We start from the raw sequence: 72,089 nt of genomic DNA on the forward strand, positions 1-72,089 counted from the left end.
GTAGATGGGTAAAACAAATGAAAAGCAGGCATTGAATATCCCTTTGAGCAGGGTGAAGTTATTAATTACACTTTGGATGGTGTATCAATACACCCAGTCATTACAAAGATACAGGAGTCCTTCCTAACTCAGTTGCCAGAGATGAAGGAAACTGCTCAGGGATTTCAACATGAGGCCAATGGTGGCTTTAAAACAGTTAGAGTTTAATGGCTGTGATAGGAGAAAACGGAGGTAGATTAACAACATTGTAATTACTCTACAATACTAACCTAATCATAAATAACTCCCTAGTCCTTGCCGATGACAAGCAAACCCATAACATGATGCAGCCACCACCATGCTTGAAACTATGAAGAGTGCTGTGTTGGATTTGCCACAAACATTGCGCATTGTATTCAGAAGGTAAAGTTAATTTCTTTGCCAATTTCTTTGCAACTTTACTTTAGTGCCTTATTGCAAACAAGATGTATGTTTTGGAATATTTGTTTTCTGTACAGAGTGAAAAGAAGGAAGCCTGTACAGAATACAAATATTCCAAAACATACATCAGCTGCATCATGTTATTGGTGTGCTTGTCATCGGCAAGGACTAGGGAGTTATTTATGATGTGAAAGAAAAGGAATAGGGCAAAGCACAGGCAAAATCCGAGAGAAAAATCTGGTTCAGTCTGTTTTCCAACAGAAATTGGGAGACAAATTCACCTTTCAGAAGAACAATAACCTAAAACACAAGGGTAAATATACACTGGAGTTGCTTACCAGACAACATTGAATGTTCCTGAGTGGCAAGACTTGAAAATGGCTGTCTAGCAATGATCAACAACCAACTTGATTCAGTTTGAAACTTAAAAAGAATAGTGTGCAAATATTGTACAATCCAGGTGTGGAAAGCGCTTAGACTTACCCAGAAAGGCTCACATTCGTAATCGCTGCCAAAGATGATTCTAACATGTATTGACTCAGACACAACACATTGCGGAGAAAGTCAAGGGGTGTGAGTACTTTCTGAAGGCACTGTATGTACTGTGTACCAACCACTCAACTCTACTCTGTTTCCCAAATTCACACTTTAACCCTTGGGATGGGATGCCACACTCTGCTTGCTTTGCATACTGCTCTTTGGGGTTAAGAAGACAATGTTGTCAATGATGCACTTTCAGATATCATTAGCAGAAGAGGAACTTTGTGAAGTTCAAAGCTCTGTGGCAACCTTTGTGGACATAAACATTGTATGTACTCATTTTGATCTAAATAATATCCTAATTTAACATAACACATAGAATTTCTAAATAATTTGTATTATGTTCTTTGACCAAAATGAACCTATTGTAAGTACATTATAAGCCTATTGTAAATGCACTATTCATGGATATCTGCAGGCATACGTTATATTCAATATGCTTTTTCGTGGGCTGCAGCCCATCTTCACATCGTCTTCTTTGCGTGCTTCCTGCGAATCTAGCCTATACTCTCTCTCAGCGCGTGCCTGCAGCATCAGCAACTTGCCCGCATGCTGCACTGACTGACGCACTATCCCCGTTTGTCTCCTCTCTACGCACGGCACTTCTCTTCTATCGCCCTTTTACTGCAATATAACCATGTCCTTTCCATTAAATGTCATATTCACTATCAGTTTTATGACGAATAAGCCTACGTTGAGACATTGCTCTGTAGGCTGTCATTCCATCCCACTTTATACCCCATCCCTTTTTGACGGACACATTCTCCTCCATCCTCTTAGTTCCATGAAAAAAGTGGGCAGTTCAAGATTTTATATTTGCCCTCACTGTCTCAAACTCCCTCTTTTCTCCCTGTTCTTTGCAGCCGGTCGGACGCACGCGTCCCATACCTGCATAGAGCTCCCTGCATTCTTGAGGACCGTCCCGTATCGAACGTCGCAATATCCCGCGCGCACTGCACCAAGAGGGAGACGATACCGAAAATAATTCACTTCAACCAAAAATATTATAAAGTCCAGGACTTCACAACCATTAATCGAAATGTTTGTCAAAAGAATGCGGTAGGTGACGTTTTATTTAATTTAGCCTAACAGCTTTGGACCGATGGCGCTTAAATGAGGGAAGAAAGTTATAGTTGGCTATGTCAGAGTATATTTATTGTATTTACCCATAACCTGCATTTATATGTGATACGGAGCTTTTATTTCTTTCCTCGCATTGCGTTCCTCCCCCGGTGGTCCTGAATTTAGCCTACTCTTATTTACATGGGCTATAATAGGGCTACAAACAGGTTTAGACCAATTAGGGTCGTATTTCTTTGAAGCTCACCTGCGCACTATCAGGAAAAAAGTATATGTTAATAACAATACTCTACTAATATTCTACAGTGACATTTGGCAGCGTAATTGTAACGTCTTTGCATCAGATTGAGGACAAACCCAGTAACATAACTTTTATTTCCATAATCTTAATGCAGTGTCTTTTGGCTGATACTTCTTAAACTTTGCTTTGTAGCTTAAAGTTTGAACCAACTATGGGCCGAAGGTGTCGCCTACTAAATGCTGCTGATGAAAGAGGGTTTTTATGTGGACCTTTGAGAGTTCTGATATGGTTTGTGGAACATCTTGCAAAGCTCTTTAATTACATTAAGAAACGTACAGTCGACTTCTTCACCCGTTTTCTAATGTAGAAACTTACACATAATTCAACTCTATACTTTCCTTCAACACTTTCTTTTTTGCTCTTCTCCACTAGTACAGTACCACTCCTAGTAACTCTCAGTTTAGACAGGGTCATAAATAGCATCTCTCACACTGTCTTTAGTCTTTCTTTCTCTCTTACACACTCTCTCTCTCTCTCTCTCTCTCTCTTGTCTCCTCCCTGCTACCTCTATTTCTCTCTCTCTCTTGCTCTCTCTCTCACTCCCCCCTCTCTAATGCAGTCTCTTAGTGGACATGTTGCCTTTGGCAACATAGGCTAGAAGCCTCAGTCTCTATCAGTGACATTCGACTTTAAAGGTCCAGTGCAGTCAAAATCGTGATTACCTGTGTTTTATATTTATTTCCACCCTATGAAGTTGGAATAATACTGTGAAATTGTGGGAATTTGGACAAATCCCTTTTTGTGTAAGAGCTGTTTGAAAAGACTGCTTGAAATTTCAGCCTGTTTTGGTGGGATGGAGTTTTAGCCTGCCTGGTGACATCATCAATAGACCAATAAGAGAGTTCCAAACCTCTCTGCCAATAACATCTAGTTTTCTGTTTTCCCCTCCCCACTCAGACCACTCCCACAGTCCTATCAAAATTCTTGCTTGAGAAATAGCTCTTTGCTAAGAAGCTATTTTTGTTTCATTTTGATCATTTTAATTGAAAATAAAGTAGCAAATATAGTAAATATTTATAGTAAATATCAACCGTGTTGCTATTTAATTTTGATGTGAACTATTTTCTGAGGAGAGATGTTGCTAACCCTCATGATGGGTATTCTTCTCCTCTCAATACAATCCATCTGAAGAAGATGATTGCACATATATGATCTTACCCCCGCAGTACTGCTTTGGCACTTTAATCTAGTGGCACCAATTGGATTCTAGCTCATAACTACCAAACTATTATCAATATTCAACTTCAGGGCTAATTTTAACCAACCTAATTTGCCAGACGTGATTTAAAATGGCTGGTGACAGAGTGGGCGTATATTACTTGTTATTATCCCTGGCTTGTGTGCTTTGTGGCCACAAAGGTTGTTGTCCAGAGCCCACATTAGTGTAGAACATCCACCCCCCAAGCTATGTCTGAAGATGCAGTCTTGACAAACAAATGTTATTGCCACCATTGGTTGTGAATTTGAACTTTTGAAGAGTTCGTCAACCACTGGTAGGTAGTACAACTATGTTGACACAAGGGTTGGGGTCAATTCAATTTCAATTCAGTCAAATCAGGGGGTTGGCTAAAATTCAATTTCCATTTTTTTGTTGCTATTTCAGTTTATTTGAAGACACTTTCTGATAGACTCATTCGGTTCAATCAAATGTACTTTTCACTCCCAAGTGGCGCAGCAGTTAAGGCACTGCATCGCAGTGTGTCAAGAAGCAGTGTGGCTTGGCAGGGTCATGTTTCAGAGGACACATGGCTCTCGACCTTTGCCTCTCCCGAGTCCGTACGGGAGTTGCAGCGATGGGTCTAGACTGTACCAATTGGATATCTCAAAATTGGGGAGATAAAGGGTTAAAAGAACAACAACAAAAAAGAATTTTCAACCAAGAATCTGAAATTGCAATAGTGGGGTTGGTTGTGTGATTCACACACTTTTTATTAGCTACATGAAAAGGAAGGATGGATGGATAAATAGATAAATCCATTAGGATTTAGAATCTATTGACTCTCCAGCCCAAATAATATGTAATAATCCTTACTAGAGATTTCCACGTCAATGACAACATTCTCCCATTGACATTAATACTTGACTTACGTGAAAGTTCAAATTACAGCACACACACATTTCTCAACTTACAATGCAGCCATACATGACTGTAGAGGTAAGATGAGCAAACTCATGGGATGTGTGATAGAGGAAACAGACACTGGGGAGTTGGAGAGTAATCTTCCCTAAGGGGCTTTTTTTGTGGTAACAGACATGAATGATTTATGAATATGTGGAAGCAGGTTAAATTAATAAACAAAAAGTAACTGGGTTCTACATGGTTGTTAAAGGGATAGTTCACCCAAATTGCATTGTAATTTGCGTGAACTATCCCTTTAACAGACAAGGTTGTGGGGAAGAGTCAGAGGTAGTACTTAATAAAGGAACTTGAACTAGCCTCCGGTGTTCATTGAAAAAGGGGAAGTTAAATAAATGAACTAGGGTTATGGAGGACAGACCAGTGATGAAGAGACAATGAGCTGAGAGAATTAAAAACAAGCCGCCAACATTCTCTTTTGTATCTGTGCCAGAACATTCCTTTTGTAGTTTTCTATAAAACAACATGCGGATGTTGTGCCTCACTGGGCCGTGCAGAGACTGCTAACATCTTCTGCTTCCCCCGTGACTGTCTCCTCAGTCTCCTCATCCAGGAAACCAGGACATCATGCACCTTCTTGCCTTTCATCCCACCCTGCAGGAGGCGAGAGCCGGCTGCTCTGAGTGCACTCTGTTTCTCTGGCTTTCACCACGCAGCCTCTGGGACTGTGGGCTCATTTAGTTCACTTCAGTAATGGACACGACATATAGGCTGGGCGGGTGGAGAAGAGAGGGGGAGATGGAGGAGTGGGAGCATAAGCAGAAGAGTGAGAGGTGTCCTGACGGAAGTGAAGGGATGGAGAGCAGGAGGTAAGGAGGGAAAGCAAGATTTGATCTAAACTAAACACTCTATTAAGCATCCCCCAACCTTGAAATTAAGCGACAGAAAACACAACCTCACTAAAATGGGTGCAAGAGCTACAGAGCTTCAAATCAAATCAAATTGTATTGGTCACATACACATGGTTAGCAGATGTTATTGTGAGTGTAGCGAAATGCTTATGCTTCTAGATCCGACAGTGCAGCAATATCTAACAATTCCACAACAAAACCTAATATCTAACAAATTCCACAACAAAACACACAATCTAGTAAAGGAATGGGATAAGAATTTATGAGTATATATGGATGAGCAATAACAGAGTGGCTAAGATGCAATAGATAGTAAAGAATAGATAGTGAAGTATACACTATATACATATGAGATGAGTAATGCGAGATATGTAAACATTCTTAAAGTGGCATTATTGAAGTGACTAGTGAACCATTTATTAAAGTGGCCAATGATATCAAGTCTGTAGGTAGGCAGCCGCCTCTCTGTGCTAGTGATGGCTGTTTAACAGTATGATGGCCTTGAGATTGAAAAACAGCTTCTATCTCTCTGTCCCAGCTTTGATGCACCTGTACTAACCTCACTTTCTGGATGGAAGCGGGGTGAACGGGCAGTGGCCTTGATTATCTTTTTTGCCTTCCTTTGACATCAGGTGTTGTAGGTGTCCTGGAGGGCAGGTAGTTTGCCCCCGGTGATGCATTGTGCAGAAATCACCATCCTCTGGAGAGCCCTGAGGTTGTGGGCGGTGCAGTTACCGTACCAGGCGGTGATACAGCCCAACAGGATGCTCTCAATTGTGCACCTGTAAAAGTTAGTGAGGGTTTTCAGTGACAAGACACATTTTTTCAGCCTCCTGAGATTAAAGAGGTGCTGTTGCGTCTTCTTCACCACACTATGTGCGTGGACCATTTCAGTTTGTCGGTGGTGTGTAAACCGAGGAACTTAAAACTTTCCACCTTTTCCACTGCTTTCTCGTCGAAGTGGATAGGGGGGTGCTCCACGATCATCTCTTTTGTTTTGCTGACATTAAGTGAGAGCTTATTTTCCTGACACCACACTCCGAGGGCCCTCACCTCCTCCCTGTAGGCCGTCTCGTTGTTGTTGGTAATCAAGACTACCACTGTAGTGTCGTCTGCAAACTTGATGATTGAGTTGGAGGCATGCATGGCCACGCAGTCATGGGGGAACAGGGAGTACAGGAGGGGGCTGAGAACGCACCCTTGTGGGGCCCCAGTGTTGAGGATCAGCGGAGTGGTGGTGATGTTTCCTACCTTCACCACCTGGGGGCGGCCCGTCAGGAAGTCCAGGACCCATTTGCACAGGGCGGGGTTGAGACCCAGGGTCTCATGCTTAATAATGAGATTGGAGGGTACTATGGTGTTGAATGCTGAGCTGTAGTCAATGAACAGCATTCTTACATAGGTATTCCGCTTGTCCTGATGGGATAAGGCAGTGTGCAGTGTGATGGCGATTGCATCGTCTGTGGACCTATTGGGGCGGTAAGCAGTTGGGTGTGCCAGGTAGGGTGGAGGTGATATGATCCTTGACTAGTATCTCAAAGCACTTCATGATGACAGAAGTGAGTGCTACAGGGCGACAGTCATTTAGTTCAGTTATCTTTGCTTTCTTGGGAACAGGAACAATGGTAGCCATCTTGAAGCATGTGGGGACAGCAGACTGGGATAGGGATTGATTGAATATGTCCATAAACACACCAGCCAGCTGGTCTGCGCATGCTCTGAGGACGAGGCTAGGGATGCCGTCTGGGCTGGCAGCCTTGCAAGGGTTAACACGTTTAAATGTTTTACTCACGTCAGCCACGGAGAAGGAGAGCCCACAGGCTTTGGTAGCGGGCCGTGTTGTTGGCACTGTATTGTCCTCAAAGCGTGCAAAGAAGTTGTTTAATTTGTCTGGAAGCAAGGCGTCGATGTCCACGACAGGGCTGGTTTCCTTTTTGTAATCCTTGATTGTCTGTAGACCCTGCCATATATGTCTCGTGTTTGAGCCGTTGAATTCAACTCAACTTTGTCACTATACTGATGGTTTGCTTGTTTGATTGCCTTATGGAGGGAATAACTACACTGTTTGTATTCGGCCATGTTTCCAGTCGCCTAGCCATGACTAAATGCGGTGGTACGTGCTTTCAGTTTTGCGCGAATCCTGCCATCAATCCACAGTTTCTGGTTAGGGAATGTTTTAATAGCCACAGTGGGTACAAGATCTCCTATACACTTCCTTATAAACTTGCTCATCGAGTCGGCATATACGTCAATGTTATTTTCTGAGGCTACCCGGAACATATCCCAGTCCATGTGATCGAAGCAATCTTGAAGCATGGAATCCGATTGGTCAGACCAGCATTGGATAGGCCTAAGCACGGGTGCTTCCTGTTTTAGTTTCTGCCTATAGGAGGGGAGCAACAAGATGGAGTCATGGTCGGATTTTCCAAAAGGAGGACGGGGGAGGGCCTTGTATGCATGGCGGAAGTTGGAGTAGCAATGGTCGAGCGTGTTACTCGCTTGTGTACTGCAAATTATATGCTTATAGAAGTTAGGTAGCCTTGTTCTCAAATTAACTTTGTTAAAATCTCCAGCTACAATAAATCAGGATATATGGTTTCCAGTTTGCATAAAGTCCAGTGAAGTTCCTTGTTGGCCGTCTTGGTATCCGCTTGCGGGGGGATATACATGGCTGTGACGACTACCGAGGAGAGTTCTCTTGGGAGATAATATGGTCCGCATTTGACTGTGAGGAATTCTAGGTCAGGTGAAAAAAATGACCTGAGTTCTTGTATGTTGTTACAATTACACCATGAGTTACATCATGAAACGTACACCCACGCCCTTCTTGTTACCGGAGAGATGTTTATTCCTGTCGGTGCGATGCACTGAGAAACCCGTTGGCTGTATGGACTCCGACAACCTTGTCCCCAGCTAGCCATGTTTTCATGAAACAGAGTAAGTTACAATCCCAGATATCTCTTTGGATAGCAACTCTTGCCCTGATTTCATCGATTTTGTTAACTACTGTAGGGACTGGACATTAGCAAGTAATATACTCGGAAGCGGTGGGTGGTGTGCGCGCATCCGAAGCCTCACTAGAAGACCGCTCCGGTACCCTCTCCTCCGATGGTGTTGTTTTGGGTCGGCCTCTGGAATCAGTTCAAATGCCCTGGGAGGTGTAGACAAAGGATCCATTTTGGGAAAGTCGTATTCCTGGTCGTAGTGCTGGTTGTGCTGGTAAGTTGACGTCTCTCTGATATCCAATAGTTCTTTCCGGCTGTATGTAATAACACTTATGGTTTTCTGAGCTAACAATGTAAGAAATAATACATAAAAAAAACGAAATACTGCACAGTTTAGAAGCGAAGCTTCCATCTCTATCAGCGCCATCTTGCAGCTGTTTTATGTGATTTGACCTTGGTACGCCTCTTGTATGAGACATGTATGTCAGTATACCTGTAGTCAACCAACCCAGGATCCGGGAGAGATACAGGGTGTGCAGGCTTTTGGTCCAGCCCTTCACTAAGGCACCAGAATGAACTAATTTGATTGAACTAATTGATTGGAACAGAAGTGTTTGTGGTGGGCTGGAACAAAAAGCTGCACATCACATAGCCCCCTTGGCTCAGGGTTGGTGACTATAGAACACAGTGCATCACAACACAGTACAGTATAAGTGTTTGATATCATAATAAAGTGCAGAATGGGTTGTGATAACCTATTTTTCAAAGTCCCCACAGTTACTTCTCAACAACGTTTTGCTTGCATTCTACCTGTCTTTTTGTGTCTGCATAAAGCAGGTATCATAGTCCAAACCTTGTATGCGTTTGCACAGCAGTGTTCTAGAATATTGTACCATTGGCTTTCATACTTGTCAAATTCTCAGCGCAGCCCAAGCAATTTCTCCAACTGTCAACACTTTCAAATGAAAAAAAGGACGTGTACATGGGAGCCGCATCGGTTGGGAATTTTGGGAAGGTGTGCGTTGGGGCTGTGCGTCCCCTGTGGACAATGGTCTCAGAGCCGCGTATGTCACAATGGGACGCCGGACTATCAAGTCTTAGTGTCTGTGGACTATGATTTACGCTTTAACTCTTAAGGATCCGCCCCCTTATTTTCAATTTTCGCCTAAAATCACATAACCAAATCTAACTTCCTGTAGCTCAGGCCCTGAAGCAAGGATATGCATATTCTTGGTACCATTTGAAGGAAACACTTTGAAGTTTGTGGAAATGTGAAAGGGATGTAGGAGAATATAACAAAATAGATCTGGTAAAAGTTAAGAACCGGTTGAAAGAGCCCTATTTTATACTGTGTATCATGTACTTGTGGATATTGCACAGGCAGCTTTTTCTGGATATGGAATTGCTCTTGGTGGTGTCTCTGGGTGATGCTTGAGTTCTATTCACTGTTTTCTTAATTAAAAAGAGCAGAAAAGCTGGCGGCACAATGACTTTAAGTCCAAGGACGTTCTTCCTGAAAGATAACCAGGCATGACCGCCATTTTATTCCCCGTCATCAGTCTGTCGCCATTAGGATGGATACAAACCTGTGTTTATGGATACTCATATAACAATTATATACATCCCTGGTTAGCGTTCTCTTCATGTGGCCAAGTCCTGTTTAAAGGGATTCCTAGTGGTTTTCGGCTTCCTTTTCCATAAAAAAATTAAATAAAGTGTGCCAGAGCCTCTTGTCCTGTAATCTTCCCACATGGACTTTTGTAAGAAAACTGATATAAAGTGAATCACAGTGTGCAGCTGTCCTCTTGCCCGTCGCTCACCTTTTGTGAGACATTTTCTAGTCAAGAATACTAATGGCTGCATGTCTGTGGAGCTAACCCAGCTGGCATGAATACAAACAACATTTATTCGACCACAAGAGAGTGCCGTTTTATACTACACTTGTGTCTCTTTGTTTGCTTTGTATTTGGAGACCTTTGCATGGATAGATTGTCATTTCATATAAAGTAACAGTAATGATGAGAGTAAGGATTAAAAAAACACAGATGAATGACCTGTGCACTGCGATTGACTAAGATTGACTTGATTGTGAGTGACTTCAGCTAACATGATTTTCATGAACATCTGGAAAATTGCCTTTTAAATTATCCTGTTGTACGCAGCTCACTAATCTGTGTTGGATGGAATCCCGGCCTAAATGTTGACTCAGAAAGAAACACATACTTTATAGTGCATGTGTGCTTATGTACAGTACCAGTCAAAAGTTTGGACACGCCTACTCATTCAAGTGTTTTTCTTTATTTTTACTATTTTCTAAATTGTAGAATAATAGTGAAGACATCAAAACTATGAAATAACGCATATGGAATCATGTAGTAACCAAAAAGTGTCAAATATATTTTTTATTTCAGATTCTTCAAAGTAGCCACACTTTGCCTTGATGACAGCTTTGCACACTCTTGGCATTCTCTCAACCAGCTTCACGGGGAATGCTTTTCCAACAGTCTTGAAGGATTTCCCACATATGCTGAGCACTTGTTGGCTGCTTCACTCTGCGGTCCATCAGTACAAAGGACAGATTTCCACCGGTCTAATGTCCATTTCTCGTGTTTCTTGGCCCAAGAAACAGTGCACAAAAACAGTTGAATGAGTAGGTGTGTCCAAACTTTTAAGCGGTACTGTAGATATATATATATATATATATATATATATATATACTGCTCAAAAAAATAAAGGGAACACTTAAACAACACAATGTAACTCCAAGTCAATCACACTTCTGTGAAATCAAACTGTCCACGTAGGAAGCAACACTGATTGACAATAAATTTCACATGCTGTTGTGCAAATGGAATAGACAACATGTGGAAATTATAGGCAATAAACAAGACACCCCCAATAAAGGACTGGTTCTGCAGGTGGAGACCACAGACCACTTCTCAGTTCCTATGCTTCCTGGCTGATGTTTTGGTCACTTTTGAATGCTGGCGGTGCTTTCACTCTAGTGGTAGCATGAGACGGAGTCTACAACCCACACAAGTGGCTCAGGTAGTGCAGCTCATCCAGGATGGCACATCAATGCGAGCTGTGGCAAGAAGGTTTGCTGTGTCTGTCAGCGTAGTGTCCAGAGCATGGAGGCGCTACCAGGAGACAGGCCAGTACATCAGGAGACGTGGAGGAGGCCGTAGGAGGGCAACAACCCAGCAGCAGGACCACTACCTCCGCCTTTGTGCAAGGAGGAGCAGGAGGAGCACTACCAGAGCCCTGCAAAATGACCTCCAGCAGGCCACAAATGTGCATGTGTCTGCTCAAATGGTCAGAAACAGAATCCATGAGGGTTGTATGAGGGCCCGACGTCCACAGGTGGGGGTTGTGCTTACAGCCCAACACCATGCAGGACGTTTGGCATTTGCCAGAGAACACCAAGATTGGCAAATTAGCCACTGGCGCCCTGTGCTCTTCACAGATGAAAGCAGGTTCACACTGAGCACATGTGACAGACGTGACAGTCTGGAGACGCCGTGGAGAACGTTCTGCTGCCTGCAACATCCTCCAGCATGACCAGTTTGGCGGTGGGTCAGTCATGGTGTGGGGTGGCATTTCTTTGGGGGGCCGCACAGCCCTCCATGTGCTCGCCAGAGGTAGCCTGACTGCCATTAGGTACCGAGATGAGATCCTCAGACCCCTTGTGAGACCATATGCTGGTGCGGTTGGCCCTGGGTTCCTCCTAATGCAAGACAATGCTAGACCTCATGTGGCTGGAGTGTGTCAGCAGTTCCTGCAAGAGGAAGGCATTGATGCTATGGACTGGCCCGCCCGTTCCCCAGACCTGAATCCAATTGAGCACATCTGGGACATCATGTCTCGCTCCATCCACCAACGCCACGTTGCACCACAAACTGTCCAGGAGTTGGCGGATGCTTTAGTCCAGGTCTGGGAGGAGATCCCTCAGGAGACCATCCGCCACCTCATCAGGAGCATGCCCAGGCGTTGTAGGGAGGTCATACAGGCACGTGGAGGCCACACACACTACTGAGCCTCATTTTGACTTGTTTTAAGGACATTACATCAAAGTTGGATCAGCCTGTAGTGTGGTTTTCCACTTTAATTTTGAGTGTGACTCCAAATCCAGACCTCCATGGGTTGATAAATTGGATTTCCATTGATTGTTTATGTGTGGTTTTGTTGTCAGCGCATTCAACTATGTAATGAAAAAAGTATTTAATAAGATTATTTATTTCATTCAGATCTAGGATGTGTTGTTTAAGTGTTCCCTTTATTTTTTTTAGCAGTATATATATATATATTTATACTGAACAAAAATATTAACGTAACATGCAAAAATGTCAATGATTTTAGTGAGTTACAGATCTTATAAGGAAATCAGTCAATTGAAATGAATTAATTAGGCCCTAATCTATGGATTTCACATGACTAGGCAGGGGTGCAGCCATGGGTGAGCCTGGGAGGGCATGGGCCCACCCACTGCGGAGACAGATCCAGCCAATCAGAATGACTTTTTCACCACAAAAGGGCTTTATTAGACAGAAATAGTCCTCAGTTTCATCAGCTGTCCTGGTGGCATAGTTATACATGGTCTGCAGTTGTGAGGCCGGTTGGACGTACTGCCAAATTCTCTAAAACGACCTTGGAGGCGGTTTATGGTAGAGAAAGTAACATTAAATTCTCTAGCAACAGTTATGGTGGACATTCCTGCAGTCAGCATGCCAATTGCACGCTCCCTCAAAACTTGAGACATCATTGGCATTGTGTTGTGTGACAAAACTGCACCTTTATTTTTTATTTAATTTTTTTGTCCTGTCATCTTTGAAATGCAAGAGAAAGGACATAATGTATTATTCCAGCCCAGGAGCAATTTAGATTTTGGCCATTAGATGGCAACAGTGTGCGCGCAAAGTGTTAGATTGATCCAATGAACCATTGCACAGCTGTTCAAAATATTGTATCAAGACTGCCCAAATGTGCCTAATAGTTTTTCAAGTTCATAATTGTGCACTCTCCTCAAACAGTAGCATGGTATTCTTACACTGTAATAGCTACTGTAAATTGGACAGTGCAGTTAGATTAACAAGAATTGAAGCTTTCTGCCCATATCAGATATGTCTATGTCCTGGGATTTTGTTTTGTTGCTTACAACCTCATGCTAATCACATTAGCCTATGTTAGCTTAACCGTCCCGTGGCGGGGACACCGATCCTGTAGAGGTGGTAGACTCAGCGATGCAAGATCTATACACAATATTGGGCTGATTTCCTCAACAATGTTGAAGCGTGAGGCTAAACTTATCCGCTGTTTTGGTTCTGTAGTTACTACGTTGTAGCAGCATGAAGCACACCTGTACACATGTGCAGATCTTATGTGTGACTGTGTGAGAGCAACGTCTTGCATCGTTCTCAGCTCAACTTCTGTGGTGCTGCTCGTGCCAATGTCGTAGCGCTGAGTCGACCTTTAAATATTATGGAATAATATGTACTTACACTGTAGTTAAACTGTCTCTGCCTACGTAATTACTTTGTAAGACAGATTTTTGGGCAAACACTTTGAAGTGGTCCCGAAATGCTCACATTCAAAGGGTCATATAAGGACTTGACTTTCAATTTCACTTAACACAGAAGAGAGTGAATATCCACAAATGTTAGTAGAAGTATTATTATTATTATTAGAAATAGTAGTTTGTTACATTTTACATGTAGGCCGTACTTGGCAGCTAAAAGCTGAATTGCAGTACACAGCATATACAAGTAAACAAATCTCAAAGCACTTGAAAAGCAAAACAAGCATCAATTAAAAGTAGGAATGACATGAGTATAGGTCTGGACTTCAAAGTTCTAAGTACTTCAAGCCTCCAAGAGATGAAGCGACAACCGTTTATACATTTGTAGCTACAACCCGCATCAGAGTAGCTACTGTACGAGCCCTTTAACACAGACAGCTCAGAGTAGGTTATGTGTTGTCTCCTGCATTTACATATTCCTTACCATGACTTGTATCATGATGGAAGGTGATCTTGGGTATCCAGAGAAGTGTACTGGTAAAACATATGTGCTGGGTCTTCCTTGGTCAGTCGAATGAACTTGGCTCTGTTTAGTGGGTGTCTGGGGCTCATTTAGTAGGCCAGTAGTAAGCTCTGTGAAACTGTTGGAGGTGGATTGTTGCAACTGGTGCTTGATTATTAGAATTTCAGTCACATAGAATGACTAAAAAAGCCTGAATCAAGCCAGCTGGATAGGAGTGTACTCTCCCCCCCCCCCCCCCCCCCCCCCCCCCCCCACACACACACACACACACACACACACACACACACACACGCACACACACACACAGAGTATTTGTGTGTATTTTGATGGGAAGACCTTCTTCATTTAATGTAAGCAGGGTTGTACTTTTTTGAGCAGCTCACAGACTCTGCTTGTCTCTAAAACACTGTCTGCAGTTCAATTGACTTAATAGTCTACTGTGTCTGTTAATAGTCTACTGTGTCTGTTAATAGTCTACTGTGTCTGTTAATAGTCTACTGTGTCTGTTAATAGTCTACTGTGTCTGACTGAAAAATAATGCAAATGAAACAAAAACAATATTCACAAATATGTGTAACAAAGACAGATAACTGGAGCATTTTTCAAAAAGTTGGTTTCCCGCAATTATTGCTTTTTTTTGCAGAAAAGGCACAAAAATGTGCCTTTATCCGCAGAATTTAGCATTGCTGCAGAATTTCCCCAAAATGCATTTTTCTTCACCGCTACTAGATGGCACCAGCCACACTGTATACTTACCCAGTCAGCTAACCTAACATAGCTAGGCGTAAAAGAAACGCCTGAAACTAGATCCCCCACATTCTGTTCTGGACGAATTTAAAAAAAAAAACTGTTAAGGAAGGTTCTCTTCTGCACTTTTCAACCAATCCAGTAAATGTGAAGGAGAAGTTAAGATGGAGTGTCGCCTTGTTAACTTCCGTTTGTTGGCAACTCTGCTAATGCTACCAGTCGACAAACGTTCAGGGATATTCTCAATTGGCCAAAAGTCTGTCCTTTCCTGAACTCCGTCCTCCTCTCCTCTGTGACCCGGAAGTGGTCAAGTGGTCGAGGAGAGTGTCAGTTTGTCAGTAGGCGAATGCAGGAGTGTCCTTTTCACCTCGATAGCCTCCTCTCGCGAAATCCTCAGCAGAAGAGTTTTGAAATCTGCCACACCCCCTTTGAATCAGCTGTTGCACATATTTAAAAACGATACACTACTTATCCTTTTATCTAGAATATCTGTAGCACAACTACCTACATTTAGTTTTAATGCTTCACACATTTATGTTGGGATACCACGCCTGTAACTGTCATGACGTGCTAGTGAAGAAGGTCTCATTTCATAGAAGTGCATTTGTTTCCACGTTTCATCCCCTCCTCTCCTTGATTACCTTTGGCTTTTTGAAAAAAGAGGTGAGGAGAAGAGGATGCAAGGAGTTGAGAATACCAATTGAGATTCTCCCTTCAACATTCATGGAGGAAGAGAGGTTTTTACGACCAGCTAAGCCAAACGCAGGAAACTAGGCAACTTATCAGGTTTAGAGGGACGTTGACAATTTAAATATTTTCTCTAAAGGGTAATTTACGCACATTTTTCAAGTCTGCAGAATCTTTGGAAAGTGCATCTAGGAAAAACGGGGATGGCATAAAGATGTTATGAGTGAAATCGTAGTCGTATAGGTGATTCAACTGGTGGTCAAGACACACAAAATTGAAATATTTTAAATTATATGAGGTTAAAGGTAAAAAGCATACCCTTTTGGAGAAGGTTCTGAAAGTACTCAAAAGTATGAGGTAAAGTTTGTTGCCCTGTCCTTTCTGAAAAGTATTTTGAAAAACATAAGAAGTACTTCTGCTGTCTTTTGTCAAAAATGCCTCTGCCCTCATTTGTGTGAGGTAGATGTTTATGGCCCCTCCCCTTTCCATCGTGGCTTCCTCTGAGGTTGTGTGAGGTCAGTGAGAGCCGCCTGCCATGTCTGCTGAGCTAATAACAGGGTCAGACTGGTGAAGAAGCACTGGCAGGCAGCCCTGGGCTATGCAGACGTGTAATTTTCTCTTGGAGGTGATGAATAGCTTGCGGTCAGATGTAGATGTGCCGCCGGATTCCTTTTTGGGGGCTGAGCATCTGCTCCTCCAATGTCTCTGTGTCCTGTATTAGGATATTTCAAGGTCCCTGATCTTTTTATTTTATTGAATTAAGACCGTTTAGTCTTTACTTTATTCCCATAAATGGTCCATTTTCTGTCACCCCCACATTTTTTCCTCATACTGCATGTGCTTTTCATCAGCTACACTTTCAATCTCATCATCCTCTATTTCTCCACACCTCCTTCTCTCTGCTCCTGCTCTCTCTCATCTCTCTATCGATCAGTTTGACGCTGTTTATGTCATTCAAACTACTTGTTGGATCTAACATTTTAATACTCATCATTCATCACTCTCTGCCCCCTCTGTCCTTATCTACGCTCAAATCATAGAGGGTATATAATGGAGGAGTAAAATAAGCCAACAAAAATAATACTGTAACCAATTGGCGAAGTAGAGATTGTTTCTTTCAATGAGGTACAAATGAGGTGCATATGCCATATGTAATATGTCCATTTTTTTCCCTCATCTCACTACCTCTCCTCCACAGACCAGTAAGGTTCCTCCTCCTTCTGTGCACAGTTTGCCATCTGACCCTGGCTTTCCCCGCCCAAACAGGATACTCAGAAGGTACAGATCTTCTAACGTGGATTTTGATGGACTATCATTATTTGGGATGACAATGCATTGCATTAAAACTTTTATTTTGATTTCAGGTTATTATTTTAAAGGGATACTTTGGGATTTTAGCCTTTATCTACTTCCGCAGAGTCAGATGAACTTGTGGATACCATTTTTATGTCTCTGCTAGCATTAGCGCAATAGCCTGCTAGCTGTTCCTGTAGACTTCTAGTCATTGTGCTAATGTAGGTAGCATTGGCTCACAAAACTACCTCTTAACTTCCTTCATACTGGACGCAGAGACATAAAATGGTATCACAAAGTATCCCTTTAGCCTTAGCAGCCCTGTGGTCCTCATGAACTAAACTTTAAAGCCTCAGTTGCTGTATAGTAATTGCTGCATAATAGTTGCTGTATTACAGTTGCTTGGGATAGAAGATAGTTCATATAAATGTGGATTATGTATAATTTATATTTCTATATATTCAACATGTAGCTGATTAAAGCATTTGCTTTTCCGCCCACTCCGTAATCATATATTTTTGTGGGAAATTATTCTTATCCATGGAATATAACCATTGCTGCAGAATTTTGAAGATTGTCCCTGAAATGCATTATTCACCATCACCACTAGAGGTCAATAGCCGGCCACTTACTCTGTCAGCATCATTTACTCACTGTGTCTCTCCTTCCTGACTCAGATGACAACCGACAACTCCAGGTCACCATCTCCAAGGCAACCCCGATCTACACTGCACAGCTAGGAGGCTCCATCACAATCCCCTGTCTGGTGTCCCTGTCCCCCTCGTCCTCCTCGCCCCCCATCCCGCCCCGGGTCAAGTGGAGCGTGTTGCATGATGGGGAGCAGGAGGAGACAGAGATCCTGGTGGCGCGGGGTCAAAGGGTGAAGGTCAACGAGGCCTACAGAGAACGAGCTTCCTTGGTCAACTTTGCAGACTCGCCCGAGGACCTTTCCCTCTGGCTGGGGGAGCTGCGCTCAACAGACACAGGGCACTACCGTTGCGAGGTGCAGCAGGGCCTGGACGACGCAAGCAACTTCACACAGCTCAAGGTCAAAGGTAACAGAGGGAGAAGGATTTTTAAGGTTGTAGGAGTCGATGTGAATTTCTTAGATTTTTTTTTACTTGTCAAACAGGTTTAGAGACTGCGAACAGGTTTAGAAACAACCAGATTTTGCCTTATATGCAACTATTAATATTTTTCTTTCAGTTTTTACAACATATTGTGTATTTGAGCTTGTGTGTGTATGTTTGTGTTTGTGCACACGTGTGTGCATGTAGGTGTGGTCTTCCACTACAGACATGCCTCTGGTCGCTATGCATTTTCGTTCAGTGAGGCCCAGGGGGTGTGCGAGAGCATTGGGGCACACATTGCTACTCCCGACCAGCTTCTGGCAGCCTATTACGATGGATATGAGCAGTGTGACGCCGGCTGGCTCGCTGACCAATCTGTCAGGTATCCACAACTTGTCTTATAATACAAAGACACATATCTTAAAGGTGCAATACTTTGTTTTGACTAATTCACACGCCTATAGGCTGCTGGGGGTTTTGAATTTGGCCCACCGTGTGGTATGTAATACTATTTTCTGGCAGACTGTATGTTGACCTGAATCAGTCTCACTCTAGTCCTGGTGTTAATTATGTTAGATTTCCTCATGAGCATTATCATTGCTTACATGTGTAAGATAGGGACTCTATTTGGTCTGTGTTCCCAACACACACAACAATTCCCACTAACAGATGAAAAAACAATGACTGAGGCCCCTCACCTATCAGAGTTAGTCTTTACAACATTTTCTTAGCACAGGAAATACAAATATTTTCAGTTTTTGCACCTATTCCGCAGATATCCAATCCAAGTTCCCCGGGAAGGTTGCTATGGTGACATGGATGGCCGCCCAGGAGTGAGGAACTATGGGACGCTGGAACCAGAGGAGCTGTTTGATGTGTATTGTTATGTGGAGCATATTGATGGTAAAAAAAAAACTTGTGAATAGCTTCCCGTAAAAAGGCAGTGTGAATAGTGACAGTGTGAATAGCTCCCTGTAAAAAGGCAATGTAAATAGTGACAGTGTGAATAGCTCCCCAAAAAAAGGCAGTGTGAATAGTGACAGTGTAAATAGCTCCCTGTAAAAAGGCAGTGTAAATAGTGACAGTGTGAATAGCTCCCCGTAAAAAGGCAATGTAAATAGTGACAGTGTGAATAGCTCCCCCAAAAAAGGCAGTGTGAATAGTGACAGTGTAAATATCTCCCTGTAAAAAGGCAGTGTAAATAGTGACAGTGTGAATAGCTCCCCGTTAAAAGGCAATGTAAATAGTGACATTGTAAATAGCTTCCCGTAAATAGTGAGTGTGAATAGCTTCCTGTAAAAAAGGCAGTGTAAATAGTGACAGTGTGAATAGCTCCCCGTAAAAAGGCAGTGTAAATAGTGACAAGAGTAAATAGCTTCCTGTAAAAAAGGCAGTGTGAATAGCTCCCCGTAAAAAGGCAGTGTAAATATTGACAGTGTAAATAGCTTTCCATAAAAAAGGCAGTGTAAATAGTGACAGTGTGAATAGCTCTCCATAAAAAGGCAGTGTAAATAGTGACAGTGTAAATAGCTTCCCATAAAAAAGGCAGTGTAAATAGTGACAGTGTAAATAGCTTCCCATAAAAAAAGGCAGTGTAAATAGTGACAGTGTGAATAGCTCTCCATAAAAAGGCAGTGTAAATAGTGACAGTGTAAATAGCTTCCCATAAAAAAGGCAGTGTAAATAGTGACAGTGTAAATAGCTTCCCATAAAGGCAGTTTAAATAGTGACAGTGTGAATAGCTCCCCATAAAAAGGCAGTGTAAATAGTGACAGTGTAAATAGCTTCCCATAAAAAAAGGCAGTGTAAATAGTGACAGTGTGAATAGCTCTCCGTAAAAAGGCAGTGCAAATAGTGACCGTGTGAGTAAATGTGATTCTACTGAGCAATAATGTATGTTTGTAAGTTTGTGACAAAAAATAATAAAGGACAGTATGTCATTTTGCCAAGACAGATGCTTTGTCATTGTATATCATCATGTGTTCTGAAGGCACTCTGTAAAATGACTGTGTTGGGTGTCCTTAAAGGGATAGTTCACCCAAATTGCAAAATTACATACTGGTTTTCTTACCCTCCAAACAGTCTCTGAACAAAGTATGACAGCAATCCATGCTTTGATTTAGTTTCCCTGGTACTGTTTCCACATGCAAACCTTTTAGTATTCAGCATTTGTGGCACCATCCTAGTCATGGGACCGATATTAGCATTTTTCACGCATCATATTCAAATAATTTATAAGTGACTTTGTTGAGCTTCACAATTTTAGATACTTTCTGATTATTTGGACATGATGTGCGAAAAATGCTAATATCTGTCCCATGACTTTGAATGGGATGTGTGCCACAAATGCTAAAACATGGTAACAGTGCCAGGTAAACTAAACCAAATCATGGATTGCTGTCATACCTTTACCATAGACCACTTACAGGGCAAGGAAACCAATATATCATTTTGTAATTTGGGTGAACTATCCCTTTAAGTTACAGGCATGTAGGGATTTTAGCTAGTGGACAGAGTACACACTTTAGATGAGTCAGTGAATTTGTATTTACACGGCATACATTTTAGACATTGATAGTACTTTCCCTCCAAGGACAGATACAATACATATCAAATATTGATGTCAATTTCCCAACCGAGATCTCATTCTCCCATGTTTTCAGCCTTTTGTATTTTTCCAGATACTGCAGGAAAATAAAGGATCTAGGACAATCGTTCAGAGTCTAAATCCCATTAGGAGTCTAACACATGACCTTTTTTGTGCAGGGGAGGTGTTCCATGGCTCTGCCCCTAAGCAGCTGTCATTGAATGAGGCTTGGGCGTACTGCGAGAAGGAAGGGGCAGAGCTGGCTACCACAGGGCAGCTGTACATGGCGTGGAGTGAGGGTCTGGACCGCTGCAACCCTGGCTGGCTGTCTGATGGCAGTGTGCGCTACCCCGTCATCACCCCTAGAGCGCGCTGTGGAGGGCCTCAGGCAGGGGTCAAGACCCTGTATCGCTACAGCAACCAGACAGGCTTCCCTGAATCATCCAGCCGCCATGATGTTTACTGTTTCAGAGGTCTGAGTCTTGTACTGGACTAATTAGTAGTTAACCTCTACGGGATCACCATACTATTGTTTGAGGAGAGTGCACAAGTATGACCTTGAAAATGTAATAATAAACCAATTAGGCACATTTGGGCAGTCTTGATACAACATTTTGAACAGATCTGCAATGGTTCATTGGATCAGTCTAAAACATATACTGCTGCCATCTAGTGGACAAAATCTAAATTGTGCCTAGGCTAGAATGATACATTATGGCCTTTCTCTTGCATTTCAAAGATGACAGTAAAATAAAAATAAATAAAAAACGAATGTTACTTCTTTGTATTATCTTTTACCAGATCTAATGTGTTATATTCTCCTACATTAATTTCACATTTCCACAAACTTCAGTACTTAAGTACAGTACTTATTTCAGAGGTGTGTTTTTGGACTAGTTAGTTGTAGCATAGAAAATCGTTTTTTTTTATTGCAAGATATTTGTTAGATTGCATGCTTCCATGGATTATTTTGTGTTATGCAGAGAAAGTTTTATGTCCATTCATTAAACAAACACAATCTCACTGAGTCTCCTGTCTACTCCCTGTTCTTCTCAGGTAATGGGAATCCTCACACTGATGCCCCCATGGACTACATTGCCACTGAGCCAGAGGACATCGGACAAGATATTGTTGTTCTTATGGAGCCTGCCGAGGAGCTCCATCTGAGCCAGGATCCAGAGCAAGTGGAGCGAGAGGCCCAGAGTGTCCTGCAATCCCTCCCTGTCTTCCAGTCAGCTCCTGCTCGGGAGGACCTGCAAGGATCTCCCCCTACTTCCATGTCAAGCACAGAGGTCCCACTCACCCGTACAGCTTCCACCCAGTACCTCATCCAGCCTTTTGATGAGACTTCACTTCCTGTAGAAGAACACTACCACTCCCAGCATCCTACTTCATTACCCAGCACCTCCAGTGAGCCAGACTCCCTTCATGAAGAACACTACCACTCCCAGGATCCTACTTCATTACCCAGCACCTCCAGTGAGCCAGACTCCCTCCACGAAGGAGACTATCACTCCCAGAATTCTAGTTCACTACCCAGCACCTCCAGTGAGCCAGACTCCCTTCATGAAGAAGATTATCACTCCCAACATACTACTTCATTACCAAGCACCTCCAGTGAGCCAGACTCCCTTCATGAAGAAGATTATCACTCCCAACATACTACTTCATTACCCAGCACCTCCAGTGAGCCAGACTCCCTCCACGAAGGAGACTATCACTCCCAGAATTCTAGTTCACTACTCAGCACCTCCAGTGAGCCAGACTCCCTCCACGAAGGAGACTATCACTCCCAGAATTCTACTTCACTACTCAGCACCTCCAGTGAGCCAGACTCCCTCCTCAAAGGAGACTATCCCTCCCAGTATTCTACTTCACTACCCAGCACCTCCAGTGAGCCAGACTCCATCCTCAAAGGAGACTATCTCTCCCAGCATTCTAGTTCACTTCCCAGCACCTCTAGTGAGCTAGACTCCCTCCACGAAGGAGACTATCCCTCCCAGCATTCTACTTCACTACCCAGCACCTCCAGTAAGCCAGACTCCCTCCTCGAAGGAGACTATCACACCCAGAATTCTAGTTCACTACCCAGCACCTCAAGTGTGCCAGACTCCCTCCTCGAAGGAGACTATCACTCCCAGAATTCTAGTTCACTACCCAGCACCTCAAGTGTGCCAGACTCCCTCCTCAAAGGAGACTATCACTCCCAGAATTCTAGTTCACTACCCAGCACCTCCAGTGTGCCAGACTCCCTCCTCAAAGGAGACTATCACTCCCAGAATTCTAGTTCACTACCCAGCACCTCCAGTGTGCCAGACTCCCTTCATGAAGAAGATTATCACTCCCAACATCCTACTTCATTACCCAGCACCTCCAGTGAGCCAGACTCCCTCCTCGAAGGAGACTATCACTCCCAGAATTCTAGTTCACTACCCAGCACCTCCAGTGTGCCAGTGCCCAACTCCAGTTTCTACCGGCTCGAACTGGAAATGACCCCAAAATTCCCAGAGCCGTCCTACGAGCCACACAGACATTACCAGCCGATGCCAGAGATGAACCCGGAGGAACCCGACTACCAGCAGTCAGGCTCTTCCAAGCACTTCCAGCCGATGCCAGAGACCAACCTGGAGTTGGATCAACTGGAAGCCAACAACAGCACAACAGCAGGTAACCAGAGTCATCGGGAGAATGCACAAGAGACTACCAACATGGCCTTTGACCCCATAGAGAATGCTACCGAGGCACGTGACCCCACCGCAGAGAGAAGGCACAAAGAGGCGATTGTGGGAGAACCTGAGGAGACATCCATCTCGACCGAATCCCCGGGAGAGCTTGATCCCCACACAGTCTGGTCTACACTCCCCCCCCACGGAAGGGCAACCTCAGTGTGGTTGCCCCTGGATGGATCTGGAGATATGTCCCAAGGTATGGCTAATGTGGCAGCCAATTCCTCATGTACTTTGGGTTATAGCTTTATGATACATGACATTTAATATTTTTTGTATTTATTAGGATCCAATTAGTTGCTTCCGAGGCAGTGGCTACTCTTGCTGTGGTCCAAACAGGAATCAACACAGCAAATAATATACATAAATATACATAGCAAAACATTTACATTACAATTTAACCATTCAGCAGACGCCCCCATCCAGAGCGAAGCACAGCTAGTACATTCATCATAAGATAGCCAGGCGAGACAACCACATATCACAGTCGTATCCCAACCACGTATCACATACATAATACAATGCAAAATACAATACAAAATGCATAAAAATGTATGTGTGTCTTCTCACAGTCCCCGTCGTGCCGTAAGGTGTTCTTTTATCTAATTTTTGAATCTGGTTTTATTTGATAGCTTGAGTTACCTGGGGTGGCTGAGAGTTCCATTTAGTCATGGCTCTATTTAATACTGTGTGTTTCCTAGCCTAAGTTCTGGACCCGGGGACTGTGAAGAGTCCTCTGGTTGCATGTCTTGTGTGGTACCGATGAGTGTCCGAACTATGTGCCAACTGCTTCAACAGACAGTTCTGTACCTTCAACACAAAGACCAATAGCGATGCAGTCAATCTCTCCTCAACTTTGAGACAGAAGGGATTGACATGCATGTCATTGACATTCGCCCTCTGTGTACATCTGAGTGTGATACGTGCTGCTCTGTTCTAGACCAACTGCATCTGCCCATTGCATGAAAACATGCTTGTTATTTTAGAAGCAAGTGTATTTTGATCATACTTAAAAATAGTGTATAATGTAAAAAAATTCCATCGATAATATCTTGGATGTTACAGATGTTTTTGATCTTATAGATGTTACAGATGTTTTTGATCTTATAGATGTTACTCCTAACTCCTTTTCTCAAAAGTATGTACTTTGTCATTGTAGGGCTGTGTAGAACTTAAGACTTGATAATCATGCAATAATAATGTATATTGTACCTTCTTTACAGAGATAGACCTAGGTGTCCACCAGGGAATGCACACAGACAGATCCCCCACCTCTGAATTCTCTGACTTCACCACTCACATGTCTGCCTCCCCTGGAGCCACCAGCATCCCCAGTAAGCAGCAGACAGGAGTTTCGCATTCAAGCAGCATCTCATCTGGACTGGATCATTCTGAGGAGCTGGGACTGGATGTGTACTCCACAGTAGCTGTGTACTCCACAGTAGGTCATCCACAAGGAACCTCCCAGAGAACTTCCTCCGCTAGGCCGGAAGGCAGCACCAGTATAGATTTCGAGGGTAGCGACAATCCAGAGAGATTGGAACCTTCAGGAGCAGTGGAGCTGGAACCAAGGGAGTCTGATGAGGAGCACCTGGGGTCTGGAGAGGGCATTGCTACGACTGAGTCTCCAGACCTGTCCACCACCTCCCTGCTGCCTGTGGAGTTTACCACAATGGGCTATCAAACAACGGCCATGTCCAGAATAGAGGTGGATCCCACAACCACGGACCCTGAAGAAGACGGAAGTGGACATGAGTCAGGCACTGATGAACCATCCCCCGGACAAAAAGTTACAGTCTTCCCCCTTGAGTCGCAAACACCCAGTTGGGATCTGCACCATACCACCTCTGCACCCCAAGAGTCTCAGGACGACCTTGAATACAGCGGGGAACCCGCTTCCACCTCTTCCCAGACAGAGGTTCCAAACTCCTCAGCTGAACCTGTTCTGTTTGGGTCAGACTCCTTGTCCACCTCAAGTACAGATCCCACCGCTGCCACTATGTCCACATCCACCACGTACACATCCACAGAGTGGGCCACACAGACGTGGAGCCCCGTCACCTCCACTACACAAGGTCCCCCAGAGCCGGAGAGGGTGACGGCTCTTATGCCCCCTGTGGATCAGGGCCGGTTGGATCTGGAATTCGGCCTCACCCAGCCGCCGACCCTGCTCATCTTGCCCAATGAGAGGGCTGCTGTGGGCAGTTCCAGGAAGATTTCAGGTAACACTCGAGCCACCCTAACCAGCCTAACCGCCCTCCTCTTGCTGCTCGACACGGCGATGCACTAAACCCCGGCCTCTCCCACCCCAAGCTGCCTTGCTCCATTTTCTGTAAACCGCCACCCTCCCAACGGCTCCCCCCTCTTCGTCTGTCTCACTGTTTGTCTCAGCAGCCCACTCACCCTCCTCCCCCTCCCTCCCCCCTAAAGAGCACCCTGCTCCTTGTGATGCTCAAGAATTGAGCATTGAGAGATATATGGGACAACCCCCTTTTGACATTTGTCAAACAAACCAGTCTTGCTGTGCATGATGTTTTTTTTTTCACTCAAAGATTGACTTCTGTGAAGTACTGTATTGCCCGGACACACCATTTCTGTGAAAGAGAATTGCGATGCTTGATTGTCTCCCTCTACTCTTCCTGCAAGAGTGAAGTCCAACTTGCACCTTCACCGTCCTGAATGTTTCTGCATTCAAACAGTCAATTTTCTCTTACCGGGGGCCCATATTAGTTTGAGCACAATTCCAAGTGAAAAAAACGGACAAACATTTGTCCTTGCATTGTAACTCCACTAACTCTGAATGTAACAGCACTGACTCCCAAATGCAACACCACTGACATTTTATTGGTAAAGAATACAGATATTATTGATTTAATAGAGGGACAGTATCCCAATTACAAAACATCAGTAACTTTTTAAACTAACTCAGAAACTATTGAGTTAGTATATAGTAGAGAATGTATGGCAAAGAATGTCACTTTTATAACCATAATAAGGGAGTGTCCGGTTTTCAAGTCTTGTAGATATGTAAATTACATCTATCAGAATATTTGTAATGTTATTTGAGGTAAAAATGTCTGTAATGCCATCAATCTCCCAGTGTAACAAGACGTACCATTTGAAAAATGACAATGACCTCCTAGATGGCAGTCTGATCATAGTTTCTTCCAAATCTTTTAAACATTTGTAATGAGTAAGAGTTGCTAAATGCAAAATGGAAACTATTGAGGCTGGTTTATTGTTTGACGTTAAAGTATAGTCAGTGTGGCATGATTAGTGCCATGTCATCTAATCTAAGATGGGTCTTTGCAGATTGTGATTGTACTTTAGATGGCGAGTCAGAAGCAGCATCTCACAAGCACAGCTAACAGCATGGATTGTTCTTTAAACATGTGTGCTTTCTCCTCTAAGGAATGATCTCATACAGGATGGCCCAATCCATAAAACCATTCAACTAACAGACCATAAACCAGCCTGTTGGATAACTTACACAGAATTTTATAAAATGCTACATTTGCCGTCTCATTTTAGTAAATGTGCCTTTTCACAGAGCCGTAACCATTAAAGGTGAAAATCTCAATTAGAGGACATGGCCTTTAATTTTAGGTTTGCTTTGTCACTGGTGCTTTACATTCCTGACAGGTTAGGTAGAAGTTTCCCTTTTTATTTTTTATTTCACCTTTATTTAACCAGGTAGGCCAGTTGAGAACAAGTTCTCATTTACAACTGCGACCTGGCCAAGATAAAGCAAAGCAGTGCGACAAAAACAACACGGAGTTACACATGGGATAAACAAACGTACAGTCAATAACACAATAAAAAAATCTATGTACAGTGTGTGCAAATGTAGTAAGGTTAGGGAGGTAAGGCAATAAATAGGCCATAGTGCTGAAATTATTACAATTTAGCATTAACACTGGAGTGATAGATGTGCAGATGATGATGTGCAAGTAGAGATAATGGGGTGCAGAAGAGCAACAACAACAAAAATAACAAAATGGGGATGAGGTAGTTGGGTGTGCTATTTACAGATGGGCTGTGTACAGGTACAGTGATCGGTAAGCTGCTCTGACAGTTTCCCTAACCACTGACACAGCAGCTGATATTTTTTTTAATCTAATGGTTAAAATACTGGGTTGGGTAATCTGTTCCTACATCTGTAGTTAAGGACAACTTCTACATCAAACTTTCTCGACACTGAGGTAATGCCAGATGCAGGCTTTGTGAGTGTTGTTATAAACTCAATATGTGAACTTTGGTGCCATCTACTGGCTAATTGCATGCTCATCTAAAGGAAAGGAGAATTTGGACGTAACTTGTGGGAGGTAACTTGTGGAATTGACCACATCAAATCAAATTGTATTTGTCACATGCGCCAAATACAAAAAGTGTAGACCTTACTGTGAAATGCTTACTTACAAGCCCTTAACCAACAATACAGTTCAAGAAATAGAGTTAAGACATTTTTTTGTAAATAAACTAAAGTAAAAAAAAATCGAATCAAAAGTAACACAAGAAAATGACATAACAATAACAAGGCTATACACAGGGGGTACCAGTACTGAGTCAATGTGTGGGGGTACAGGTTAGTTGAGGTAATTTGTACATGTAGGTAGGGGTAAAGTGACACCAGCTGGAATGCGGTTTTAACCAATCAGCATTCCGGATTAGAACCACCTGTTGTATAATGTCAGATTTGTGTGTCCTCTAGTCTGACACGAGGCAATGTGATACTTTCAGTTAGATTCTTTTTGGTGTTATCTTGGTGTTTGGACACATTTTCATACCAAATCGTCTAATGTCTAAGTCTCACTCGCTCACTTCTGGTTCCAGCCCAGGTTACATTTACGGTAGATTGCAGAAATACCACTAAGGTATGAGGCATCCATAATGTGTCATAGTTCATTTTTACAATTGTCAGCAATCTTAACACTGTACTTTGGTAATATGTTCTCGGACCAGAATATAACATCTACACAGAGATACCTGCAAAAGTATAACCAATGGAAAACAGCATGAGAGGTTAATTGTAGGTAATCAATTGCAGATAAAGACAGTAATACTAATTCCCTTGCACTCTATCACATCACCTTCATCATCACAACACTGAAATCATCATCGTAATTGTCAACGTGATAGAAATGCCTTAGTCATCCTTGTCAGAGAGGGCGTACTTATCCGGAGAGTTAATAAGTACTTGCCCTGGTGAATAGTCAAGGAGTCAGTCAAGGTAATGGTGACATCTTCAGCAGACATGACAAGGACTATGTTTATTTTTTTTATATAATTATTTAACCTTTATTTAACTAGGCAAGTCAGTAAAGAAGAAATTACTATTTACAATGACGGCCTACCGGGGAACAGTGGGTCAACTGCCTTGTTCAGTGGCAGAGTGACAGATTTTTACCTTGTCAGTTCGGGGATTCAATCCAGAAACCTTTCGGTTACTGGCCCAACGCTCTAACCACTAGGCTACCTAGTAAACATCCTTCTGGCAAGAGATGAGGCACCTGATTGGGCAGCCTTACAGACCTTCACCAACCTTGCTTTTTCTTTACGTCATCTCTGAAACTCTTTGTCTTCAACTCTTTTATCATCATACTCATATTTTAACCACGTTAAATATTGTTCTCTTCATCCTCTTTGCTACGCTGCCCTCACTGCTTTCTACACACTAAGCTGTAATCGTATGATATTATCATTGTATTATTTTCACTACAGTACAACTTTATTATTTACCACTATTACTACAGTAGTAGGTGTATATGATTATCAGAGCTGGCAGGACTGGCCTCTTGCTGTGTTTCAGATGCCTGTCTGGAGAACCCCTGTGCCAACGGCGGCACCTGCGTTGAGATGGGCGTGAGCACCAAATGCCTCTGTTTGCCCAGCTATGGAGGTGACCTCTGTCAGATGGGTGAGCTCCTCATTCAGCTGTTACACTACCTCTATAATTGTAAGAGTGCTATTAAAAAGTGTTATACTGCACCAGATGGCAGAATACTGGGCGACAGGTAGTCTAGCGGGTTAAGCTCAGGGATTTGCAGGTTCAAATAGTTGAAAAATATGCCAATGTGCCCTTGAGCAAGGCACTTAACGGTAATTGCTCCTGTAAGTCACTCTGGATAAGAGCGTCTGCTAAATGACTAAAATGTAACGTAATGCACCACCACATTCAGTAATAATAATTGTGGGTTTGTATGTGCTGAAGCAGATTGTCAGGCTCCGATGAGTGGAGCCACATTCCAGTTATCTTCGTAATAAAGAAGTAATTGGATATATACGGCCAAAACATAAACAAAGTAACAGAAGGTAAGACATTTGTACTAGTCTAGTTTAGTAGTACTAGTCTATTCATAACTAGTAGTACTATTAACTCAATCAATCAAAATATAAGTATTACACACTGTGGCTTTAAGAGCCCATTAATCACAAAGACCCACCTTGTTTTGAAGAGGACAATCCAGGAATTGGCTGTTCCATCCCTGAGCCCAACTCAAGAAAGGACAAAACCTTGCTTTTGGAACAATTGTCCCCTTCAGTTCAATCAGACGAAGCCTTTTCTTTAAGACCTGCTTGCTATGCCACCATGTTCCTGTCACAACAGATTTAGGGATGAGAAAATAGGAAAGGAAAGAAGGTGAGATGAGAAGTGTTCTTTAGATGGATGAACCTCATGGATCCATCTGCTCAGGGAATCAGGGGAACTGCCTCCCTGGGTTAGAATCATCTAGTTACAGAGTAAGGCCAGGATTCAATCAATGGCCATTTTCCTGACATTGGCGGTGATCCCATTCACGTCAACACTGGGCATGTTGGCTCAAGCTTAAACAATTTCCTTCAAAAGTCAAGTGTATTGAACGTGTCGATAATGTATCTTTGATTGAATCCCGGCCAAGGTCTGAAGGTAGTTTCGTTCAGATCCCCTCGTTGTTTTTCCATCAACACCACCCCTTCGCTCTCTTTCCTGTTCAATGGTCAGAAAAGCTAAACGGATCTTACCTTTCCCTCTTAATCATTCAAATAAAAATAATTACGTCTAGTAAATCTCTCTCCCTCCCTCCTGTTCTGTCTTTTTAGATCTGGAGCAGTGTGGGGTGGGCTGGCAGAAGTTCCACGGGAATTGCTACAAGCACTTCAACCAGCGGCTGAGCTGGGAGGTGGCGGAGCAGCACTGTCGCATGGTGGGGGGCCACCTGGTGTCAATCATGACCCCTGAGGAGCAGGACTTCATTAACAGTACGGTGGGAGTGGTGACAGCGAGCCACCAAACTTCATACTCCACCTTTTCTCTTTCACTGATAGGCAACTCCATTTGTTAGCGTAGCGTACCATTTTACAGCATATTAATACATTGGAAATATAGCAGCAAGCTCTCAAGGGTTTGTGTGTGCTATTTATTAGCATAGGAAGGCCCATGACCCTGCTGTGCGGAAGTACTACATGCAAATGCTAATCTGGTTAATGAAAGAGGTAGTTCAGCAAAATTACTAAATAAATTAGATGTACACTTACCTTTAACCAGAGTGACAGACTGTGTACTAAGCCACTCTCACCAACTGCTGACATTAGCATGAATTACCATAAAAACAATGGGAGTGATGGGGGCAGCTTTAGCATGTTCTAAATTACGTGGCCACATTACTTCCAAGTAACTTCATGCCCAGTCAATTGGAAACACAAACCTCGGCAGAGTTGTTGATATTCGCAGTGGAAGCACAAAGACAAAGGCCTACTGTATAATTTCTTCGAGAAGTGATAGGCCTACTGCTTGAAAAGCAAATAAATGGCTTATTCTATCCGCAGATAACTATAAGGAGTATCAGTGGACTGGACTGAACGACAAGACCATCGAGGGGGATTTCCGCTGGTCCGATGGCAACCCATTGGTGAGTCCAGACAGACTGGTTTGACATAGAACAAGTACTGTGTCAAAACATGTCCACAGAGACACAGGAACCCAAGACATTAGCTCCCATGCTTGTAAACAACTACAGTTCTGTGTCTCTTACCTTGTCTTCACAGCTCTATGAGAACTGGTACAGGGGCCAGCCTGACAGTTACTTCCTGTCTGGAGAGGACTGTGTGGTGATGGTGTGGCATGATGCCGGGCGCTGGAGTGATGTGCCCTGCAACTACCACCTGGCCTACACCTGCAAGAAAGGCACCTGTGAGTAATGGACATGATGTTACTACAAACAAGCACCTATCTACCAGTGCCTTTACATACCTGTAACTACCTCTTTGCAATAGATTATATTGCTACAGTATACAGGAAATAGGTCACAGAGGTAGTTAACTTAGAGGTATGTAGAAGTAGTAGTAGATGTTTAATGCACACATTCAATACAGTCCTAAACTAATGTAATGCTCAAAATATAACTGAATGTGTACATTAGGACAAATAATCGTTCAACTTTTCATTCATATGTGTTTGATTTAGAAGACATTATCACCTACAGCCTTTAACTCCTCCCACAGCTTCATGTGGCCCTCCCCCCAAAGTCCGGAACGCATCTGCGTTTGGCAGAATCCGCCAGAGGTACGAGACGGACGCCGTTGTGCGCTACTACTGTGCCCAGGGCTTCCAGCAGAGACAAAACCCTCTGGTCAAGTGCCTGCCAGGTGGCAAGTGGGAGGAGCCCCAGATCCTCTGCATTCCTGGTATGAACAGTTCTATGATCAGCCCACCTATCTCTAACCCATGACCATGTTCCATTACACTTCTGATATTGCTAAATATGACTCAAGAACAGTTATTGGGATACAGTTCATTTCTCATGACAGACTGTCAGTAAGAATCTGCCTCACTAAAGAAATACTGAAGAATTTTGATTTAGTCAGTCTCACTGATTCTTTTAAAGAACTAAGGAGATGCTTAAGAGCAGAGACAGGGTTTTTTTTTAACCGGAAAGTTAGTTGTTTTGTAGTGGGGAGTTGCTGAATCTGCTTTAGCTCTGGAGGAAAACATCTATCTTTGGGTTCAAGGCTGGGATTCTATCAATCGCATTGTCGACAAGCGCACTGCACTTCACTTTTAAAGGTAGTTTACACTTGAGCCAACGTCCGCAGCGTTTACTGCGAATGCAATCTGCACGACCGTCAGGGAATTGCCTGTAGAAGGCACAATGTCAACTATCGACAGTGCTGTGCGCTTGTTGAAATGCGCCTTTCAAGTCAAGGCAATGCCATAACAGCAGGCAAAGCCAACCCAGAAAACTAGTGTCTAAATCAGACAATGTTCTCACTCTGGACATTATGTGGGAGGGACAAGATAAATGTATGAAAGGGATGAACATATGACACTGCCTTTTTAATCCAACAGATTTATCAGAAGTCTTTATTTTCAACTTGTTGGGGTTTCCTTTCAGGGGCAGGAAACACAGCACAGGTAGCAGGAGTAACATCACCAACAACAGGAAACTGACTGAAGAGGAATCACAAACAAAGAAAACGGCTCAATACTGGGACATCAAGGGGAACTTTTAAATTCCATACCACGTCCCATTACACTTCAAGAGTTTTCTTTCTTCATTGACCAGAGATCTGAAATGGCTGAACATGTGAAGGCAATATGGTGATCTTGAAAGGAGACAAGGAAAGAGTATTGGGACACAGGGTCAGTTTGGCATTTACATTCCTACTCCTCCCCAAAGCACATTGATCTGAAACTGTTGTTGGGATAGCCTGGGCTTTAGGGTCTCTTGCAGCCCTACATAGGATGCCATGAATTGCAATGGTGTGCTAGAATGCGGAACACGGAACATTTTCCGTGAAAAGTCCTTAGGCTTTCCGAAAATCCTGTCACTGACGCATATCTATTATCAGTAAATCCTTGTCCATCCATCCGGATTGTACACTATATATATATAAAAGTATATGGACACTCCTTCAAATTAGTGCATTTGGCTTTTTCAGCCACACCCATTGCTGACAGGTGTATAAAATCGAGCACACTGCCATGCAATCGCCATAGACAAACATTGGCAGTATAATGGCCTTATTGAAGAGCTCAGTGACTTCCAACACGGCACTGTCACAGGATACCACCTTTCCAACAAGTCAGTTCGGCAAATTTCTGCCCTGCTAGAGCTTCCCCCGTCAACTGTAAGTGCTGTTATTGTGAAGTGGAAACATCTAGGAGCAACAACGGCTTAGCCGCGAAGTAGTATGCCACACAAGCTCACAGAATGGGACCGCTGAGTGCTGAAGCACGTAATATGCGTCAGTCCTCGGTTGCAACACTCACTACCGAGTTCCAAACTGCCTCTGGAAGCAACGTCAGCACAACAACTGTTCGTCAGGAGCTTAATAAAGAGGGTTTCCATGGCTGAGCAGTAGCACACAAGCCTAAGATCAACATGCGCAATGCCAAACGTCAGCTGGAGTGGTTAAAGCTCGCCGCCGTCGGACTCTGGAGCAGAGATGTTCGACGAGCAGGTGTCCACATACTTTTGGTCATGTAGTGTGTAATGTGTCGCTATCTGTAAAGAAACCGTCTGAACCTGACTTTTCTCCAAACTGGCACCTAACTCAAACTGTGTTAGACAGTGGTAGGATACACGGTAGCTCGTCTTGAGAAAAATTGGGTTCAGACGGTTTCTTTAACGATACCCACACATTGTACAATCCAGAAGGACGGACAAGGAGTAATGGATTATAAATATGCCTTCAGTAGCAGGATTTTTGGAAACCGGTATGCCTAAGGATTTTTCACCAAATATGTTCCCGGGCTCCAAGTTATAGCGATCTAGGATGCCATTGCATTCAATGTGCGACGTCAACTGTAGGCCCAGGTCTCTTGCTGGTTTTAAACAGGCGTCAGCACGCTAACGGTGTCAATCATTGTTTAGTGACTATTATTGTCAAATCAGCTTTATAAATCCACCCATCATATTTTAAACAACAGCTGGTCTGTTTGCAATTCCATTCATATTCCATCAGCTAGGGATTACCTGGGGTCTGTCCAGGAGGGGGAATGTTACAGAATGTTCAGATAGAAATGTATTGTGTAGAACAGATATGATTGTCCAGCCTGGCCTCAGAGCCATATTAAATATACTTTATGTAATTCTGAGCACCTCCAAGACGTATGATACCTACTAATGGTCTAGTTACTTGAGACAGAAACTCAAGTAGGGAGGTTGGTCGGGGAGGATGGGTGGGTGTAATCCGCGACAATCTAGCAATCCAAAGTTGCATGTGTGAGCCGCATCAGGGTCATCTGTAGCATTTTCGCTAATCCTTATTCTAAACTTAACCCAATTCACCTAACCTTTGCCGTTAGTTCCCCTAACCGCCCATGTAAATTCTCCCTGTAATTCTCCTTTGTTGTTACAGCGCAACAAGCAACCTGGCCTCAGATAAAGACCTGCAATACTATATGTCCTCCAAGACGTATGATAAGTTACATCACCCAGTTCGTATGTTTTGTATGACCGGGTAACACCTATGACACTGTACGTCCTCTAATTCGAATGATATTGTACGACTGCTATTCCATTCAGAATCTAATGTAACGTATCACACTAAATTGAGTCTTAGACTGTCACAGATGTACGTACAGAATAATATGAATTGCCCTGAGACCACATTGGATTGCCTGTAGACTTGGGACTTGGGGACGAATGTAGTTCTATTAATAATATTTCTACCTGCAATGTTTTTGAACTTTTTATCTCACCGAGTACACTCCAGGACAGGTGAGTCATTATTGGGATGATTGGTTGAGTGTCAGGGAAGACGCACAACAGATTCTGTGGTCCATATCCAAACCTGTCCCATGTCACAACCTCTAGGTCCTTTGAGTCCCCTTCATAGAACTAAAAAGGACTGTATAGGTGTACACAATATTGTGGGAACTCTGCCAAGCCTACCGGGGGCTAGGTGTGGCTATTACCACATTGCTGATACCAATCCAACTATTTCAGATCCACAAGGTGACTTGACAAAGTCTTTAGAATAGAAGCAATGGTTGGTTTGGAATTGGAGCAGAAACATCCCTGTCCTCCTAGGAACCCATATCAACTCTTGAACTCAGCATTATTTCCATCTCAACTTTCTCACAACCATAGATAGGCCTTCTTAGACTTTTATCATCAACAGACTTTATATGAAATATGGTGCTAACACCCTTGCCTATGATACATGCATGAAGTACATTTCATTTTTTAAATCATAAACAATCAAAATGGCACGTTTGTGCAGTAGGATGTTAGAAAACAAAACAACTCAAAACACAGCACGTTTATAAAGCCAATTCCATTATTGAACTAAAATGTAAATGTATTTATTCACTCTTAACTATTTTGGGGTGAAAAAGGCTAGTGAGTAGCCTGCAATTGTTTTTACAAGGGTGACAATGCCTTTACCGTACGTATCAATGATATTGATTAGATTTTGTTTCAAAGTATTGTTGAATTACTGTCCACTCTTCCCTCTGATAGATGCCCTACATTTTACTGATACAGTCCTATGAAAAGCTTTATGTTGTAATAAGGTTTTGTAGAATAAAGCAAGGATGTAATCAGTATTAACCACAAAGCCATTTTCAGAAATATTTTTTGTTTGTTCTTTATTTTCCCGATTTTATAAGTATATTTTACAGTAACACTCTTCCTTTATAAACAAAATAAAATAACATTAGAACGTTTCTGTGACTGTTTGTGTGCCTATTTAGTTGGTGTGGAGCGTCAACTGTTGAGAGGTAGTCAGAGGTTCAGGTGCATAAAATGGGGGAATTTATTTAACAGTCCAGGTGATGAGGAAGACTGTATCCAGAGGTTGTATTTACGCTGAACAAAAATATAAACGCAACATGTAAAGTGTTGGTCCCATGAAACGAGCTGAAATACAAGATCCCAGAAATGTCCCATACGCACAAAAAGCTTCTCTCTCATTCTGTCAATTTTGTCCACAAGATAATCCATCCACCTGACAGGTGTGGCATATCAAGAGGCTGATTAAACAGCATGATCATTACACAGGTGCACCTTGTGCTGGGGACAATTAAAGGCCACTCCAAAATGTGCAGTTTTGTCACACAACACAATGCCACAGATGTCTCAAGTTGAGGGATTGTGCAATTGGCATGCTGAATGCAAGACTGTACACCAGAGCTGCTGCCAGAGAATTTAATGGTCTCACAACCGCAGACCACGTGTATGGCATCATGTGGGTGAGCGGTTTGCTGATGTCAATGTTGTGAACAGAGTGCCCCATGGTGGCGATGGGGTTATGGTATGGGCAGGCATAAGCTATGGACAATGAACACAATGACATTTTATTGATGGCAATTTAAATCCACAGAGATACCGTGATGAGATCCTGAGGCCTATATTTGTGCTATTTATCCCCCGCCATCACCTTATGTTTCAGCATGATAATGCACGGTCCCATGTCGTAAGGATCTGTACACAATTCCTGGAAGCTGAAAATGTCCCAGTTCTTCCATGGCCTGCATACTCACCAGACATGTCACCCATTGAGCAAGTTTGGGATGCTCTGGATCTACGTGTACGACAGCATGTTCCAGTTCCTGCCAATATCCAGCAACTTTGCACAGCCATTGAAGAGGAGTGGGACAACATTCCACAGGCCACAATCAACAACCTGATCAACTCTATGTGAAAGAGATGCGTCGCGCTGCATGAGGCAAATGGTGGTCACACCAGATACTGACTGGTTTTCTGATCCACTCCCCTACCTTTTTTTTGTAACAGATGCATATCCGTATTCCCAGTCATGTGAAATCCATAGTTTAGGGCCTAATGAATTAATTTCAATTGACTGATTTCCTTATATGAACTGTAACTCAGTAAAACTTTGAAATTGTTGCATGTACCCTGCTGTTTAATCAGCTTCTTGATATGCCACACCTGTCACGTGGATGGATAATCTTGGCAACAGGGATGTAAACAAATTTGTGCACAGAATTTGAGAGAAAGAAGCTTTTTGTGTGTATGGAAAATGTCGAGGATCTTTTATTTCAGCTCATGAAACATTGGACCAACACTTTACATGTTGCGTTTATATTTTTGTTCAGTATATAATAATCTGCTTTGACTGGCCGACCAAGACTTCAAAACGGAGACGGTTCTGAACTCAGCAGGTTAGCTGTCTCCTGGGCACATGTACATACAACAGTCCTCATAAGCTGATTTCTCACATAGATGCACATCTTAAATCAGGTTACGTTACAGACCAATGAACTAGGCCTTAGACCCCTAGATTTAGCCAGCGTATCAATATCAGCGGGCTAGTTATTGGTTTCGTAACACTTATATGTAACGTCTCTATTTTAGTAATATGATGATGTGCACTGGGTGAACTTTGAACAATGGATGTGAATTTGTGATTGCATTTCCTTCACCAAACGCATGCCTAGTGCATAACCTTTCCCCCTATTTCCTAAAGAGAACACGTCACCATAGACCATGGGGAGTCTAGAAACAGCCAGGGGAAGCCCTCGACGTACTGGCTGACATGTGGCCAGGGGAAATGGTTTTTCACCAGTTTGTTATGTCAACCTTCCAGACTCCTCCAACAAACACATTAATAGGATACAAAGTGCAAGGGGAAGCCCTCACCACATCCTATTTCACAGACGATCGGGGGGAAGAGAATTTATTCACCAGTTTGTTCTGGTAAAGTTCCAGGTTCTCCCAATTTCTCCTCCAAATCTCTTTAAGGCTTCCCCTTTAACACGAAGAAACAAACGAAGGCCGTCTGAGAGGCTTCTGGCCTCCCTCTCCTAGACTGACCATCATACTGATTACCAACCCCTGAGTCATTATCAAGGCTCATTATCATGGCAGAGCACATCTCCTAAACCTTTGCTTCTGCCCTCTGGGGATGGAATGTGGAAGTGCATCTTGGTAGTGCGTTGCCTAACTGTGTGCTAACACTAAAATTACACAAGTGTGTGTGAGAGACTGTGCCTTGTTACGATTGTTTTGACCAGATGCAGTGAATGCTATCAAACGCAGTGTAAAATACTGTTAATTTCTTAGTATAGTTTAAAAACACTACAAACATCCTGTCAGTGTTCACTTAAACCAAGTTCTCACAATAAAGAACTAATGAATACTCAAGGAGAAAAAGGTGTAGATTCATGCATAGAGCGGCAGGTGTTTATTTCACCTTCGCAGAAGGCAGGAATGGTGGTCACAGGCCTGCAATGGTCATACACAGGTAGGCAAACAGGCAGGTGAATCAAAACTAGGACTGAAGGCTGTAACTGGTTCTCACAAACGAGCTAGGAAAAGGCTTAGTAATGTCAAAACGAACAATACCTCACAAAGGCACAAACAGAATGAACTGAACTAAATAAGGAGCTGATGAGACCAGGTGAGTAACTAACACAGGTGAAATCAATTACCAAAAATGAAAGACAGGGCTACGTTCAAGAACACAACGAATCAGAACACAAGGCTGACTAAGAAAATAAATACTGCAAACATCAAAGCAGTGACACGCTCCTGCAGGTTCATGCTCTACAACATCTGTAGTGTACAACCCCACCTCACACAGGAATTGGTGCTGGTCCAAATCCAGGCACTTGTCCTCTCCCATCTGGAGTACTGCAACTCGCTGTTGGCTGGGCTCTCCGCTTGTGCCATCAAACCCCTGCAACTTATCCAGAATGCTGCAGCCCGCCTGGTTTTCAACCTTCCCAAGTTCTCTCATGTCACCCCGCTCCTCCGCACACTCCATTGGCTTCCAGTTGAAGCTTACATCCACTACAAGACCATGGTGCTTATCTACGGAACAGCAGGAGGAACTGCCCCTCCCTACCTTTAGGCTATGCTGAAACCCCACACCCCAACCCGAGCACTCTGTTCTGCCACCTCAGGTCTCTTGGCCCTCCCACCCCTACGGGAGGGCAGCTCCCGCTCAGCCCAGTCCAAGCTCTTCTCTGTCCTGGCACCCCAATGGTGGAACCAGCTTCCCCCTGAAGCTAGGACAGCAGAGTCTCTGCCCATCTTCCGAAAACATCTGAAACCCTACCTCTTCAAACAGTATTTCAAATAATCCTCCTCCTCACCTCAACCCTTCTAGCTCTGACTCTACTGATAGCTACATTATTGAGGAAAAATGTACTTTCTATGCCTGTGATATGTGGTTGCTAAATGACTAAACTGTAAATAACCTAGGTGTTATTAGGTTATATTCAACTACAGTGGTTACACTCATTACACAGGCAGCCCAATTCTGATCTTTATTTTCACAAATTGGTCTTTACCAATCAGATCATAATTTGGCAAAAGATCAGAATTGGGCTGTCTGTGTAAACGCAGCCTTATTGCCAAAAGATTTTATCTGATTGGTCAAAAGACCAGTTGTGGCAAAAAGATCAGAACTGGGCTGCCTGTGTAAACCAACACAACAATTTTAGCTCAGTGTTTGAGGGGGTTGAATAGTTGCCTGTCGACTCACCTTGAATTGAGTTCCGCTACTCTATAGATTGCACACACATTCAGTCTGAATCTGCCATACTAGATCATCTCTAACAAATCTAACCAATCAGAGTGTCAAAGTTGATAACTCATCATGTAGGCTGGCTCTGGCCCAACCCATCAGTTTCTGATACCAATGTGTTTACATTCTAGAAATCGTAGGGGAGGGAGGTAAATCCAGATTTATCTTGGAGAAGAAACGTCAGTTAGGTCGGAGCGATGTGGATAGGTTGAATAGGCATTTGCTCTCGCCTCCTTTTCTACCACTAGATGGCATCATTGAGACATGTTTATACACTCATAGTTGGGTGTGCTGAGAGAGCCAAAGGAAGACGGCAAATGTTAAATAGATTCAACGCTAGTGCATTTATTTTCGATAGCAGTTTGGGGGGGGGGGGGATTTGTAACAACAGCCCTTTATTAACTGTGTGATCATTTAAGAGGGGAAACAGCCTGTTTTCTTAGGGTACCTGAATTTGAGATATTGAGGGTATAGAGTTTAAATTCCCCTCTTTACATGTGAAAATGATTTCGTGCCTATGTTTGTGAAAGTGTGTTTGTGTTGGCCTTGTGTGTGGGAGCTAATCTTTATGAATTGATTATATAAGCTGTGATATCAGTGCAGCAAGGGATACTGTTGGCATCCAGATGGTATTTATCTTTGGCTTAATTAACACAGTTTCAGTTATGAAAAGGATCAAACGACTGAAGTCACAGTTGCCATGCCTCTTTTTTGATACACTGCATTCAGTGGTGTAAGGTACTTAAGAACTACTTAAGTCATTTTTGAGGGTATCTGTACTTACTTTACTATTTATATTTTTTACAACTTTTACTTTTACTTCACGACATTCCTAAATAAAATAATGTACTTTTTACTGCATACATTTCCCCTGACACCTAAAAGTACTCGTTATATTTTGAATGCTTAGCAAGACAGGAAATGGTCCAATTCACACACTTATCCAGAGGACATCCCAGGTCATCCCTTCTGCCTCTGATCTGGCACACTCACTAAACACATGTGCTTCGTTATTAAATGATGTCTGAGTGTTGGAGTGGGCCCCTGGCTATCCGTAAATTTAAAAAACATGAAAGTTGTGCCGTCTTGTTTGCTAAATATGAGCAGTTTGAAATTATTTAACTTTTGATACTTAAGTATATTTTCGCAATTACATGTACTTGTTATACTTAAGTATATTTAAAATCAAATACTTTTAGACTTTTACTAAAGTCATATTTTACTGGGTGACTTTCACTTTTACTTGAGTCATTTTCTACTAAGGTATCTTTTGATTTTACTCAAGTATGAAAATTGGGTACTTTTCCCAACACAGACTGCGTTAAGCTGGGCCTGGGGGGTAGCTAGAGTGGTGTTTGTGTGTGATGGCGGAACAGAGTGAGTATAATAAGCAGAATCCTGCTTTAGGCCCCGTCTCCACGTGAACCAGGGTGCCAGGGCTTTCCCATGAGCCAAGCCAGGTGTTCTTTGCATTAATGAATGGACGGTAATTAAGAAACGGTTTAATTATGGTGTAAAGCTCTAATTATAAAATGCAAGAAAGTGCTGCTAATTGTGATTATGATAATAACCCCGCTCCGAGCAGAATCTTAAGCAAATTTCTCAGATCCTGACCAAGGTTGGCCCCAGCTAATCTTTTCACTGTCAGCAACATGAAAAACAGTGTTATCAGAATTCGAACAGTGTGTGTGTGCGTGCGTGCGTGGAGTGTGTGTTTGTGTGTATATGCACTTGTGCAGTGACAGCAATGAGGTGAACCCTGAATGCAACTTTTCTTATGGTTGTTTGGAGAAAGTTTCAGGGTCTCCACCATATAAGTAAACTGTACATAGCCCATCTGTAAACAGCCCATCTATCTCCCTACCACATCCCCATACTTATTTATTTATCTTGCTCCTTTGCACCACAGTATCTCTACTTGCACATTCATCTTCTGCACATCTACCATTCCAGTGTTTAATTGCTATATTGTAATTACTTCGCCACCATGGCTTATTTATTGCCTTAACTTACCTCATTTGCACTCACTGTATATAGACTTTTTCTTTTCTTTTCTTCTACTGTATTATTGACTATGTTTTGTTTATTCCATGTGTAACTCTGTGTTGTTGTATGTGTCGAATTGCTATGCTTTACCTTGGCCAGGTCGCAGTTGCAAATGAGAACTTGTTCTCAACTAGCCTACCTGGTTAAATAAAGGTGAAATAAATAAATATAAATAAAAAAATGTGAAAAACACACGGCCCCAAATGGGGTTGCATTGTGGGCCTTGATCCCAAGGTCATAGGGTCAGTAAGAGGTGAAGACAGGCTAGTGCTTATGAACACTTTATGGAGTTCCTCCTTCTTTTCAAAGGACATGTGGCCCTTTAAGCAAAGGGAAGCAAGCGGTAATTGAAAACGGGTCAAAAATTTGCTCTCTGCCCCCGCCCCAAGTGCAAAGTGCTTTTCACTCTGTAATGATCAGCCACCCCAACCCCCATGGGTAGAAGGAAAGAAAGTTTATTTGGAAAATATTCGATTATGCAGTATATTTCATTCCTTTTCCCTTGTAGCCTACTTCAACAAGTGTAATAAAAAAAGGTTCATATTTAATAATTCTCAATATACTGTACTTGTTATTTCCATTGAAAAACATACCATCTACTGTGACCTCCTAAATTATTTGCACCCTAGGTATATGAACAAAAAAGGCTGAGAAAAAATCTCATTGTTGTTTATCAGCTTGATTGTACACACAAAATATCATATTAATCTAACTTTTAATTGAGTTAAAATAGTTTTTTTCATGTATCGTCATCAAGAAATAATTTTATTCAAAAACATGCATGTAACAATTATTGACACCCCTACATTTAGTACTTTGTACACCCTCCCTTTGCCAAGATAACAACTCTGAGTCGTCTCCTAGAATGTTTGATGAGGTGGGAGAACACACCCTCCCTTTGCCAAGATAACAGTTCTGAGTCGTCTCCTAGAATGTTTGATGAGGTGGGAGAACACACCCTCCCTTTGCCAAGATAACAGCTCTGAGTCATCTCCTAGAATGTTTGATGAGGTGGGAGAACACATAGGAAGGGATTTAAGACCATTCCTCCATACAGAACCTCTCCAGATCAGTCCTTGGTCCTCGGTTGTGGACTCTCCTTTTCAGCTCACCCCACAAGTTTTCAATAGGGTTTAGGTCAGGGGACTAGGATGGCCATTGCAAAAGCTTGATTCTCTGGTGAGTGAATGATTTTCATCTGGATTTGAAGGTTTGCTTTGGATTGTTGTCCTGCTGGAAGATCAAACAACGACCCAGTTTTAGCCTCCTGGCAGAGGCAGACAGGGTTTGGCCTAAAACCTCCTGGTACTTGATGGAGTCCATGATGCCATGTATCCTAACAAGGTTCCCAAGGCCCTTAGAAGTGAAACAGCTCCACAACATCACAGATCCACCACCATGCTTCACAGTGGGGATTAGGTTATATTCTCCATGACTATGGCTCTTTTTACGCCAAACCTACCTCTGGTGTTTGTTGCCAAAAAGCTATATTAGTCTCATCAGACCATACAACCTGGTTCCAATCAAAGTTCCAATGACATTTAGTAAACTCCAGGCACTAACATTTGTGGTTTGGTGACATCAGAGGCTTTCTTCTGGCAACCCTTCCAAATAACCTGTTGGCGTGGAGGTGGCGTCTAATTGTAGTTTTGGAGACTTGGTGACCCCGAGATGTAACCAACTTCTGCAATTCTCCAACTGTGATCCTTGGAGACTTCATCAAAGCTCCCAGTTCTTTTACATTTGTTTGTTATTGCCCTAATAGTGAAGATTGATATTTTCAGACATGTAGCTTTCTTTTTATAGTCTTTGCCTGATTTGTGAAGGTCAACAACCTTTTGTCTCATTTAATTGATGTGTTCTCTGGCCTTTCCCATGTTGATGGATGGCTAAGGGAGTTTAGACTGTGTGTCGCCTCATATTCATACCCTAATGAAACAGGAAGTCATTGATGATCACTTAGAGGACAATTCCACCCCAAAACAGCATCATATGATGCAAAATGCATCATATGGGGATGATTTCTGTATTTTGAAAGTAACATATCTTGAAAACTTGAGTGCTGACAAGCAAAACATTTTGGGACTATGTCAACAATGGCAACTGCTCGGCCTCCGACCGCAAGGCACTACAGAGGGTAGTGCATACGGCCCAGTACATCACCCGGGCCAAGCTGCCTGCTATCCAGGAACTCTATACCAGGCGGTGTCAGAGGAAGGCCCTAAAAATTGTCAAAGACTCCAGCCACCCTAGTCATAGACTGTTCCCTCTGCTACCACACGGCAAGTGGTACCAGAGTGGCAAGTCTCGGTCCAAGAGGCTTCTAAACAGCTTCTACCCCCAAGTCATAAGACTCCTGAACATCTAATCAAATGGCTACCCAGACTATTTGCATTGCCCCCCCACCCCACTCTTCTACGCTGCTGCTACTCTCTGTTATTATCCATGCATAGTCACATAGTTAATAGTTTTCCTTTAAGAGTTCCCAAAGACTCAGATGAACTTTAAAAAGTGACATTTTTATCAGATTATACAGTACATCAATTATAATTTCTAGGGGTGCATGTTTTTGAATAAAATTATTATTTCTTGATGACGATTATTAATATATTTATTTTTTTACTCAATTAAAGGTTAGATTTATATGATATTTTGAGTGTAAGATCAAGCCAATAAACAACATTTACATTTTTTCACAGCCTTTTTTGTTCATATTTACCTAGGGTGCCAATAATTCAGACGGGCACTGTATTTAGCAAAAAGCTATTTTGTTATCCGTTATAAGAAGAAAATAAATGTTTGTTTTAAAAGCAAACTATGCTTATCATAACATGTTTTAACCTAGGGCCTATAGGAAGAACAAAATATGTCATATTTTCTGTTAGTTCACGGCATGACCTGCTACATAGAATATTTTATAGGTATACTTATAAAAATGTCAGTAGCCAGTAAAAATATATGGAGGCTTTAGTTAATGAGCAACAAATTGTAGCACAGCAAATAACAGCACTGGAGTCATAGGAGGGCTGGCATCTACAACGTGAAAAAAAAAAGAATGAAGTGAGTGAAAAAAGAATGTTAGACGGGCGTGCCAAGTTGGCTAGGAATCCCGCCGATATGCTTTACCCATAATCCTTCACCCCAACTCTCGTTGCATCCTTTCTCAAATTACAAACAACCTTTGTGCACACCAATCTCCCTTGCATTCCAATTAGCATAAATACAATATCAACAGCACTTTCTACATTGACAGTAACACCTCAAACACTATCCTTCCCTAGCTCTGGACCAATCACTCACACATGCACATGTCACCATGCACATACGCACGCGCGCACACACACACACACACACACACACACACTAAGTTCATCCTGCAGATGGTACTTTTAAAACAATTCACTTTTGACTAACAGATGTAGGATCTTAATTTGAGTCAGTTTGCTACAGCAGGAAAATAATCCTGCAGCAACAGAAAATGTGAATGTGAATTATTGGACATATTTGTAGGGGTTGATATATTTTCTTAAGGGAAAATCAAGTCTAAAATTTCGATGTGGAAATTACAAACTTCAGTAGCCTTTTAAACCTCAAATAATACACTACAAGTTTACCTGTAATAGGGTGATCAAATTAAGATCCTGCATCTGCACAGAGAGACTCACAGGAGAGGGTAAGAGAGAATGGGAGGAGAATGGAGGCAATGGAGGGCATCGCCTGAATGTTAATCAAACGTCAAGAGCAGAAACGGAGCAGTGGCGAGGAAGGTGACAGGTCTACATTTTGCTCCATCGCTATCTGCTACTTGTGTTCCATGGCTATTGTGTAAAGATACAGTTCTAGAGACAGCTAGCTATAAAGCATGCGCCACGGGCAAGATCATAGACTCTGTTCATGGTGAAAAGTTGTAGCTCATTGCCTTGCATTGAGCCCACAGCTCTGAGTCAGTTTACATGTTGCCAATTTGCCAATTTTCTAAAAGAATTGGAAGTTGATCCAGAAACAGGGGGAGGATCTGCTATGGTAAAGTGACTTGGCCAAGATGTAGACTATAAGAGAAATACTGAGATGTGGCAATACTGAACACTGGTTAATATCCAACTGTTGCTTTTATGATATTCGTCTTTTACCACACACCCATAGGAGTATGATGTCAAAGGACTACACACCCCCCCCCCCCCCCCCCCACACACACAAAAAATGAAGGTAGTTCCACAGATGTAGGATCTTAATTTGATCACCCTGTTTCAGGAGAACTTTCCTGCAATGCGGGAAATGTAAAACGTATAGTGTATTTGAGGTTTGAAAAAGCTTCTGAATTTTGTAATATCCACTTTGAAATTCCACTTTCCCTTACGAAAAATGTATCAAGGCAGTTCATGCAACCTCCATTGAATCAGGTCCCTTTTTCCCACGTTGCCTATAGAGGGGTTGTCTGATAACGTCCATAAAAGGATGGGCGCACTTCAAAGGGGCAGAAGGCTGTGTGTTGTGATTCTGGATGGCCAGATAGCCATCAATAATGACAAGAAACTTCCATGTGGTGAATCTCAAGTTATTCATTTCAGCTTGTTTGATCTTGTTCTTGATACCATGTCTTGGTTTGAGGTGTTTTGTCTGATGTCAAATTGATGCTAATATGGCAAAACATTTGCTAGCTAATAATATCTATGGGCTAAAAAAACGTTAGCTGACATGGGCTAGTTGATCTGGACATTTCTGACAAGTTATAAATAGCTCTCTAAGGTATGGAATGACTAACATGACAACAGGAACTGATGATGCACTACCCAATTTCAAAATTGCACCTTGTGCATTCTACTATTACAACATTCAGGAGTAAGTTTAAAGCCGGGCTGAGTTCCTTCTTTGAGTTCCACGTGCCCCCCCCCCCCCCCCCCCCCCCCCCTAATATTATTATCAAATCCTGTGGCAATTTTGCTTTCAATTGTATTTGGAGATTTTGTAAAAAGATCCTCAAAAAATGTGCCTGTAAAAATATAGGTTAGTCCCTATAGTTTCATGTCCAATATTAACCACAGTTTACAATACAAAACACTATAGACTAGTCGAGCAAGGGATTAGGGGGATTTTCAGAATAAAGTGCTATAGGCTAAATAGATTCTTAAATTTGAATTTTTGCTCATTGGAACTTGAACTAAACATGTTATTTTATTTCGTTATTTTGCATAGATATGCATTATCGAAGAGTTTTGAATATTTTGACAATCGAAGTTGTTTGTATTTCTACAAATCCAGACTTTGAAGAACAGCAAAGAGAGTGAACGAATAGGCTGCTGCATCATGCTGAGCGTGAGTCACGGTGGACACGATCATTTGACGCTACAAAGAGCGTGACCTCGGCAATAAGGGCTTCGTCCGGATATGTCTTGTGCTGTTAATAAGAGGATGAATCCTGTAAGGCTACCCTCCCTCAAAATCGAGATGAAATAGCCCTACTTTAAAATTATTGGTACAGATTTTGCGTGTTTCCTTTTGGATATAGGGCCTATACTGTATGTAAGCCTATATGGGACATGGATTAACGAATAAATAGGTTTAGATAATATCTCGGCAACATGCTCTCGATGAAAATGCGTGAATTCCAAGAAAAAAACTATAAAGAATAGTCCAATTTCCATATCCCTTTTTCGTGATTTCTCTATTGCTTTTGAAAGCAGCACATTCAAATTGTTTTCAACTCATCATCTAATAACCAAATCGACTGACATTTGTATCTAATTAAATTGATAGGCCTATATAAAAATGTGTTTATTTATGCAGGAAATATTGGGCACATTATATGCCTATAGGCTATAAATGGCACAGATTGGCATGTAACATAATTGTTGTAACCTATCTGTAAGAAAAGGTCAAAACATCGCAGCATGACAATATTCATCATTTTGAACATTATGCAATACACTTTTATTGGGCATTTTGCCACTAACAGGAATGATAGAAGGAGTGGGATTATGTCGATATCCGTGTTTTTAGACGGTGTGTTTGCGCCATGCAGGTTAGGTTGCCACCCATTGCAGACGTTTATTGATGTTATCTGTCGACTCGAATCTTTGCCAATTTACTCCCATTTATGGAGCAAGATGTGAGAGGGAACTGGGAGGGAAAGCATTGGAGGTACTTATTTCATATTTTTTTGCCCTCATAGTAGTAGTGAGTTAAGTCTAAAATTTAGGCTATTCATAGTCTACTTGAAAAGACTGTTAAGCCATTCTGCACGAGACAATGTGCATGAATTCGCGCATTATCCACCCCAAAAGAGATAACATATAGCCTATATATTTAGAGTAACCCAATTAAAGTATTTAGGCTACTTCCATTGATACAATGTAGCGGCGTTTTATTTTTCCTTTTATCCCAAATGTAAAACTGACCCATTGGGATATATTTTTTCTTTCCATCTTCTTTTTCTTAATATTACAATGTTTAACCTACCATTATTAGGCTTAACCTATTAGCCTATTGAAATCAGAAGGCTATCGTTTATGGAAAGTTAGCTTTCATCAAAATGCATGGTTTTGTCTGTCTTATTTTATGCACTAATTTTACCTGTTTCAGCCTACCACCTCGTTGTGGTGATCCACTGATTCATATTGAACACAAGGGCGGTAAAGCCATTAAAAATGTAGGACAAAACACACATCATGACAAGAGAGACACTACCACACTACATAAAGAGAGACCTAAGGCATCAACACAGCATGGAAGCAACACAACATGACAACAACATGGTAGGACACAAAATGGCAGCAGCACAACATGGTAGCAGCACACACAGTGCAAACGTTGTTAGGCATAGACAAGAGTAGAAAGGGAAAAAGATAGAGACAACAATAAATCAGGTGAAGCAGCCACAAGTGTCAATAAGAGTGTCCATGAGTCTTTGAATGTAGAGATGGAGATAAAATTGTCCAGTTTTAATGTTTTTTTGCAGCACCTTCCAGTCACTAGCTGCAGCGAATTGAAAAGAGGAGCGACCCAGAGATCTGTGTGCTTTAGGGACCTTTAACAGAATGTGACTGGCAAAATGGGTGTTGTATGTGGAGGATGAGGGTGGAAGTAGGTATCTCAGATAGAGGGGGAGTGATGCCTAAAAGGGTTTTATATATAAGCATCAACCAGTGGGTCTTGTGTCGAGTATACAGAGATGACCAGTTTACAGAGGAGTATAGAGTGCAGTGATGTGTCCTATAAGGAGCATTGGTGGCAAATCTGAAGGCCGAATGGTAAAGAACATCTAGCCACTCGAGAGCACCCTTACCTGCCGATCTATAAATTATGTCTCTGTAATCTAGCATGGGTAGGATGGTCATCTGAATCAAGGTTAGTTTTGCAGCTAGGGTGAAAGAGGAGCGATTACGATAGAGGAAACCATGTCTAGATTTAACTTTAGCCTGCAGCTTGGATATGTGTCAAGAGAAGTCAGTGTACCATCTAGCTGTACTCCCAAGTACTTGTACGAGTTGACTACCACAAGCTCTAAACCCCAGAGGTACAGTACTTCTGTATATATTGTGTAGTAATTACACTGTTGGGGAGAGGGGCATTTGTTCTTACCGAACCACTTGACCTTTGTTTTGGAGGTGTTCAGAACACGGTTGCAGGCAGAGAAAGCTTGCGGGACACTAAGAAAGCTTTGTTGTAGAGCGTTTAATGCAAAATCCGGGAAGGGGCCAGCTGAGTATAAGACTATCATCTGCATATAAACGGCTGAGAGAGCTTCCTACTGCCTGAGCTACTGTATGTTGTTGATGTAAATTGAGAAGAGCGTGGTTGATGACAGGCAGTGGCTGAGACAGCAGATGTTCTGACTTTATACACTGTTAGCAAACCAGGCCAAAGACCCCTCGGAGACACCAATAATCCTTAGCCGACCTACAAGAATAGAATGGTAAATTGGGGAAAGCTGAACTTAATGCAAATACTCTGCAATGTCGCAGCACAATTGACCAATCGAAGCTCACTATAACTTCCAGCCCCTACTGGATTGGTTGTTTACACCTAGCACTATCTACCTAGCTTGCCTGCTAGCTTGATAGCACCCACATGAGGGCAACGCTAGTGTAGCTATACAAATGAACACTGATAGTGAAAATCCCCTGCCAGACGTTATGTGTAGGCCTGTAGGCCTATGTGTTCGTAAGCCAGCCTACTCCCCGCTCCTTGTTTTCTTGTCATGTTCAGGGGATACATAATTGACAGAGATTTTTCTTGCATTCAGTGTTGTAGGCCAGCCATTAGTAAATCCATCCGGGAAACCTATGTTATAGATGCCCTGCCCATATATACAATTTTATCAGCTATTTTGATAAGCTATTTAAGTGAATATTTTCTGTTTTGTGTTCTGTTGATCATTGTAGATCATAATTTTTTAGGGTGTTGCTATTAAAATGTACTTTTGTTTTTACCTTCCAGATTCAACATATAATATGGCTTTATATTTCCATTCTCGTGTTGGCTCCTATCCATGGATCATATTGTCCGGAGTAGACTGTCTTTCCAGAACCCAAAGCCATACAGCCATTGGGTTCTCATTTGAACAATTGACCACAGCGGGGCCAATGCGTCGCCTACAACTGTCCTGACGCTCTGTCTAACTGTTAATAATCATTGCATATAATATGGTTTTGGAAACCTCAGAAACTGTACTTTCATATTGCCCCCCAAGATAATTTGACAAATACAAAAGATCCACTAACTGTACACCAGATTCCCACTGAGGTGTTTTGCGCTGCACTTTCTGAGCTAATGGAAACATGGGAGGGAACACAAAAAATAACATTGGCTCGAAGCTGTGTTTCACAAAAAACTTTGGTAATCTGTGGTAAAACAGTTAACGGTAAGTGTATATTTTGTATTTGTAAAGTTATTTTTGGTTGATAATTAAGTTGAGTGTTCAAGGCTTCCAAAACCGTATTGCAATCAAGGATCAATTGTTTCTAGATAGAGAGTTTCACACTTGACCAAATCACAATCAAAAGGGATGTGGAATAACTCCAATTTAGCATTGGAATCAGAAAGGCAAGCGTAGACTCAAGAATATTGTGCATGGCACATGTGTAAGGCAGCAGTCATTTCCCTGAAGTTCGGATGAGGTCGCATGTTTGAAATTGCATGCATGCATGCTTGAAATTTTAGCCGGCATCCTGCATTAAATTAAACACCATCTTGCAAGACAAATATTACAAATCATAGATCATGAAAGTTGATAAGTAAGATTGTCTCTCCCTTCGAATGAGAACACTGAATGTGTTCATTTACATTGCTAATGTGTACAATGTCTCTGTGTGTCTGTCTGTGTGTGTGTGTGTGTGTGTGTGTGTGTGTGTGTGTGTGTGTGTGTGCGTGCGTGTGTGTGTGTGTGTGTGTGTGTGTGTGTGTGTGTGTGTGTGTGTGTGTGTGTGTGTGTGTGTGTGTGTGTGTGTGTGTGTGTGTGTGTGTGTTTGTGCAGTCTGCACAATAATAAAGTGCATGTTAATTTGATGCCTCTTTTGCCTGATAATGATATGCAGCATTAATGAGAGGTTCATTCAAAGCTGAAGAAATGAATTAAGAAGTTTTCCAAATTCAGTGCTCTTTGAATCTGAAGCTTTTGATCAGGTGATCAGCATATTGCTACATAGTGCTTGTGCCGCAAATGCACGTTTGTGCACGTATCCCAGAGTCCCCACAAGTGGTTGTGCAGTTGTCTGGCTCACACGATTTGTGGTCACAAAAGACCCTCACTGGAGCTGGTCTCATAAACACTATCCCACTATCAATGCCATAACCTCACAAAGAGTAGGTCTAGTCAGAGACGATCATACATACCACACACCCTCAGTTCAACACGTAAAACAAACTGCTTAAAGGCGCAATATATAGAAATCGCTCCGCCATTGACTGGTTGCTAAAATTCTAAAATGTTTGCCAAATGTCAGTTTATGTGACAAAACAAGCAATGTAGCATATATTCTCTATCACGCGGAATAAAGTAATATGACCAGCTTGTCTGCTTCATCAAAATTCTATAAAAGATATTCAAACTTAGTGTCCCTATTGAATAAACCTCAGGTAAACTACCAAATGTTCCACTTTTGGGAGCTGGTGACATGAGGCTAGCACCGATACCCCATGATGCACATACTCTATACTGCTATACTAGTGCCCCCCATATTTCCACTCAACACTCCCGGCGGGTTGGGATTCCCGGAAGTCATTAGCATGTGAAAGATCCCAGTTCATGTGAAATTATTTGCCCTCTGAACCCTCCCCTTTATGCCTGGCAGACAACAAATAGATGTGCTGATGTTGGAAGGTCCCGCCTCTTGGATTCTCACCCCGCCCCTCTGTCCGGCTGCAGACTACACACCCAGGACCCTGGAGAAAAGAGGAGACCTAGACTTGTCTACCCTGGACTGTTCCCAGGCTACCCCCTCCTTTCTATTAGTTTGTGATACAGTATGTACAGTATTTATAGTCCCTGCCCACTCAGAGACTCCAACACATTTTAATTAGTTAATTGGATTCATCCAAGAGTCGTTCATCGATAGCACTGAACACACACACACACACACACACACACACACACACACACACACACACACACACACACACACACACACACACACACACACACACACACACACACACACACACACACACACCACACAGAGTCAGGCAGACACACTCCCACAGTCTGACACAGACAGACTGAAGGGCCTTATCTGCTCCGTCTGACCCAGACTTTTCATATGTGTAATTAAGTGCTCAAAAACCCTCCAAAGTGCCATGACACATTCATGGGTGATATTCTTGCCATGTCTTATGTACAGTACCAGTCAAAAGTTTGGGCACACCTACTCATTCAAGGGTTTTTCTTTATCTTTACTATTTTCTACATTGTAGAATAATAGTAAAGACATCAAAACTATGAAATAACACATATGGAATCAGGTAGTAAACAAAAAAGTGTTAAACAAATCAGAAAAGCTGCCTTGATGACAGCTGTGCACACTCTTGGCATTCTCTCAACCAGCTTCACCTGGAATGCTTTTCCAATCGTCTTGAAGGAATTCTCACATATGCTGAGCACTAGTTGGCTGCTTTTCCTTCACTTTGCGGTCCAACTCATCCCAAACCATCTCAATTGGGTTGAGGTAGAGTGATTGTGGAGGCCAGATCATCTGATGCAGCACTCCATCACTCTCCTTCTTGGTCAAATAGCCCTTACACAGCCTGGAGGTGAGTTTTGGATCATTGCCCTGTTGAAAAACAAATGATAGTCCCACTAAGCGCAAACCAGATGGGATGGCATATCACTGCACAATGTTGTGGTAGCCATGCTGGTTAAGTGTGCCTTGAATTCTAAATAAATCACAGACAGTGTCACCAGCAAAGCACCGTCACACCTCTTCCTCCATGCTTCACGATAGGAACCACACATGCGGTGCTCATCCGTTCACCTACTCTGCATCTCACAAAGACACGGCAGTTGGAACCAAAAATCTCAAATTTGGACTCATCAGACCAAAGGACAGATTTCCGCCAGTCCAATGTCCATCGTTTCTTGGCCCAAGCAAGTCTCTTATTATTATTGGTGTCCTTTAGTAGTGGTTTCTTTGCAGCAATCATCACCAGCTTACAATTGGCTCATTCATCCCCCTCCTCTCACCTGTAACTATTCCCCAGGTCGTTGCTGTAAATGAGAATGTGTTCTCAGTCAACTTACCTGGTAAAATAAGGGTTAAATAAAATAAAAAATGAAGGCCTGATTCATGCAGTCTCTGAACAGTTGATGTTGAGATGTGTATGTTACATGAACTCTGCAAAGCATTTATTTGGGCTGCAATCTGAGGTGTCATAATACAACTGATTGGCTCAAACGCATTAAGAAGGAATGAAATTCGGCAAATTAACTTTTAACAAGGCAGACCTGTTAATTGAAATGCATTGCAGGTGACTACCTCATGAAGCTGGCTGAGAGAATGCCAAGAGTGTGCAAAGCTGTCATCAAGGCAAAGGGTGGCTACTTTGAAGAATCTCAAATGTAAAATATATTTTGATTTGTTTAATACTTTTTTGGTTACGACATGATTCCATATGTGTTATTTCATAGTTTTGACGTCTTCACTAATATGCTACAATGTAGAAAATACTACAAATAAAGAAAAATCCTTGAGTGAGTAGGTGTGTCCAAACTGTTGACTGGTACTATATATGTGTCTGTGTCTCGAACGGTTTTATACCCCACAATCAATGTGATTTTTTTTTCTCATCTCCTTAGACCCCCTATTATTTATTTATTCAAGTGATACTTCACTTAAGAAAATGTCCACAGCCCTAGACTGAATTTGTGGGAAACAAGGAAGCAAGTGAATGTGTCTGATTTGTAGACAGAAGAAGATAGCCGACAATACTCTTTTCTCAGCCAGTTTCTGGATATGGATGGATGCTCAAATGTGCTTTCAAGTGCATAATGCATTCCGTTTCTTTCAAGGGAAGTCATTGTTAGGGTCCTTAGGCTTTGTCAAGGTCTGACTACAACACAGTGAGTGAACACACACACACACACACACACACACACACACACACACACACACACACACACACACACACACACACACACACACACACACACACACACACACACAAACATTGCCTAGGCAACTTCGTAAACCCACCACCATGAATGACTTGCTATATCTCTGTGTGTGTGTGTGTGTGTGTGTGTGTGTGTGTGTGTGTGTGTGTGTGTGTGTGTGTGTGTGCGCACGTGCCTGTGAGTGTGTGCTGAGTGCCACTGATAGCTAGGATGTCCCCAACTTCCTTTTCTCTGACGTCCCTGAGGGACTCCACTCTGACCCCTAACCCCTGCTTGACCTCTGAGTCTGCTCCGGCACGTGGGAGGTCAAGAGGTCAAACTCATCACCAGCCTTCAGGATCACTTAGACCAGAGGTCAAGAACCACTTCCTTTGGCCTTAACCCTCTCTGTCACATTGCAATAAACTGGGGATTAGTAATTTCCTAAACATTAGTGTAAAGGTTTAGCTCTACTTCTTGTCCAGTCAGTAGTGATGGGGGAAAAAAATCGATACAGTTACACATCATTATTCTTGACGATATATCGTATCATTTTGACAATATCACAATATTATTTTTGCGCTAGTTTGCTGTACCTGCACCAAAACTCCTGTATTTTTTCTTCATAGAGTGTTCCTCGTCTTCTTTTTAAATAAGGGGCCAATTTTTATTTCTGTGACTGATCAACACTTGTTTTCTCATGGCTCTCTCTTGTCCCTCTGCAGCAGACATATGGTGAGCATGGAACATCGAATCGCAGTAAAATCACAGTATCGAATCGCAATTCCCCTCTCTGATTCAGAGGGGTTGGATTAAATGTGGAAGACACATTTCGGTTGAATGCATTCAGTTATGCAACTGACTAGGTAATCACCTTACCCCTTCCCCAATACACATAGAATCATGAGAATCGCAATCCATATCATCTCGTCAGCTAAGTATCGTGATAATATTGTATTGTGAAGTCTCTGGCAATTGCCAGCCCTACCAGTCAGTGTGACATTTCCTCATAAAAGCACACGCAGTGAGTTAAATAACCATAATATTTACATTAAATAGACAGGACTCAGGTCTTTTTCTGCCCAATTGTATCGCTTACTTGGAAATCTGTCCTCCTATTATGTACGTACATAGGACATTTTCCTAATGTGAAAAAGCAGTGAGCATTGCAAATACAGTGTTGCTGGAAAGGAATGATTGCAGCATATTTCTGCAATTACTTTTTTTGAGCTCTTTCAATCAATACACCCCTTGCCAGTCTCTTTCCCCGCCCATTTGCCCATGGCACTTACCTTTAAGACGAGGAGGGTGTATCTGTTGCGCTAAGCACTGAATAGGGCTAAAGGAGAGCACCACAGGTGTCTTTGTTGGGACATCCCCAGAGGCCTATCAGAACACAGGCCAGTCATCAAAAGGGGGTCAAGGGTCACATAACTTGTGGATTTAACAAACTGTCTAAGAAGGATATGTTGGTGGAACGCACGCACGCACGCACACACACACACACACACACACCCACACACCCACACACACACACACACACACACACACACACACACACACACACACACACACACACACACACACACACACACACACACACACACACACACACACACACACACACACACACACCATTGTCCCTGCAGGGGTCATGGACTGGAGAGGAAGTAAGCATTGTGTTTCTGAGTCTGCACCCTGTCTAATTTCTCAGTCTCTGTGGTGACTTGCTTCTTATGCCTTGCATGTTGTGCTTTAGTTCCAGGATAAGCATATGCCTAATCTCTTTTTACTAGTACCAAACAAATTGAGGTTCATTAGATCAGCACACCACATGCGATTTATTTCAACAATTCATCTAAGCCCCAAGTCAGATCAAAGAAAAAAAAATAATACTCTTTTACAAGTAACTGAAAATTGGTACTGTGATATTCCTACAGATTTACAAAGACAAATGTGTCTGTTTAGATCCAATGTGTATGGACCAATCTCATTATAGTTTTGTGATTTATTTTATATATTTTTTTAATTCAGTTTAGTTTCAGTTAGTTTTCAGACTTGATTTGCTAGTTTTTATTTAGCTTCAGTCTGATAAAAACATGTATTTAAAAAAATATATATTTAGTTTCAGTTGAAGGGTCAGGGACAGAAAGTAGCCTCATGCACTGGAGGCTAGGAGCCATGTATGTGTCGTAGGTCTATAGCATGTGCACTCTAGTATTGCTTGAGATGGTCCAGTTTACACACATTTCCTAGGTGGCAAAGTTCACAATGGATATTGTCATTTATTGGCATAGTAACAAACCCCCACCTCGCAACCCAATGCGACCCCAAACTGTTCAAACTGTTCCACCCTTCTTGGCAGAGAGAAAAATGTGCAGTTTTAAAGCAAATTTTCTGCAATTCTTCAAATTTGCCACGTCTTATTTGTGTTCATATAATACCAGGAGTCGAATCCTGACTGAATTCCAAATATAACATAATAACTGTCTCACCTTGTCTTTATCCTAAAATTCTTTGTGGGTGCTGTTCAGATGAACTTTGAGGTTGGTTGGGTTTTTCCTTTTTATCTCTGTTCCACACAGCCTGCCATCTTCTGACACTATAGTATCTTTGCCTTTGTCCTTTCGAGCAATGTACTCAAAATAATCCCATACAGGGCTTTGCGACCGACCACTGCCGGTGTTGGGTTTGCTGAGCCATTGTTCACACCTATGGTTCATGCTCATGCTCTGTGCATAATTTATGATGTATTTTCTTTTGTTTAGTTAGTTTTGCAGTCAAAGATAATAGTTTCAGTATAGTTTTAGTTATCAAATTTCTTCTAAATAATTGTATTAACTAAATTGTTTTTCCAATTTTCGTTTATTTTTAGTTTTAGTTTACTATAATCACCTTGGTACTATGGACCCCTTGACAGGGTTTTGGTCTCAGACAAGTTTTGGCCAACTATGTGGACCTTTCCCACCGCAGGACTTTGGGAACTTGGCACAGGTCGATAAAATGTAGATTGGGACATACCCTTGAACTTGAACCCTGTCTCGGTCCCCTAGAGATCCATGTTTTCCTTAGCCTACCCTCAAGCCCCCCCCCCCCCCCAATACTCGGCCTCCTTTTGTGGAGCTGTCTGCTCACCATCTCCCGTCTGCCCTTCTCTACACCCCCTCCATCTTTCGACCCACCCCTTCTTCAGTCCTGGGGGACTCTTGTAGTAGACAACCCACAGAGACATGCGTTTTGGAATGCTAATCGGGCCCTTGGGCGGCATTCCCACGACTTGGCTCCCAGACACGTCCTTTTGTTTTTTACTCTTTTCAAATGAGAGGGTTCGCCTAACTTTCTGCTCTCTCGAGATAAGGCTAAGTCCCCAAGACTGACTTCAGACGTACCTGTCATGTTATGTTTTCTCCAAAAAATGGTCCAGATGAGAATGGAATAAATCAGCAAAAATACTAATTGTTTTACTTTCATGCTGTCCACCATATACACTGAACAACAATATAAACGCAACATGTAAAGTGTTAGTCCCATGTTTCATGAGCTGAAATAAAAGATCCCAGAGATGTTACATATGCACAAAAAGCTTATTTCTGTCATTTTTTGGTATCCCTGTTAGTGAGCATTTCTCCTTCGCAAGATAATCCATCCACCTGACAGGTGAGGTATGTCAAGAAGCTGATTAAACAGCATGACATTAAAAGTCCACTCTAAAATGTGCAGTTTTGTCACACAACACAATGTCACAGATGTCTCAAGTTTTGAGGGAGCATGCAATTGGCATGCTGACTGCAGGAATGTCCACCGGTGCTGTTGCCAGATAATTGAACATTCATTTCTCTACCAAAAGCTGCCTCCAACATCGTTTAGAGAATTTGGCAGTATGTCCAACCGGCTTCACAACCACAGACCACGTGTAACCACGTCAGTGCAGGACCTCCACATCCTTCTTCACCTGCGGGATCGTCTGAGACCAGCAACCCGGACAGCTGAGGAATATTTCTGTCTGTAATAAAGCCCTTTTGTTGGGAAAAACTAATTCTGATTGGCAGGGCCTGGCTCCCAAGTGGGTGGACTTAAGCCCTCAAAATCAAAAGTCTAATCAAATCAAATTGTATTGGTCACATACACATGTTTAGCAGATGTTATTGCGGGTGTAGCGAAATGCTTGCGTTTCTAGCTCCAACAGTGCAGTAATATCTAACAAGTAATATCTATCAATTTCGCAACAATACACACAAATCTAAGTAAAGGAATGGAATTAAGAATATATAAATATTTGGATGAGCAATGTCGGAGCGGCATAGACTAAGATACAGTAGAATATAATAGAATACAGTATATACATATGAGATGAGTAATGCAAAATATGTAAACATTATTCAAGTGACTAGTGATTTCAAATCTGTGTCTATAGAGCAGCAGCCTCTGATGTGCTAGTGATGGCTATTTAACAGTCGGATGGTCTTGAGATAAAATATGTTTTTCAGTCTCTCGGTCCCAGCTTTGATGCACCTGTACTGACCTCACCTTCTGGATGATAGCGGGGTGAACAGGCAGTGGCACCACACTCCCAGGGCCCTCACCTCCTCCCTGTAGTCTGTCTCGTCATTGTTGGTAATCAGGCCTACTACTGTTGTGTCGTCTGCAAACTTGATGATTGAGTTGGAGGCGTGCATGGCCACACAGTCATGGGTGAATAGGGAGTACAGGAGGGGGCTGAGCACGCACCCTTGTGGGGCCCCAGTGCTGAGGATCAGCGAAATGGAGTTATTGTCCAAATGGGATAGGGCAGTGTGCAGTGCAAAGGCGATTGCATCATCTGTGGATCTATTGGGGCGGCAAGCAAATTGAAGTGGGTCTAGGGTGTCACGTTAAGGTAGAGGTGATATGATCCTTGACTAGTCTCTCAAAGCACTTCATGATGACAGAAGTGAGTGCTAAGGGGCAGTAGTCATTTAGTTCAGATACCTTAGCTTTCTTGGGTACAGGAACAATGGTGGCTATCTTGAAGCATGTGGGGACAGCAGACTAGGATAGGGAGAGATTGAATATGTCTGTAAACACTTCAGCCAGCTGGTCTGCGCATGCTCTGAGGATGCAGCTGGGGATGCTGTCTGGGCTGGCAGCCTTGCGAGGGTTAACACGCTTAAATGTCTTACTCACGTCTGCCACGGAGAAGGAGAGCCCACAGTCCTTGGTAGTGGGCCGCGTCGGTGGCACAGTGTTATCCTCAAAGCGAGTGAAGAAGGTGCTTAGCTTGTCCGGAAGTAAGACGTCAGTGTCTGTGTCGTGGCTGGTTTTCCCTTTGTAGTCTGTGATTGTCTGTAGACCCTGCCACATACGTCTCATGTCTGAGCTGTTGAATTGCGACTCTACTTCGTCTCTATACTGACGTTTTGCCTGTTTGATTGCCTTGTGGAGGGAATAACTACACTGTTTGTATTCGGCCATATTCCCAGTCACCTTGCCATGATTAAATGTGGTGGTTAGCGCTTTCAGTTTTGCGCAAATCCTGCCATCTATCCACAGTTTCTGGTTAGGGTAGGTTTTAATGGTAACAGTGAGTACAACATTTCCTACACACTTCCTGATGAACTCAGTCAACGTATCAGTGTATTCGTCTATGTTATTCTCGGAGGCTACCCGGAACATATCCCAGTCCGCGTGATCAAAACAATCTTGAAGCATGGCTCCGATTGATCAGACCAGCGTTGAATAGTCCTTAGCACGGGTATTTCTTGTTTGAGTTTCTGCCTACAGGAAGGGAGGAGCAAAATTGAGTCATGATCAGATTTGCCTGAAGGGAGGGCGGGGAAGGGCCTTATAGGCATCCCGGAAGTTGGAGTAGCAGTGGTCGAGTGTTTTAGCAGCGCTAGTAGTACAGTGGATGTGTTGATCGAACTTCGGTAGCGTTTTCCTCAAATTTGCTTTGTTAAAATCCCCAGCTACAATAAATGCATCCTCAGGATATGTGATTTCCAGTTTGCATAAAGTCCATTTGATTATGAGGTATTCTAGGTCGGGTGAACAAAAGGACTTGAGTTCCTGTATGTTATCACAATCACACCATGAGTAGTTAATCATGAAATGAACACCCCGCCTTTCTTCTTCCCTTAGATATATTAATTCCTGTCTGCGCGATGAACTGAGAACCCATCTGGCTGTACGGACTCAGACAGTATATCCCGAGAGAGCCATGTTTCAGTGAAACATCCCTGATGTCTCTCTGGAAGGAAATCCTTGCCCTGAGCTCGTCAACTTTATTATCCAGAGACTGAACATTAGCGAGTAATATACTTGGAAGCAGTGGGTGGTTTGCGCGCCTCCTGAGTCGGACTAGAAGTCCACTCCGAATCCCTCTTCTCCACCGTCTGTGTTTTGGATCAGCCTCTGGAATCAGTTCAATTGCCCTGGGGGGTACGAACAAAGGATCCAATTCGGGAAAGTCGTATTCCTGGTCGTAACGCTGATAATGCTGGTGAGTTACCGGCACTCTGATATCCAAAAGTTCTTCCCGGCTGTATGTAATAACACAAAAACAATTCTGGGCTAACAATGTAAGAAATAACAAACAAAAAAAGAAATACTGCAAAGTTGCGTAGGAGCTAGAAGCACGGCTGCCCACCTATGGCTGCGCCCCTGCCCAGTCATGTGAAATCCATAGATTAGGACCTAATGAATTTATTTAAATAGATGGATTTCCTCATATGAACTGTAACTCAGTTAAAAAAAAAGCATTTCTATGTTTGTGCGGTATAGTATGTCTTGGCATAAAAACATGAAGACACAGAAGTGCATAAAGTTACAAACTTTCAAAAATATTGTTGGTGCTATTGGCAACATGACTGTAACACTTTCTATGATTGTGTTAGTGATAGAGGGTACTATTAAAGCACTCGTAATGTATTGTCTTAAAGTCAGAGGACAGTTGGATCTGGTTAGGATCAAAACAGCAACCCTGTGCTCCTCAGGCGAGCACACTAATCGCAGTCCGCATTGAGTCAAGTTTTTTGGAAGTGGACAGTGGGAGAATCTAATTTCCTTGATTCCTCATGTCCTCACTCATAATTTTCTCAAAACCCATTGGATGAGGTCAGATTCAAGGAAATGCAATTGTGATTCTCCAATAGTATTGCTACACTATTTCCACTCACTCCTCCGGAAAGCTCATCTCTGTGCTTCAACTTGCAAGTACCTCTGCATCTTAGCTGTATATGCCTGTCAATGGATCCCACTTCTGACACCAATGTACCAATCAGGGTAGTTGACTCTGCCTAGGATCAAACCAGCAACCCTGTGCTCCAAAGGCAGGTGCACAAGCTGTAGTGTCAGTATCGTTACTTGGAAGTGGTGGTATATGCATAACAAAGGCAGGATTGCTGCATAATATATAGCAATACATTCCACAAAATCACCTGGTAAGACTGTATAAAGCCGTTAAATTGGTAGCCAACTATTGACACAAAAGAACTGCCTGTAAAATGGCAATGCTTTTCTCAGTTCTGATGATAACTTAGCAGCTGTTCCACTGGCCCGTGCTTCCTTACGGGCGGCCATGTCGCGGTGTCCCAAATATTGCCCAGATGCGGCCCGTGGTTACTCTAAAATTGCGCAGCCGTGTAAACATTGATCATTTGTCTGTGTGCTTATGTTCCCGTCTGAACACATGGCTCCTTGGTTGACACTAAAAACTGTCCCTCAATATGACAGCAACCGTAGGCCTGCTGAAGAAACAAGTGTACTCTACTGTAGAAACCTGATTACAATAATATGTTCAGGGAATTATTTTATTTGGCTCTAAAGTACTATTTCTTTTATACAGTATACGCTCCAGGCCCTGGATCTTGGAATTCTGTCACTCCAGGTAACTTTCTTACTGCTGCAATACTCATGATCCCTTTGGTATTTCACTTTTTTTCCCTCCACATTTATGAATTCTCAACGCAAACTTACACTGAGCTCGAATTGATTCAAAGATATGGGTTCAACGAAAAACAGACTGAATAGATTGAAATTCCAGACAGACATGTGTTTTTATTTTTTTTAAATGTAAACATTTATTGTGTTGACTTAATCGTACAGAGTCCATGGTACAAGAACGAGTCAGTCCCCTACAGTCAGGATTCACAGGTCATTTGCAAACATGCCTAACATAGTCTATGATCTTGTGGGCCATAGTGCACTCATGCAAACATCTCTTTAAAATCCAACATTGTCATTAAAACATTGCACTCACCCTCAGCGTAGTGCATGCCTCCACACACATTGCACACATTCCATCTATTGTACTCTTGCTTTCTACATGATGCATCATTCTACACACACTTCACCCTGACTGTTTACAGTTTAAACTCATGTAGTGCACACATGCACTCTGATTGCACATTCCCCACAACAAATTGCCCATAACCAACTACATATAGTGCGGTCTTGATAACGTACAGTATATTTACAGGCTATTACATACTATGCTCAAAGAGTACACATTTGTTGTTCATGTAGAGTACACATTGTTGTAAAACCGTACAGTACATCACACTATCAAACACATTTAGTATACAGCCATTGCATAGTTTCTCAAATGAAGTCTTAAACAGTGAAACAAATATGAATTGCAGTTGCTCCGAATGATAGTCATATTATTTATTACAAAAAGTTACAAAGTATAAAAGTTGCATAGAGTAAAAATGTTCACATGAAATCCCAAAATAATTGTTTGGAAAACTGTATATGCAACTTTCTAGTCAATCCGTTAATTTAAGACTCAGACAGTTAAGCAAATTAAACATTCCAATGTTTATATTTTGATATTGATACACTTCTAAAAAATATCTAAAAATCCAAATCAGTTGAGAAAAACGCTGTAAAATCCCAACATATTTTGCTGTCTGGAGCAGGGCTCAGAAACGTTCCTGTATTGCACTTTCATTTCTAATCTCTCACATCACCCTACAGTATACAACAGATTGTCTGGGGAAAAATCTAAACCCTCTGAGAAATTGAATGATCGTCATTAGCAAATTCTAAAATATCTACTTTGTGGATTCATTTGCATAGGTTTCAAAAGATGCATAGAAATAATATACACAACAACAAAAAATACACACATTTTCACATTTTGAAAATAATTTGAGAAATTCTAACTAAACTAGTATTCATATCCATTATGTAAACTAAATAACACATAAATTATCGTCCTACTCTGATTTCTATACTACAATTGTTTAAATCACTCAATTAGCACATTTCTATGTTTTATTTTAATTAATTGTACGTGTTCTATCTATACATAAATGATCTGAATACTATGTGGGCTGTCCAATATAAGATACTTATTTACCAGTTGTATCCTCCCCTTGATAATAAAATCAGTGCTGCAGTGCGATTCTACTACTAAACCATACAACCTCCTCCAGTTGCAAATATTATTTTTGCCAGGTAGCATAAGCACATGATAAATCCTATGTCCGTTAACCATAAGGAGGTTAAAAGACATTTACTATGATTTGTGATGTGTGTGCGTGTGTTGCTTACAATCCCAGAACAGAACTTGCTCTGAGTGAGGGTGACTCAAAGTGTATGCGCTTAGACAAACAAGCACATATACACAAACAAGCACAGCACACATGAACAGATCAGCATGCTGACCCGTGTCGAATGTATTGCAGATGTGACGGACACAGCTGTGTGTAGAGTCGTCTCAGAGAAGACAGTGTACCATCACAACACAGAACACACACATCTCACACCCTCCATTTCTGTCCATGTATCCAGTCAGTTAGTTGTAGGAGGACAGAGACACACTAGTTCACAGTGGTCCATTTCAACTTGTCCTTTGATTGGTGTATCCAAAGACGGTCTGGGGATGAAGCCCACAGAGGCAGCTGTGGTTGGGTATCCACTGGTATCCATGACCCAACAGTACATTACCCCATTTTCAGTTTGTCAGGCATGTCCAGGCATGTGCCTAAAGTTCACCCCAACCAAAAGGAGATCGTTCAACGTCCACAAAGGGCTTCAGGTTTAAATACTGGGGCAGAGAAAAATGGAAGAGGAGCCAATCCGGTTCCATTTAGGTCAGGTGGGCACCACTACGTTCGGAAATGGACCTCACCATTGGTGAGGTGGGGTGGCCGTCGGAAGGTGGTGGACTGGCTGTGACATAACTTCAATGTGATGGGTCACCTAGGGGGATTGAAGAAGGGCAGAGGTTAAAAAGGGCTCATTTTCATGGGTATAACAGGCAAGCTTGCAGTAGTAGGGCGAAGCAGAGGGGGATTTTGGTTAGAATGGGATTCAATTTGAGTCAAGAATTTGCTCCTTTTCATGGAGCCCTGTGTGAGTGGATCTACACTACAAGGATTGCAATGCATACTTGCACACTCATCTTCTGCACATCTATCACTTCAGTGTTTAATTGCTATATTGTAATTATTTTGCCACTATGGCCTATTTATTGCCTTACCTCCCTTATCCTACCTCATTTGCACACACGGTATATAGACTTTTTCTATTGTATTATTCACTGTATGTTTGTTTATTCCATGTGTAACTCTGTGCTGTTGTTTGTGTCACACTGCTTTGCTTTATCTTGGCCAGGTCGCAGTTGTAAATGAGAGCATGTTCTCAACTAGCCTACCTGGTGAAATAAAGGTGAAATAAAAAATAGATATATGGTGCCAACTCCACCTAGCCATCTGGTATAGCTTAGGTGGAGCATCCGCCACTATTACATCACTTACGTAGGCCTACATGAACCCAGTCCTTTCAGGTCTCCTAAGACAACTCGTCAAGGGCCTAGAGAAGGGAGGATTGGTATTGGATTGGAATGGGGCCAGGGCTAAAGTTCTACCAACCTTAGAAATGGGTCATGTGAAGAGACTCAAACACCAGGAGGATTTGGAGATGACAAAAAAACCTAAAATACATTAAAATACATTACTCATCCCAAGCCCTGTGGCAATATTAGATATAGATAGCTATAGGATTCTCTGAAGTGGTATATACATCTCTATGCATGTGTCTTAACATTAAATATGTCATATAGTACAGCTGCCATTTATGTTGAGATATATTTAATATTCTGACTTGATACACTTGTCCTCAGCTGGACACCCATCCTCACACACACAGACCTAGCTAGACAGGTCTGCAATATGCCTTTACCCCCCCCCCCATTGAGACACACATGTCTAGTAACTACAGTCCAGACACAAGCTGCACCACCCCACCCCACCCCATACCAACAGACACACACCCAGTTACTTCCCCCCTCCACCTCCCTCCCATCCTCATCCATTCCCAACACATTCTCAGTCTCCATCGCCACACCACTGTCATTGTCTGAGCCCCTTAGTGTTTTCCCACGCTTTATTTGTCTATGTCCTGTTTGCGGCTGGCGGGGGGCCCTGATGAGGTCGCCATGGCAACTAACATTTGCATGCCCCTGATTGGAGTACACGGCGAGCTAATTATTCAGTGCATACGCTTTAAATAAACAATAAAGTAGGACGTATGGAAATGTGGACCCCAGTATTAGACAGGCTGTGATTAACACTAAGCTGAAACGCCAACAAAACATTTCAGGGAATACTGTTTCAGTTGGACGACCTAATTCTCTTACTTCGTCATCCAAATATTTAAAAAGGATTTATAATGTAACATTAACGTTGTAACATATTAATACAATAAAAATATCATTCTTATTACAAGTCCAACTTTAATTGTATTTCTTTGATTCTATCTTGTTTGTATTCAAACAAATCAGAATGTTGATATTTAGCATTATGAAGGGATAATATGACGTGTGTGTGTGTGTGTGTGTGTGTGTGTGTGTGTGTGTGTGTGTGTGTGTGTGTGTGTGTGTGTGTGTGTGTGTGTGTGTGTGTGTGTGTGTGTGTGTGTGTGTGTGTGTGTGTGTGTGTGTGTGTGTGTGTGTGTGTGTGTGTCTAGTCTACTTGAAAGCCAACTTGACAGCAAGGGAAAACTCTGTTCCTCAACTTCAGTTCTTCAACTCCAGTTCCTAAACTAGAGATTCATGTGACGAGGAGAGGGTGAAGAACTGGCTACACAAGAGCACCATGTTAATCTATGGCTTCTAAGCACTCCTATGGCAAACAAAGGTGGTGGGGGGGGGGGGGGGGGGGGGGGTTACCATGACAATGGGCGGCATTGTTTGCCAATCCTCCCCTTCCATTAATCAGGGCGAGCCGGGTCTAATTGGCGTTTTGGTTAAGCCGGTCTCCAGACCCCTATCCCTCCACTGGCCTAAATAATGGCGTTATGCCACAAGTGCCGCCGCACCAACGGAGGACAATGCTCTGCTTGTTGGCTGCGCTGAGCAAGGCTGAACCGCCCCACCCCCCCTCTCCCAAAATAAACCTCACACGGAAACACAAAGAAAGCCACTCACTATTGAGACTTCACTGTCTCCCCTCTCTCCTCATCGGTCTCCCCTTCCTTCCTCTTTCCTTCTCTCTTTCCCTCTCTCTCTCTCTCTCTCCCCTCTCTCATTCACTCTGCTCTCTTACGGAGCCCCCTCTTGCTCATTTCTCTTTCTGTGTGCTCCACTTCTCTCCTCCCAAGTTGGCCCCTTGAGTTTCCATGGACTTGGACAGAGTGATCAACACTACTAGAAGTGTTAATTGTCTTACCAGACGTTGGAAAACATCTCGTCAGTGTGTGTGACTTTATTTCCCGCTTCGACCGGTTTCCTCTAAACTCATATTGTAGTTATTCTCGGGATTAAACCAATTCTGTCACCTGACAACATGAAATACTTGCTAGTGAAAGGGGTGTTACTGTACTTTTCCCGAAATCTTTTTTTTTTTTTCAATAGCACATTGATTGAAGTTCAGTTGAAATAAGAACTGTCCATGCATCAACTGTCAGTGGATCAAATGTCCAATAACTCTGTGTTCAAAATATAGTTGTATGTATATTTCTGAGTGTATTAAGGCATGTGCTCAAGATTTTGGAGTTAATATTCTGTGTGAGGGTATTGTAGACAGTGTGTGTGTGTGTGTGTGTGTGTGTGTGTGTGTGTGTGTGTGTGTGTGTGTGTGTGTGTGTGTGTGTGTGTGTGTGTGTGTGTGTGTGTGTGTGTGTCTCTACACAGGGGTTTGTGTTGATAAAATTATGTGTATAGGTGTGTATAGCAGGTTATCTTTCACATGATCTAACCATCCTCATCTACATGCCCCATGAATATAGAACGCTTGCATGCCCCATATGCAAATAGACCCACCGTGTTAAGTCATTAATATGCACTCCTAATTAAAACACCCTCAATTGATTGAATTAATGTCGCCGAAATAAGTCAGGTAAAATAAATTCCTCTTCGCAAGCGGTTCTGAATTCACAAAATGGCTGAACGGCGCCATTTGCAGCCTCATCGCAAAGAAGGGCACAACGAACACTGCATGAGAATGAGGAAGACCACAGCTGCCCCTCAGAATGCCAGCTTAAAAGACATTCAAAAAATCGAGTGGCTTCGTGATTAACTCAAATCACATCCCCTCCTCCCATGTCCCTCGGTGCGATCTATGCAATTAACACACTGCCAGTAATTAACGCCGTCTCGAGGCAGCCAATGGCGCGGGAAGGCGAGGGGGGGCCAAAGCGCGATGGGTGGAAGGCTCAGGGTTAGGAATAGGACGCTAAAATAACACTACCTATGTTATTTTTACTTACTGCCATTTTGTGCCAGTCCTAGTCCTATTCTAAGATGGTGGCAGCAGGGCTGTGACTCGTTGTGCAGGAGAAGGGGGCAAACTAGGGAGGGAGGGAGAGGAGGGAGAGAGTGAAGGATGCTGGGATAGAGAAGTGAATCTCTTTCATTTAGTCAGTGCATTACAGAATGGTTACCAGGACAGGAAGATAGGGGGATGGGAGGGATAGAGGAAGGGAGATGATTGTCAGGTCTACTGGCCAATGAGTGGGACATGCCTGCATGTCTTTCTCAGGTTCACGCACATGCACTCACACACACAAACATCCATACACTGACACATATCGCGCATGCTTAAAGAATTACTACAGTATTCATATTTGGAGGAGATGTATATGTCAAAACGTGCACAAAAAACTAGATAAACCTTTGATATACACACTATGGATGAACAACAAGATGACCTGACTATTTTTGCTATATATTCCCCACACACACACACACACACACACACACACACACACACAAGCAGCCAACATACCCGTCCTCATGGTATAGTCTGCCCCTGAGCATGCAAATTACATTCATTATGCAAATACATGCAAATCAGAACCAACCATCTGAGAATCCAGGCTGGGAAAAAACGAGGAGAATGAAATGAAATGAATGACAGAGAGAGAGAGTGAGAAAGAAATCAGAAACGTGGGATAAAAATCCTCTTTCACTGCAGGCGGCAGTGTGGAAGGAAAAAGTACGGTGGCCCATACTAGAGCAAAAAGACTGCCGCAGATCTTTTGTCGAATCAATAAACAATCGCTATGGCTGATTGCTATTTCCATGTTAGAATCTCCGTCTTAAACCTACAGCTAGCTGTTCAATTGGGATTACAGTACAGAACAGTGGCAAGTATTTCAAAAAGCTCACCAAACATCAAGTCTAATGAATAGGGAAACTCAATCAGCTAACAAATTCTATCTTTAATTGACACCAATGTATACAAAAAGGGAACAGAGATGCGAGACGGCTACAAGTACTGCAAAGACTGAGTGTACTAACAGGTCCAGTGACAGTCACTTTTTCTACAGATCATTTACACAATACCCCCATCTATGTGGACAATTTATGCTACAATACTTAGCAGTGTCCAGCTACGGCTAGCACTATAAATAATCAAATAACTGCAAATCAGTTGTGTTTTATCTGCAAACCAAATACTTTGAAGCTTGATTAGCACAGCGTACAGTTTATCTGAGCAGAGCAGAGGGACGTTGTGGGTTGGGCTCTTGAGCAATACGCATTTGCTTTGTGCCTCTGACTCGCTGGGGCCACTTCAGTTTCGTAAAAGCAGGCCACATTTATAACGCAATGGCATTAAAGTCAACAAAACGACTAATTTATAATACATCACCCTCAGATTTGACCAGAATTAAAACGATATATTCTAACAGTTTGAAACACCAGAGAAACAACTAAATGGAACTAGCCTCACCACACAAAATAATCAGACCAGTGAAAATAGAATTAACCTATATCGACTAATCAGCTAATAAAACTAACAAAAAAAATCACCGAACAAATAGACGGACACATTTTTTCCCCGAGTGAACGGCAAGTAAATCAGCAAACACTGTACACTTTGTACAGGAGGAAAAACCACAGGGCTGGAGGAGAAAAGCTAAGCTGCCTCACTGCCTCTGCTTAGAGCAAAACCGTGAGATAAGTTCTGGATTTTTAGTCAAAGCATGTAAGATGGACGCCTCTTTGTGAACAAGAGTGTGGTAGGTGAGAGACAGGGAAAGAGGAGCAGGGTAGAGTATGTTTTTAGAGAGGGGGGTGCCGCATGGGTACCTGAATGGCGCCACTAATTGCCACTTGAGGTGGTACCTGCCGTCTAAGGGCCCTCGGCCCGAGCTTGAAAAGTACAGTATGCAAAACAAGCAGCCGTTCTGGAGACCCTGACATTAGTGACGCAGGCCGATATGAAGATGCTTGGATTATATGTGTACGGTATGCTTTCTGTGTGAATACCACAGAATGGGGTGTGTGTTTGCGTGGAAGTATGTCCGTATGTCCGCAGAAATCCATCTACACATGTACTGTATGTCTACCCATTCTACTGGATCCACTTCTTGCTTCCTAAATCTTTAAGCGGTGCGGGTGGCATACAGAGACAGAGAGGGGGAGACAGAGAGGGGGAGACAGAGAGAGAGAGAGAGAGGAGGAGGCAGAAAGAAAGAGGGGGAGGCAGAGAGAGTAGCGAGGGAGAAAGAGTGAGAGCCAGAATCAGAGAGAGAAGAAAAAAACGTCTGTCAGGAGGCCAAGCTCTGGCTAAATGATTGTGCTGCAGGAGTGTGTGTGTGTGTGTGTGTGTGTGTGTGTGTGTGTGTGTGTGTGTGTGTGTGTGTGTGTGTGTGTGTGTGTGTGTGTGGTGTGTGTGTGTGTGTGTGTGTGTGTGTGTGTGTGCTGTGCATGGTTGAGAGGAGTCATTGGTGTATGGCAAAAATGCTTGTATTTTTTTTTTTTAACTTGAATCGCTAACTTACTGGCTAGTTCGGCCAGTGAACGGTAAGACATTTGGACCCTCTTTTGCTTGTAGATGGAGGAGAAAAGTCTGAGGGAGGTCTTTGTGCAGGAGTGATGTCTTTTACTCTATCACTGCAGTAGAGAAACAGCTAGGTATCTTGCGCGCTTTCTCTCTGTCTCGCTCTCCTTGCTTTATTTGTCAGTGTTGACAATACTGATGGTCATCCAATTATCACCTTACTCGTACAGCTACACCTTTCATAAAGTTGCGCCATGAACTGCTTACCTATGTTTCATGCTGTATATCATACCATAATGGCTTGCCTCTTCGGCCAACTCGAAGCCTCATTAACTTAAATCCACAAGAATACACACCGGCAAAGGATATCAATGAGCCTAAAACAATCATCCCTAAACTAGTTGTGAAAGCTATACACCTAAACACACCATGTAGAAAATAGAAAATGTATCCTATGCACAGTCCCCTTATTTGGGCCATATGTTTTTCAACAAAAAACGTTTTTTTTTTTTTTAAAGGGGGTGAGTCTGCTGCTAACAGCTTACAGTAGCTTCCTCCACTGTCCGACTGCCCCATACTGGGCTTGAACCAGTGATTCTCTGCTTCGCAACACACGCGACCGCCCTCTTTGACGCCATGCGAACCGATTAAGCAGTACAAGAGAACCCTCTTGGATGGCTCCGTCAGCGACATTTCAAGCTTGCTGTGGAGTGAGTTTACGGTACGCTCTTAACTCCGATACACATATGTCCCCCAAAATGTACAACACATGCTCATGTGAGCTTACCTTAGTGACAATTGAGTCTGACATTATACTGTACCTTTAAGTCTTCTGATTGGTCGGCTGGGCACAAACGACAGTTACTTCCTCGCGAGCGTCGCCCATTTCGTGTTTTTTTGGTTGGCACAAGAGACCGGCCGCGCAGGAGCGTAATGGGATTCTTGTTACTTTCGGTTATCTAGCTTTATGAAGAATGTACACCACTCATACAGCTAGATAACCAAAGATAACAGCCAACCCCTCGGGCCATCCCGGACCCACTCAGTGAAGAGTAGTAGCGGCTAGGCTGGGATACACACACACCTGCAGACGAAGTATAAACAAATGATGCACTCATATTATGGCAAAGTATTGAATGTGAAGAGTGAGTGGACAAACATACAGTAGGTTTTGTAATGGAGGACAAAAGCTTTCAATCTAAAAAAATACTAAAATATCACAGAATTCTATCATCTTAATAAACAATGTTACCAAATACAGTGCCACACAACCTTACAACCAGTAGTCTACAGATGTCCAGTCTGCCTCAATATATGCAGGACAAGCTTTTCTCCCTAGTATTTGTCT

General features: G+C 42.5%; 1 protein-coding gene and 1 long non-coding RNA gene across 2 annotated transcripts in view; one reads left to right on the forward strand and one right to left on the reverse strand.

Moving 5' to 3' along the window:
- Positions 1 to 1,791: 1,791 nt before the first annotated feature.
- On the forward strand, positions 1,792 to 36,074 carry LOC106569870 (brevican core protein). Its single transcript, XM_082961192.1, has 14 exons — positions 1,792 to 2,019; positions 16,945 to 17,024; positions 17,717 to 18,094; positions 18,317 to 18,491; positions 18,885 to 19,012; positions 20,876 to 21,169; positions 21,753 to 23,621; positions 24,646 to 25,644; positions 29,232 to 29,339; positions 30,503 to 30,661; positions 31,229 to 31,311; positions 31,448 to 31,592; positions 31,904 to 32,086; positions 32,794 to 36,074. Exons 1-14 carry the CDS (start codon positions 2,000 to 2,002, stop codon positions 32,847 to 32,849), a joined length of 4,677 nt encoding a protein of 1,558 aa, XP_082817318.1. The 5' UTR covers positions 1,792 to 1,999; the 3' UTR covers positions 32,850 to 36,074.
- Positions 36,075 to 62,544: 26,470 nt separating this feature from the next.
- Positions 62,545 to 72,089, reverse strand: part of LOC106569869 (uncharacterized) — an 11,453-nt gene continuing 1,908 nt past the window's right edge. Inside the window, exons 1-2 of the long non-coding RNA XR_001320575.3 lie at positions 71,563 to 72,089; positions 62,545 to 64,715 (exon numbers count right to left, since the gene is read on the reverse strand). The exon at positions 71,563 to 72,089 is cut by the window's right edge and continues 1,908 nt beyond it. This is a non-coding gene — a long non-coding RNA (uncharacterized LOC106569869). The remainder of the gene's footprint in view (positions 64,716 to 71,562) is intronic.

The sequence above is a fragment of the Salmo salar genome, chromosome 14 (assembly GCF_965601325.2).
Source record: "Salmo salar chromosome 14, fSalSal1, whole genome shotgun sequence".
Classification (NCBI taxonomy): Eukaryota; Metazoa; Chordata; class Actinopteri; order Salmoniformes; family Salmonidae; genus Salmo; species Salmo salar.

What these genes read in the sequence shown, in the direction of transcription:
- LOC106569870 (XM_082961192.1), top strand. Translation starts at nt 2,000, where the DNA reads ATGTTTGTCAAAAGAATGCG. An exon ending in CTCGCTGACCAATCTGTCAG is followed by an intron (nt 18,492 to 18,884) that starts GTATCCACAACT and finishes CCTATTCCGCAG; the next exon opens with ATATCCAATCCAAGTTCCCC. An exon ending in TGATGTTTACTGTTTCAGAG is followed by an intron (nt 21,170 to 21,752) that starts GTCTGAGTCTTG and finishes TGTTCTTCTCAG; the next exon opens with GTAATGGGAATCCTCACACT.